The sequence below is a fragment of the Garra rufa genome, chromosome 1 (genome assembly GCF_049309525.1).
Source record: "Garra rufa chromosome 1, GarRuf1.0, whole genome shotgun sequence".
Classification (NCBI taxonomy): domain Eukaryota; kingdom Metazoa; phylum Chordata; class Actinopteri; order Cypriniformes; family Cyprinidae; genus Garra; species Garra rufa.
In genome coordinates this window covers 16,214,109-16,270,297 of record NC_133361.1, presented here as the reverse complement: position 1 = coordinate 16,270,297, position 56,189 = coordinate 16,214,109, and the positions used below count along the sequence as shown (strand labels likewise).

At 34.7% G+C, this 56,189-nt stretch overlaps 3 protein-coding genes across 3 annotated transcripts in view; 1 reads left to right on the top strand and 2 right to left on the bottom strand.

Annotated features, from left to right (window-relative positions):
- Positions 1-410, top strand: part of LOC141290479 (myosin-9-like) — a 56,713-nt gene extending 56,303 nt beyond the window's left edge. The window contains exon 26 of the mRNA XM_073822640.1: positions 269-410. Coding sequence (XP_073678741.1) covers positions 269-410 — 142 coding nt within the window. The remainder of the gene's footprint in view (positions 1-268) is intronic.
- Positions 411-3,626: 3,216 nt separating this feature from the next.
- Positions 3,627-32,706, bottom strand: LOC141290366 (myosin-9). Its single transcript, XM_073822537.1, has 3 exons — positions 32,477-32,706; positions 8,506-8,837; positions 3,627-3,818 (listed from the first exon to the last, which is right to left on the bottom strand). Exons 2-3 carry the CDS (start codon positions 8,830-8,832, stop codon positions 3,627-3,629), a joined length of 519 nt encoding a protein of 172 aa, XP_073678638.1. The 5' UTR covers positions 8,833-8,837; positions 32,477-32,706.
- Positions 32,707-43,980: 11,274 nt separating this feature from the next.
- On the bottom strand, positions 43,981-51,349 carry LOC141331525 (thioredoxin, mitochondrial-like). The gene is made up of 3 exons (XM_073836583.1): positions 51,093-51,349; positions 46,676-46,799; positions 43,981-44,648 (listed from the first exon to the last, which is right to left on the bottom strand). Exons 1-3 carry the CDS (start codon positions 51,347-51,349, stop codon positions 44,535-44,537), a joined length of 495 nt encoding a protein of 164 aa, XP_073692684.1. The 3' UTR covers positions 43,981-44,534.
- Between the last annotated feature and the right edge of the window lie 4,840 nt (positions 51,350-56,189).

Genomic DNA, 56,189 nt, shown 5'->3' with positions numbered 1-56,189 from the left:
TAGATATAGATAGATATATAGATAAATATAGATATAGATAGATAGTTTTTTTGACAACTTGTCTGTGAAATTATTTACTATCAATCAAATACTGTAGAAGTAGTTTTAGAAGCAGATTACAATACATTGACGAATTTAAAAACAAACATTTCTTCTTGAACTTAAACTGTTGACTCAAGCACGACAAGAGCGTTTGAGAACCCAAACAAACTCGAGCTTGATTGATTCTGTTAACTTGACCATCTTTAAAGCGTTTGCTAATCATTAGTTGGTTTTACCAACCGAGCAGCTATAAATGCCTCAAAGCGGAAAAACGCACCACCCATTCGCTCTCAACAAACCCTTCTGAGCTTCTGAAGCAGGAAGAGCTCAAACCACAAAACAGGAAGTCAATATCTGGCTTCCTGTGACTGGAGAGGGAGTCGCCTTTCCAGAAAACTGCAGTACGATAACGGTCCTTATACTAATTAGCTGTTACATTTGCCAAATGGCAAACCATTATAATAAATGAGCAGATTTTGACATTTCTGAAGGTAGAAAATTCAGCTTTGCACCACAGGAATAAATTACATTTTAACATATATTCACATAGAAAATGGTTATTAAATTTGTAATAATATTTCACAATTTTTACTGCATTTTAAGCAAATAAACGCAGTCTTGCAGAGCGGAGGAGACTGCTCAACTTTATTACTAGTGTTTCACGTCACCAACCCTAAATGTGAACAATAATAAAGATAAATTTCTTGGAAAACGTCCCCAAAACAACCCTCCAAGGACGATTAAACCCTGCTACAGAAAAAAACGCTCTGATCATGTGTGAGCATGGGCTCCTGTCAGACTGTAATGAGCAGCGGCTGAAGCACGGCGCAGGAATGGGGTCAGAGTCTCGCTGCAGGAGGCCTGCGGAGGATTTGAGAGGCGTATTAAAGCCTGACGGGGGGCCGCCAGCAAATGAGGTCCCGCTGAACACAAATCAGCTGCGGACGGCGCCACGGGACAAACGCTCAACGAGAAAAAAAACATGCTTATGGACCTTTATTGTGTGCGAGGTTGTGCAACTTTCACAATCAAATCAAGATTTTTACTCAAGACTTATTGGCATGAATATAGTTAAACCCACACTACAAACTCATTTTTTTATGTTTTGATTTGGCATGTGGATTTTTAATGTAAATACTTTTTGACTCAACAAATCTGACAATTATTTTTAATAGTTTGTGGTCACAAAACTAAATATGAATTAGTTATATTTATATAAACTCACAATTTTGACTGTTTTTCTCAGAATTGCATGACAAACTTGCAACTAGATCAAGTTTGTCAAGACAAACTTTAGGTTGGCTTGAGAAAGCCTAGCTTGAACAGCTGTAAACAAGGCACTGTAACGTTATATAGATAGATTAGATGATTAACATGTTTCTAGCATGATTAAAATGTTTCTAACATGCTTAGCAAGTTACTAACATGTCATTAACAAGTTTCTAACAAGTTGCTAGCATGTTTCTAGCATAATTAACATGTTACTTGCATTATTAGCATGTCATTAGCAAGTTGCTAACATTTTTTAGCATGATTGACAAGTTATTAGCATGCCATTAACATGTTTGTAACATTAGCAAGTTGGTAACGCATTATTAACAAGTTGCAAGTCTGTTTCTAGCATGTTTATATCATGATTAGTTGGTTGCTAGCATGTTTCCAACATGATTAAAACGTTGCTAGTATGTTTCCAGCATATTTCTAACATGATTAGCAAGAGGCTAGCATGTTTCTAACCTGACTAACAAGTTGCTAGGATGTTTCTAACTTAATTAGCAAGTTTCTAGCATGTTTCTAACATGATTAATAAGATGCTAGTATGTTTCTATGCTGACTAGCAAATTGCTAACCTGTTTATAGCATGATTAACAGGCTGCTAACATGTTTCTAACATGATTAACAAGTTGCTAACGCGTTTCTAACATTATCATCAAGTTGCTAACACGTTTCTAACATGTTATATCGTGATTGCAAGTTGCTAGCATGTTTCTAACATGATTAACAAGATGCTAGTCTGTTTCTATGCTGATTAGCAAGTTGCTAGCATGTTTCTAACATGTTTCTTGCCTGATTAACTAGTTTCTAGCATGTTTCTAGCATTATTATCAAGTTGCTAACCTGTTTCTAGCATGATTAACAAGTTGCTAGCATGTTTCTAACATGTTATATCATGATTGCAAGTTGCTAGCATGTTTCCAGCATGTTTCTAACATGATTAACAAGATGCTAGTCTGTTTCTATGCTGACTAGCAAGTTGCTAGCATGTTTCTAACATGTTTCTTGCCTGATTAACTAGTTGCTAGCATGTTTCTAGCATGATTATCAAGTTGCTAACCTGTTTCTAGCATGATTAACAAGTTGCTAGCATGTTTCTAACATGACTAGCAAGTTTCTAACATGTTTCTAACATGATTAGCAAGTTGCTAGCATGTTTCCAGCATGTTTTATAACATGATTAACAAGTTACTGGCATGTTTCTAGCATGGTTAGAAAGCTACTAGCATGTTGTTAGCATGATTAATTTGTTACTAGCATGATTAGCAAGTTACTAGCATGATTCTAGTTGCTAGGCTTGACTAGATAGTTAGAAATATTAGAATGGAAGTTTGAATGGATTAGAAATAGATGATAGAAGGGAAGCTTGATTTAATCTCAATGGATTCTGACAGTTTAAATTTGAATTTTGACAGTTGGAGTTTGAAAACTGTTGGCTCATTTGAACATTCTGTCAATGTACGTCTATGGGATTCTTATGATTTTTAATCTTCAATTTTATGAAAACTATAAGTCGGATCAGTCTGAAAAGATAAAGCACACTAAGTCAGATCGCAGTTGTGTTATAAAGTGACACTTTTGTTACTTTTTTTCTCAGAATTGTGAGATATAAACTCTCAATTGTGAGTTACAAAGTCAGAATTTCGAGACTCTGACTTTAAAACTCACCGTTTTAAGTTTTTATCTCACAATTCTGAGAAAAAAGTCAGAGTTGCGAGGGGGAAAAAAAGTGAGTTTATATCACGTGATTCTGACTATAAGTCGCAACTGCAATTGTATGGCCCGGTTTCAATTAGGACATTTAAGTAATTTTTACAAACATGCTTAAAAAACATTACTGGTGTGCATCTTAAGACAAAACAAAGGCACTGATAGATTTTAAGATCCATCTTAAAAGTGCAATTTTATTTCAGACTTACATTTTAGTCTAGGACTAGGCTTAAGGCCATGTCTGTGAAACCGGGAGTAGAAAAAAGTCAGAATCCCAAGATGAAAAAAAAGTTGCAATGATCATCCTGTTTTCATAGTTGTTTATTGTTCTGACAGCAGAGAAAAGCTGATCAAATCTATTTAGATTTCAGGACATACGTACACATAATTAGTCTAAATTAATGACGTAATCATTTATGTTTTGTCTGTGTTGGACTAATGAAATGACTCTATTGTGTAACTGCTGGAATTCTTTCAGTTGCATTTCAGCCGATTCCTCTTCCTGTCATTCAGACTGTGCATCCTGTGGGACGAGTGTGAATGTGCGTGTTTGTGCTTGTACAGCTATCTTTGCGAGGATCGGTTTGAGTTTTATGCCATCAGAGAGAGGACAAAGAGAGTAAAGTGTGTTTACCCTGCATCATGCTCCTGTAGGCCGTGTCTGTGATAGCGTAGATGTGTGGAGGCATCTCGTGTCGTTTCTTGCCCTTGTACATGTCTACGATCTCCTCTGAGTAGATGGGCAGGTTCTTGTAGGGGTTGATGACCACACAGAACAGACCCGAATACGTCTGTGGACAACAGAGACAGTCAGTCACAACCAGACCACAAACACTTCATTTGGGACTTTGAAAAAGGTCTCTTCTGCTCTTCAAGGCTGCATTTATTTGATCAAAAATACAGTCAAATATTTTTACAATTTAAAACTAGAAAAGTTTGTCAAGACAAACTTTAAAGTAGTAGTTCACTTTCAGAACAACAATTTACATGTAATTTACTCACCCCCTTGTCTTCCAAGATATTTATGTCTTTTTTTCTTCAGTCGTCAAGAAATTATGTTTTTTGAGATAAACATATCTGGAAATTTCTCCATATAATGGACTTAAATGGTGCCCCGATTTTTGAATCTTCAAAATGCCGTTTAAATGCAGTTTAAATGCGGCTTCAAATGGCTGTAAACGATCCCAGCCGACGAAGAAGGGTCTTGTCTACCGAAACGTTTGGTCATTTTTTTAGAAAAATATATTTTTACATACCTTTTAAGCACTGAAACTCATCCAGCACTAGGGCTTGTAGTGCGCGTTCACGTCTCTACGTACTGCGTCCACTGTGCTCTGTAACGCAGCGAATGCTTGAAGCAGTCCCATCACCTGACTCGCCGATTGTTTGTAACAGTGGAACAGATGTGGTCCAGTCGTGACAGCACTGAGATTCCTGCTCCGCTGGAAATGGCTGGCATTTTCCACACTTGCGCCACCATCTCGTCTCGTTTGAACGCGGTCTGCCCGAGGCTTGTGTCGCCGCCGCCGCAGTTTTCTCTCTCTGACAGAGTTCAGTATTCAGGCTCAAAAAGGTAGGAAACGGTGAAAAACTCCATCTCATGTGCTCCTCCAGCTTCAAAGTCGTCGGACATCATTGTACTTTATCTTGTACCTTGTTGCTAAAGAGTGTTTGTTCGGGTTGAACTTCTCTCTTCTCAAGTTTGCTTTGTAAACACTGGGTCTGTAGATTCACATACGTCACGTGTGACCTTTCGACATGAGTACGTAGAGTCGGGAACATGCACACAAGCCCTAGTGCTGGACGAGTTTCAGTGCTTAAAAGGTATATAAAAATATATTTTTCCAAGAAAATGGCCGAACGTTTCGGTAGACAAGACCCTTCTTCGTCGGCTGGGATCATTTACAGCCATTTGAAGCTGCATTTAAACTGCATTTAAATGGCATTTTGAAGATTCAAAAATCGGGGCACCATTTAAGTCCATTATATGGAGAAATTTCCAGATATGTTTATCTCAAAAAACATAATTTCTTGACGACTGAAGAAAAAAAAGACAAACATCTTGGATGACAAGGGGGTGAATAAATTATCTGTAAATTGTTGTTCTGAAAGTGAACTACTCCTCTAAGTCGGCTTGAAAAAGCTTGATCAGAAAGTGTAAAAACATCACATAGTCGTGAATGCGTGCATTTCTGTAGGACTGTTTTGTTTGTTTTATTTGCAATATACTTTATCTTTAATGTCATGATGTCTCACGAGTTCAGTATTTGCACTAAACCTGCGCAGATTTGGCTTGGGGAGATTTTCGGGAAGTTTACCCGCCACAGCTGATTTTTACCCGCATTTGGCGGGTGTTAATTTCAAACCCTGGTTGCAATGGTTACTTTTTTGTTATGAAACCACAAGAACAAAATATTATCAAAAAGCTGAAGTGAAACCTGTTTTTATGCAGAAAAATATAACTTTTTTATTTTCTGTTAATGTAACTATTTTGCCCATTACAAAAAAAACACAATTTTCTGAAGAACCTGCAAGTGTTTTTTACCAGTTCGACACTCTGTTGCTATGCTGTTGACGTTTCAGATCGGTTTAGAACCAATCTGAAAGGATTCAGATCAAAAAAGCGCAACCTAGACTGGATAAACCAACCCTGACTTATCTTAACCAGATTAGATGAACCTAGTAGAGAGTAGAGATGTCTTTTCTCAGACACATTTCTGCTCCCCTCGTCTCCTTCGCCATCATTCTTCAACTCAAACCCCCCCACCACATCATTTCCTGTCCCTCTGGAGCACATTGTTCCTACGGCTTCCTGTTTAAAGTAACGCCACTAAACAATTTCAACAGGCAGGTCAGCGAGACCCTACTATCTACATTCAAGGCTGTCAAATCTCTTACTGTTCCTCAAAAACAACACCTTCGACCCATAAAAACAATGAATAAGAAAACAATCAAACTGATGTGGCTGTGGACTTGTGGGATTTCAGGTCATAGTTAACCCTATGAAGCTTACTGTACTATATTTGATGCACAAAGGCGTCTAATTGATTAAACGTGATCAAAACTTTGTTGTTAAACCTGTTGTTTACAACCTACTCCATTTCTTCAATCGTCTGTTTGAATGTTTGGACTTTATTAGCAAGTAAAAGGTCTTTTAGTCGAATTGTACAAAGGTCTACACTCTTAAAAATAAAGGTGCTATAAAAGGTTGTTCACAGCGATGCCATAGAAGAACCATTTTTGGTTTCACAAAGAACCATTCAGTCAAAGGTTCTTTAAAGAACCATCTCTTTCTTACCTTTTTATAATCTGAAGAACTTTCTTTCACCACAAAGAACCTTTTGTGAAACAAAAAGGTTCTTCAGATGTTAAAGGTTCTTTATGGAACCATTTAGACAAAAAAGGTTCTTCTATGGCATCGTGAAGCGATAGTGTACCTTCAGCTTGTGCTGAAGTCTTTTTGCTGTCAAAACTTTACTGATTTTTCTAAAGTAAGAATAACTGTGGTAATATTTCCAGATGAACACTTACTGGACTAAAGCAGCTTGGCTTTACTTGATCATCCCTGAATCATTTTTTAGAAAAAGCAATGTTTCTCAAATCTAATCAGCAGGATCTTTTAAGGAAAGTTTGTTTCCAGAAGCGTAACTTTCACTGTTCCTCAGTGGAGGAATGATCTTCACAAGTCTCTAAAACATCTTTGTTCATCTCTCAATCATCATTGGATTGCATTGCATTATATTTGGATCATTTAAATCTCATCTTACTAAGACATATTATTGAAGATATTATTGGAGATCATTTTATATATTCTAGAGATAATATCACGGTATGAAGTCCAAGATACACTATTTGTTGACATGAAAATGTACAAAATGTTCAGTTTTTTCCAAACCTTCAAGTTAAATTATTCTATCTAAAACATGTTGAGAGTTCAAAATGAAGAGCTCCAACCCATGTTCTTAACTAAGAAAACTTCAAGAAAAAAAGTCAGTGAATTGACTTGTACCTGAACTTCAAGGATTAGTTCACTTCCAGAACAAACATTTACAGGTAATGCACTCATGAATCATCCAAGATGTTCATGTCTTTCTTTGGTTGAAAAGAAATAGTGTTTTTTTTTTTGTTGAGGAAAACATTTCAGGATTTCTCTCCATGTAGTTGACTTCTATGGTGCCCCCAAGTTTGAACTTCTAAAATGCAGTTTAAATGCAGCTTCAAAGGGCTCTAAACGATCCCAGTTGAGGAAGAAGGGCCTTATCTAGCGAAATGATTGGTTATTTTCAAAAAACATGTACAATTTATATGCTTTTTAATCTCTAAACAGAGTACACACAGAGCTAGACAAGATGAGCATTTGAGATTAAAAAGTATATAAATTGTAAATGTTTTTAGTAAATAACTGATCGTTTCGCTAGATAAGACCCTTCTTCCTCGGCTGTAATCGTTTAGAGCCCTTTAAAGCTGCATTTAAGCTGCATTTTGGAAGTTCAAACTCGGGGGCATCATATAAGTCCATTATATGGAGAGAAATCCTGAAATGTTTTCCTCAAAAAACAATTTCCTTACGATTGAAGAAAGAAAGACAAACATCTTGGATGACAAGGGGGTGAGTACATTACCTGGAAATTGTTGTTCTGAAAGTGAACTACTCCTTTAAGTCAGAAAAAAATCAGTGAATTGACTTGTACCTGAACATCAAGAATTAGCTCAATTCCAGAACAAAAATGTACAGGTAATGCACTTGTCATCCAAGATGTTAATGTCTTTCTTTGGTTGTGAGGAAAATATTTCAGGATTTCTCTCCATATAGTGGACTTAGATGGTGCCCCAAGTTTGAACTTCCAAAATGCAGTTTTAGTGCAGCTTCAAAGGGCTCTAAATGATCCCAGCTGAGGAAAAAGGGTCTTATCTAGTGAAATGATTGGTTATTTTCTAAAAACATTTACAATTGATATACTTTTTAATCTCTACACAGAGTACTCACACAGCTAGACAAGATGAGCATTTGAGGTTAAAAACTATATAAATTGTAATTTATTTAAAAAAAATTACTGATCATTTTGCTAGATAAGACCCTTCTTCGTCGGCTGGGATCGTTTAGAGCCATTTGAAGCTGCGTTTAAACTGCATTTTGGACGTTCAAACTCAGGGGCACCATAGACGTCCATTGTATTGAGAGAAATCCTGAAATGTTTTCCTCAAAAAACAATTTCCTTACGACTGAAGAAAGAAAGACATAAACAGTACATTATCTGTAAATTTTAGTTCTAGAAGTGAACTACTCCTTTAATTGCAAGCATCAGAATTTCATCAATATTGGTCATAGAAATAGCATTTGTCTATTTTTGATCAGCTTGTTTTGTTATTTCCTTCATATTCTGACCACATCATACTATGTGAGCCACAAAAGCCTGATATATCTCAGACTCTACAGGGTTCAAACTCCACACATGGTCTTAAAGTGTTCAGACTCACGTATATGAGGCCGGAGTAGTATCGCTCCTTCAGGTTGTGCAGCACGGACGCCTCGTTCAGGCAGGTGAGCTCGGCCATGTCCTCCACCTTGCTGAACTTGGGCGGGTTCATCTTCTGGATGTCGTCCTTGTTGACCCGCACCTTCTTCCCCGAGTCGGACAGCTCCACCACCACCTCATCGCCGTGCTCCTCCTTTATGGAGCCGGGCTCGAACCCCAGGCGCTCCGACGGCACCCACACCAGCTTCTTGGTGGCCCAGTCGGCCTGCGCCAGCGGGTTGTTGACCATGTTACGGTCCACGTACAGGAACTTGTCGGCGTCCGACATGGTTGCTAGAGACGAGAGATGAGAGAGCAGGACGTTACGGATCAGAGAAACCATTGTTTATGGAGCATTCATGGACACAAACTTTACAGAAGTGCAGACATTAATAACAAGCATGTTTAATAATGTTTATTTCAAACACTGACCAGCAGAATAAACAAGAAACGGCAAGATTGGAAGATTACACGATCCATCTGAAGAAGCCTTTCAGTTTATTTAATAATAAACGTCCTTGTTATTTTTTTTGCATGCTGTTCTAGACTAAAATGTGTTTATAATGTCTGAGAATTTGATTCCTCCAATTATCTGTTAATGTAACTTAGAGTGGGCCATTGCAAAAATAAATACATAAATATATACACTGCCACTCAAAAGTTTGGGATCAGTCATTTTTAATGTTTTTTTTTTTTTTTTTTTTAAAGGGTCTTATGCTCAAAGTTCCATTTATTTGATTTAAAAAAAATGCAGAAAAAAATATTATAAAATATTATTGCAATTCAAAATATTGCAATTTTTATTTTAAGGGGAGAAACTGCAGGCAAAAACGCTGTTTTTTTAATGCACCCGTGAAGTTTGATATTTTGGGCTTTTTGGTTTTTCATAAATTGTTTTTTTCAGACTAGTGGAAAGAAAAAACCCAAAAGACACTGTTAAGTGTTTCTTTTATTGCACTTTATCTATTTGTGTCAATAGATTTCAATTACAGTGCATATTTTTAAACTAAATTATTTTTACATTTTGATTCCTGACTATATTTTTTTTTTACATTTTTTTTTCCATTAAAATGGTAAAAAAAAAAAAAAAAATTACAGTTTTCTGCCTGTTCTAAGTTTTTTTTTTTTTTTTTTTTTTCTGAATTATGGAGTGACAAAATGAGATGCCCAAAATCTCCTCTGTAAAAACATTTGACTCTAATATGTAAAAAATAAATAAATAAATAAATTCAAAACCTACTTCATCCAGTGTTTGGATTTTTGTACTAGTAATGTATGCAAATTAGCGCATATTTCAATAAATAATATCTCATTTGCATATTAAAACTTAACATTGTAGAAAACTTGTAATACAAAAAAATGTTTGCATTTATCAATGTTATCAATCAACTGGGTAAGTAAGGTCATAACTATTTTTTTTTTTACCCTATTCACCTGCAGTGTCTCGCCTTAAAAACATTAAAAATTACTGATCCCAAACATTTTGGGCAGCAAAAAAAAAAAAATAATAATTCACCAGCACAACTGTTTCCAACATTGATAATAAATCAGCATATTAGAATGATTTCTGAAGGATCATGTGACACTGAAGACTGGAGTAATGATGCTGAAAATTCAGGAATAAATTATATTTCAAAGTACTATAAAACAGAGAACCATTATTTTAAATAGCAATAGTATTTCACAATATTACATTTTTTTCTGTATTTTAAAACAAATAAATGGAGCCTCGATGATCAGAAAAGTCTCTTTTAAAAAGATCCCAAACTTTTGAGTGGCGGTGTATGTATAAAATAACCAGCAGCTGAAAAGGCTCTTCAACTGATGCTAACAAACAAGAAACAGATCTACGACAGAGCGCTTTTTGCTTTTCTTGCTGTTCTTATGCAAGTCGCCAGGAATGCCGGGTCTGTATCGCACGTCCAAACAAATGTTAGGTCAGCAGCTCGTAAAACACAGCAAATTTCAGTAAGGTGAGCTCACGCTCCTGGCGGCCACATGAAATGACAGCGCCGGCCGTAATTACAGTCGCAGCATCTCAGACACACACTGGTGCTGATAAACACTGTACGCGGGACGTTTTGTTTTAAATGCGGTCGGGCCAAACACATTGTTGATTATACCATTCAGAGATGTGTTTAGACAATGGTGCGCTTGTTTAAACTACGTGTCAGAGAGCAGCGGGTCTCCGGTGGGTCAGAGGCTTGTTCAGATCACTGACAGAAGGGAAAAACAATGCTAAATGCAAATAAAACAACACAAATTAGCCATATATCCGTAACGAGTTAGTGAAATACAATAAATAAATCAGAAAAAACTTTGCATTCCTTTTACTTTTACCAAACTAACAGTCATTCCGTATCCAAAGTTCCTTAGAAACAAGAAATATGACTAAGTGATTAGTATAACATTAAATAACATTAAAAAACAGGCCAGGGAGAGATAAAAGACATTGTGAAATCAGAGAAAAGATACATTTTGAATGTTTTAGAGGCTTGGGAAGATAGTTTTGCTGCTGAGGAACGGTCAAAGTAAAGGTTCTGGAAAATAAACCACAAGTCGCCACTCAATGACTGCGCGTCTGATAAAGCTCTACGGTATTCTCAATCAGATTCATGTGTTACTGTGAGTGTTAGGGAAAGTTACTTTTAAAAGTGATGCATTACAATATTGTGTTACTTCGTAAAAAAAAAAAAAAAACTGTGTTACAAAGTTTTTATGGAAAGTAATGGATTATGTTAGTTTTACATGACTTTTTTGTTATCTGAGCTGAGCTGTGCTAGCTTATTTATTTTTAATAGCAAAACCCCAAAGTTATGTTTTTGGCAACTGTAAAGGCAAAAATGGAGACAGGAGAGCTGTCATTCAATTAATGGGAAAACACAGTAACAAAGTAAGTATTTCAAAAAAGTAACTAATATTCTTGTAAATGTAAAAGTAATGCGTCACTTTACTAGTTACTTGGAAAAAGTAATCCGATTATGTAACTTGCATTACTTGCAACCATTTATGATTACAATATTGCGTTACTCCATAAAAAAGTAACAACTTGCATTACTTAGTTACTTTTTATGCAAAGTAATGTACTATGTTACTTTTTGCCACACAAACTAGGCTTGCTTATTTTTATGCATTTTTTATTAAAAAAAGTTATATTTTTGGTGACTATAAAGACCCTTTGATAATTGATAAACCACAGGCTGAAGAAAATGCCTCTTGTGTTACTTAGCCAATTAAAAAGTAACTCAAATATTTTCTTGTAAATTTATAAGTAATGCGCTACTTCACTAGTTACTTGAAAAAGTAATCTGATTTTGTAACTTGCATTACCCCCAACACTGATTACAGTATTGCATTACTCCATTAAAAAGTAACAACTTGCGTTACTTAATTAGTTTATGGCCAGTAATGCATTATCTTGTGCCAAAAAAAAAATCAGCTTTAAAAAGTTACTTGTGTTACTTGAAATGCATTAACCCCAACACTGATTACAATATTGTGGTACTCCATTAGAAAAATGTTAATTGCGTTACTTAGTTACTTTTTATGGAAAGTGGAAAGTAATGTGTTGTTACTTTTGTGTTAATTTTTGTTACCTGAGCTGGGCTCTCTTATTTATTTTTTAATAACAAAAAAACATACTTCTAATGCACAGTGGTGCAATGTAACGAAGTATTTGTACTTCGTTACTGTACTTAAGTAAATTTTTACGTATCTATACTTTACTTAAGTAAAAAAAATAATGCATACTTTTACTTTTACTCAAGTAGATTTTTCAGCAATTATCTGTACTTTGTACTCCACTACATTATTAAAATGCGTGTCGTTACATCCTTCCGAATCTTGCATAAATTTTTTTTGGTCGACTGACGTTTTGGTGTTGCTGGCCAATGCACGTTGAAACAGATCGGAGATCTGATTGGTCAAAGAACTCAAGGCGAAAAATAGTGAGCGCGCGTTTTGAAACAACGCGGAACTGATGTAAATCGAAGAAAAGGACACCAAATATCAAACATGGACGAAGAGCCAACAACGTCGACTGAGCTTGAGCCTGTGCCCTGTATCTCTGATTCTGAGAGACACCCCTGGCCTTATTTAAGCAAGTTATTTGAATTTAAAGGTTCAAAGAATGACTCCTGGCGTTTTCAATGTGTCAAGTGCCTACCTCAACGCAAAAAAATTGTTAGCGTTTAAAAACTCCCCTTCAAATTTGAAGAAACATATAGAGGTAAGACATGCAATGCTAGTTATTAATATTTAAGTTACTAACTTGCTATGACATGGTGCTATGACTGTTATAGAAAAACAGATGTCAACATAACAAAAATATCACACCAGTATAATATGTTTCAAACATTTTACTTAAAAAAATACTTTTACTTAAAAAATTACTTTAAAGTAAATTTAAAAGTATGTACTTAGGACTTTTACTTAAGTAAGATGTTGATGTAGTAATTATACTTTTACTTAAGTATATATTTTGCAGGGTAGTTGTACTTTTACTTAAGTACTAAACTTAAGTACTTCCTCCACCACTGCTAATGCATCACCCCAACACTGATTACAATATTGCGTTACTCCATAAAAAAAGTAACAACTTGCGTTACTTAGTTACGTTTTATGGAAAGTAATGTGTTATGTTACTTTGGCATTACTTTTTGTCATATAAGCTGGACTTTCTTTTTTTTTAATAACAACAAAAATCTGTACTTGTAATGCGTTACTCCAACATGGATTACAATAATGCATTACTCAATTAAAAAAAGTAACAAACTACGTTACATAGTAACTTTTTATGGAACGTAATGCATTACTTTTGCGTTACGTTTTGTCATATGAGCTGGTCTTGCTTATTTATTTTTTTCCATGACAAAAAAAAAACATACTTCTAATATGTTAACCCAACACTGATTACAATATTGCATTACTCCATTAAAAAAGTAACAACATTACTTTCCATAAAAAGTAATGCAGTTTATGTTACTGTTGTATTTTTTTTTTGTCACATGAGCTGGGCATGCTTATTTATTTTTAATAACAGAAAAATCCATACTTATAATGCGTTACTCCAACACTGATTACAATATTGCGTTACTCTATTTAAAAAAAAGTAACAAACTGCGTTACTTAGTTACTTTTTATGGAAAGTAATGTTGTTACTGTTGAATGACTTTTTGTCACATGAGCTAGGCTTGCTTATTTCTTTTTAATAACAAAAAAAAAACATACTTTTAATGTGTTACCCCAACACTGACTACAATATTGCATTACTCCATTAAAAAAAGTAACAAATTGTGTTGCTCAGTTACTTTTTTTTAGAAAGTATTTTTGTGTTGCGTTTTGTCATGAGCTGGGCTTGCTTCTTTCTTTTTTAATAGCAAAAAAAAAACATGCTTGTAATGCTGCACTCAGTAGAATATACTCAGTAGTATAGTCGAATTAGACAGATGAAACATAGACAGGTTGTGTGATGCATTCATCTTCCAAAAACCAAAACAACCGAAGATAGAAGAAAATCTAAAAGCGGATGGTTCAGTGTGTTTCCTGAGGTAAAAACATTCAATGATAGTGGCGAGTGACTCTGGGTGGTTTGGATCTCGCGGTGTTGACGAAAAGCTCTTGGCGGGAAGGAACTCGTCAGGTGGGTGAACTCACGCAGGTGTCAGGTTAGCGCAGCTCAGCGCAGTCGCCCAGAGACACAAACAATCACCGAGTTCAACTGAACCACAACACAGCAAGCCCAAGCAGGCACAAGATGGCCGCTAGCGGTTCCCACGCTCCACTGCATCTCAAAGCGCTCCAGCTACAGGAGAGGGAGGGACGCAACAGGTCTTACCAGATCAGACCAACACACACAACCATTAGTGACAATCCTGCGAACGCCTTCATTGGACATTCCAGAAAACACCTTTGTGCTTGACCTTTTTGCCAATTATACAGTGGTGTCGAACGAGCAAAATTAATGGGAACAAGCCTGGAAATGACTCAAAGTTTCCCAAACTACCATTGGTGGGCCAAACAGATTTTACAAAGAAATTCCAGACCAGACCTTCTGTGATATTTCCCAGTTAAAATGGTTCCTACTATAGCAGGACACACGGTTTCCTCTGTCTCCGTGGCATTCTCCGCGCCCGGGAAACTGGTTTGGGTGGTTAGCGATTTACAGCGGCACACTCCATTGAGTCTGTCAGGCCCATGAGTTATTTTAGTGCTTGACTTTCTTCCACACCCTGAGCAAGAAACAGATTCCCACATGGGAGGACTTTGGCTGATCCAGATTTAAAAGCAGTGATTCAATGTGTTTGTAATGGCAGACGATCTTATGTTTCGAGCTGGTAGTTTAACAGTGACCGGTGCTGGTATCTAGAGAGCGGGTGACTAATCTAAAGCCAGTTTATGACAATGCTAGAGAGAAAGCATATCAGCAAGTACAGTAAACTTTGGTCGTTTCGAGAAGATCTACATAAACGCCGACGCACCCTGGTCAATTAATAACACATTTGGCTGTAGGTTTTGGAGACGTCTGCTGACCAGCCGTTTGGTCCCAAAATGGCAATTACATTTTAAATTTACCTGATATTTTCTAGTTAAAATGGACCAGCAAAAAAAGGTTTCTACAATAGCTGGACACACGATTTCCTGTTTGGTCCCAAAATGGCCAAATGTTGGTAAGTTATTGGGAATGATTAAGGTAGTACTGGTTAATCAGTGGTTCAATCGGCAAAATTTATGGGAACAAGCCTGGAACTGACTCAAAGTTTCCCAAACACGTTGCCATTGGAAAGCCAAACAGATTTTACAAAGAAATTCCAGACCAGACTTGGAACCACAATTTTAAATTTACCTGATATTTCCCAGTTAAAATGGACCAGCAAAAAAAAAAGGTTTCTACAATAGCTGGACACACGGTTTCCTGTTTGGTCTCAAAATGGCCAAAAGTTGGTAAGTTAATGGGAATGATTAAGGTATTATTACTGGTTAATCAGTGGTTCAATCGGCTCCAGCATTGGTGGAGTTTGCATGTGAAAAACGCTTGAGAAAACACATCTGCAACACTCCATTTGCGCCTAAACGGCAGACAGCTAGCGACACGACCGCTGGGCCGTTCTCATGACCCCAAACAGCTGCTCGCCATCAAACTGCATGCATCTCATGGGACGTCAAGAGTCAGGAGTTAAAACTTACACTATCATAAACGCAGAATTTGAAACTAAATGCACTAATTGTACAAAACAAACAAGCATTATGTGCAGCTCAACCAGGAATGATTGGAAATGTAGTTTTAGCACTCATAAACCAGTATTTTCTCGCAAAACGCTTTTAAACTAAACTGTGCAGATGATATTTAAGCAGAAGACGTAATCTGCTTACGCTGTGATTCTGTAATGACAGACGTGAGTTTGCACTTTTAATGCGTTCCACAATTACAACATGTGGTGTCGTTCATCTCGTAAAAATGGTCATTAGTCCCTTCTTGTGCTCGACCACCCATCAGCGCTCCAGCGCCCAGAGTGTTTATCAGCTTTATCAAAGAGCGGTTGAGTTATTCCACACGTTTCTGTCTCGGTTTCTTTCATTTCTGCTCTTTCTCTCTCTGAACTGGATGAATGGTTCGTCCGATGATTGCACCGCACGCAAAAACCACAAGCACTTTCTTAATACTCCATTAAGATTGTGCTGCTTTTTCCAACTTGCAACAATTTACCAGTTCATATATATGACATGTTTCCAAGAAAATGCAGAGCATAATTTTCATGTAAACGTCAATCACAAACGTCATCACAACAAAATCGGTTTACACGAGTTCAAAAATCTGTTTTTAATCAGACTTAATATGTTTTTGTGGTTCTGGCTACAAATAAATGTTACCCTGGACCACAAAACCAGTCATAAGGGTCATTCTTAAAAATTGAGATTTATACAAAATTTGAAAGCTGAATATATAACTTAGGATAGGACAATATTTGGCCAAGATACTACACCCTCAGATTCCAGATAAAAAAAATAATATATTTACGGTAGGAAATTTACAAAATATTTTCATGTAACATGATCTTTACTTAATATCCTAATGACTTTTGGCATACAAATCAGTTTTGGGGCTAGTTTTGAGTAACAACTGGCTGGGTTTTGCTTTAAAAACCTGGCAACCCTGGACTGTGGATTTCCACATGTCAAAATCACATAAAAACGACTCTAAAAATCTAATTTTGGACTAGTTTTGAGTAACAATTGGGTGGGTTTTCCTTTAATAACCTGGCAACCCTTGACAGTGGATTTCTACATGTCAAAATCACATAAAGACGACTACAAAAATCCGTTTTTTGGATCGTTTTGAGTAACAGTTGGGCGGGTTTCACTGTGAAAAACTGGCAACCCTGAAGTGTGGATTTCCACATGCCAAAATCACATAAAGACGACTCCAAAATAAAATTTTGGGCTTTTTTTTTTTTGAGTAACAGTTGGGTGGCTTTTACTGTGAAAACCTGGCAACCCTGGACTGTGGATTTCCACATGTCAAAATCACATAAAGACAACTCTAAAAATCAAATTTTGGAGTAGTTTTGAGTAACAATTGGGTGGGTTTTCCTTTAAAAATCTGGCAACCCTTGACAGTGGATTTCTACATGTCAAAATCACATAAAGACGACTACAAAAATCCGTTTTTTGGATGGTTTTGAGTAACAGTTGGGCGGGTTTCACTGTGAAAAACTGGCATCCCTGGAGTGTAGATTTCCACATGCCAAAATCACATAAAGACGACTCCAAAATTACATTTTGGGCTTTGTTTTGAGTAACAGTTGGGTGGCTTTTACTGTGAAAAACTGGCAACCCTTGACTGTGGATTTCCACATGTCAAAATCACATAAAGACAACTCTAAAAATCAAATTTTGGAGTAGTTTTGAGTAACAATTGGGTGGGTTTTCCTTTAAAAATCTGGCAACCCTTGACAGTGGATTTCTACATGTCAAAATCACATAAAGACGACTACAAAAATCCGTTTTTTGGATGGTTTTGAGTAACAGTTGGGCGGGTTTCACTGTGAAAAACTGGCATCCCTGGAGTGTAGATTTCCACATGCCAAAATCACATAAAGACGACTCCAAAATTACATTTTGGGCTTTGTTTTGAGTAACAGTTGGGTGGCTTTTACTGTGAAAAACTGGCAACCCTTGACTGTGGATTTCCACATGTCAGAATCACATAAAGATGACTACAAAAATCTAATTTTGGGCTAGTTATGAATAACATCTGGGTGGGTTTTGCTGTGAAAAACTGGCAACCCTGGACTGTGGATTTCCACATGTCAAAATCACATAAAGACGACTCAAACTACTACTACTAAAACTAAATGGACTTTATATTATATAAAGTTAATTTGTGTCTGGATCATGTTTTTATTAAATGCATTTTTTTGTTAAATCTTTAATAAACTGTTTAACTGTATGTTTAAGTAATTAGACATGCTTTTTGGTTACTAAAAATGGTGGCCATTTTTCTAAATAAATGTAAAAATGAACAAATATCCAGACACTATTGTTTCTTCTTTGTTGTATTAAAGCAGACTGTCTAAAGCCACATTTCTCAAGCGTAACGTGAAATGGCTGTAAACTCCCTTGTGAAATCTCTGATTGTCTGATAAGGGCAGTAAAGGGGTGTAAAATGTGAGCACGAGGCTCGTTCGTGAGGAGATGAGTTTGACACAGATACGTCTGACACACTTGGGTCTCCTGCGAGTCTAATTTTAAACGTCCGTCTCAAGGCTTCCTTTTCTACAGCAAACGCTCTTTAGGTCCAGCAGAAACAAAGCTAAAGAACCAGAGTGAATCAGACAAAGAGCTTTGCGTTGAGATTATGATCATGACTGAACTGAAGCCACACACTGAGATGTTTTGTTCATATCTTTTCAAATTATAGTCACATGAATACATTATACATAAATATATATTAACTTATAATTAATTTTAATTGATGTATTTTATTATTATATTTAAATGTACCAATTTATTATGAACACATTTACATTCATTTATTACATAAATAATACATTCATTGTCATAATACATAATCACTTGTTATATAATTTAATTTATAATTAAATATATGAATTTATCTATTACTAATATGTAGTGATTTATTAAGAATACATTTACATTAATTTATTACTTTAAAATAATACATGCTAATTATTTAATTTAATAATATAGAATTAGTCAATAATTTAATTTATAACTATATTAATTTATCTATTAATATGTATTTAATACAACTAATAATGATGATAAAACAAATAAAACGCATATAAATATTTATTTTATTAAAAAATAAATGTAAATTAATTTAATACATAACTTACCAATAATTTACTTCTTTTATAACTATATATTAATTGATCTATATGCATTTAATAGTACTACAAATAAAAATAATAAAATAAATAAATACAATAAATGCATTTACATATAGGCCTATTATTTAATTAAAATAATAAATGTAAATTTAATATCAAATTAATTAGTCATTTATTTACTATTTAATTAAAAAAGTAAATTAATTTTAATACATCATTTATCTATTAATGTTTTTAATACTACTACTAATAATAATAGTAATAAAAATAATAATAAAACACAATTATGCATAAAAATATCTTATTTAATTAAAATAATACATGTAAATTAATTTAGTAATATATAATTAGTCGATCATTTAATTTTTAACTATATTAATTTATCTATTAATATGTATTTAATAATATACAATTTATCTATTAATATGTACTTAATTGTACAACTACTACTACTAATACCAATAATAATAATAATAAAAATAATACAATAATGCATATAAATATCTTATTTTAAAATAAATATAAATATGTTATTATACTAAAAATAAAACCATTATATATTAATATATAAACTTTTTTTTCAGGATATAGTGACAAAGATTTGGGAGGTTTAAGTGTCTCCTTGCAAATGCAAAACATCTTAACAGCATAGGACATATTAAACATATGTTCCTTTGATTTCAGGCAGAAACATGACTCAGCTATTTGTTTCCAGCACCAAAACACAGCTGCGTTTCTAAAATAAATCATTTGCTGAATATAAACAGTTTGCTGTTTGACATCAGACTGCAAAAATCTCTTTGTGCAAGCGATATTCGGTGATTAAATGTGCTGTACAGAGTACAGAGATGCAGAAATGAGGCAATCTAATCCAGACCACATTCGTCCGAGGATCACTGCGTTCTGACTGAAGGTCTCAGAGGAAAAACACAGGATTGTGGGAAATCGAGCAAACGCTCCAGATAGCAGTCAAAATGTCACAGAATGTTCTGCTTTCCATATTTGGACGAACGAGTGTGTGTTCCTGCTGATGACATCATAACCCCTCCAGCCAATCAGACAGCATCTCGTATTTACATATTAAACAGACACACCCATTTGGCCCCGCCCTTATTTCCTTCCTGTGAGGGTTTTAGAGAGAAACACTAATTCAGTCAGTTAAAGATCAGTTCTTGGGCTATTTTTGAGTAGAAATTGGGTGGGGTTTGCTGTAAAAACCTGGCAACCCTGGACTGTGGATTTACACATGTCAAAATCACATCAAGACAACTCCAAAAATCTGTTTTTGGGCTATTTTTTTTTTGTAACAATTTGGCAGGTTTTACTGTGAAACCCAGCATCCCTGGACTGTGGATTTCCACTTGTCAAAATCACAAAGACGACTCAAAAAAATAAGTTTTTGGGCTAGTTATGAGTAACAATTGGGCAGGTTTTGCTGTTCAACATGTCAAAATCACATAAAGACGATTCCAAAAATCAGTTTTTGGGCAAGTTTTGAGTAACAATGGGGCAGGTTTTGTTGTTCTACATGTCAAAATCACATAAAGATGGCTCAAAAAAATTATTTTTGGGCTATTTTTTAGTAACAATTGAGCGGGTTTTGCTGTGAAAACCTGGCAACCCTGGACTGTGGATTTCCATATGTAAAAATTACAAAGACAACTCCAAAAATCAGTTTTTGGGCAAGTTTTGAGTAACAATTGGGCAGATTTTGCTGTTCTACATGTCAAAATCACATAAGACGACTCAAAAAAATCTGTTTTTGAGCTATATTTTTTTGGTAACAATTGAGCAGGTTTTGCTCTGAAAACCTGGCAACCCTGGACTGTGGTTTTCCACATGTCAAAATAACAAAGACGACTCCAAAAATCAGTTTTTGGGCTAGTTTTGAGTAACAATTGGGCGGGTTTTGCTGTTCAACATGTCAAAATCACAAAGACGACTCCAAAAATCAGTTTTTGGGCAAGTTTTGAGTAACAATGGGGCAGGTTTTGTTGTTCTACATGTCAAAATCACATAAAGATGGCTCAAAAAAATAAATTTTTGGGCTATTTTTAAGTAACAATTGGGCGGGTTTTGCGGTGGAAACCTGGCAACCCTGGACTGTGGATTTCCACAAGTCAAAATCACAAAGACGACTCCAAAAATCAATTTTGGACTATTTTTGAGTAACAATTGGGTGGGATTTGCTGTGAAAACCTGGCAACCCTGGACTGTGGTTTTCCACATGTCAAAATAACAAAGACGACTCCAAAAATCAGTTTTTGGGCTAGTTTTGAGTAACAATTGGGCGGGTTTTGCTCTGAAAGCTCTGTTTTACCGTGTAATTCAGTCTGGCTTTGTTTTTTTTTATGATTATAACCGTAACAGGTTGGTCTTGTGGTGTATATATGACAGAGTTATGGATTTATGAGCGATGAGAGTGTCATAAATGTGAGTGGGTCACAAACTGCTTTTTTGTACCTGTTTTATAACTGAAACCGTCTCCAATAATTAATTTGATTTATCCTCAGATTTACCAACTGGATTTCATTCATGAATCACAACCAGAATTAATTTCTGTGTAATTGGTTTATAAATCCATTGATGCCCAAAATGCTGAACTCTGTGTGAATTTGATGATTTATGTAAGAAGGGCTAATTAAATAGACATTTGTTTTGACTGTGATTCACGAATGAGGCGCAGTCAAACGGTAAGATTCGCATCCCGAACCTAAAGGCTTGTGAGAAGAGGCTGCTGTAAAATGGAAAGAGATGTAAACAAATAAAGGAAATGACAAAGAAGGAAAAGTATTCGCCATTTAAGAGCCGGACACTCAATTCCTGCTCTTCTGAGAAAGTCAAATGATCAGCAAAGAGCACATACAAACACTGATGTATGATACTTCTATAAATAATATTAATAATATTATTATAATACATTATTAGGTTAAATAATTTCTTATTTATTACATAATAGATTTAACGCAATAATATATATTTAAGAAATTAATTATAATTTAAATTTAAAATAAAATACATTATTATCCGTTGATATTTAATATTAAAACAAATATATATTATGTCTTACATAATATTAAAAACATTGCATTTTTTATATAACACTATATATTTATATTTACTGTTATGCAAAATACTTTTATGTATTATATTTTATATAGAATTTATTTAGCCAATTATAATTAATAACTGAATAAAATGAAATATATGTAAAACTAACAAATATACTTTATTAAAATATGTAATTAACAATAAAATATTTAACTTAAAAGAAAATACATATCACTGATAATATTTCATAATAAAACAAATATAATACATATCTTACGTAATATTAAGAAATAACACACAAAATACAATTAATTTAGTAATTTATAAATTTACAATAATGTACAATAAAACATTTTATTATGCATAAGTATTACATCTACATATAAAAATATAGATTATAAAATTATGTAATTAATTATATTTTTTATATTTTTGTAACAAAATATGTTAATATATCTTGATAATATTTATTTACTTAATAATAAAACAAATATATCACACATCTTACAAACATAAATGCATTATTTTGATATAATAAATACATATTAATCTGCATATGAAATAAGCATTTACATTAAACATTTACATTAGTTTCTTATTAATATAAATATACAAATACATTATTCATTTATAAATGAAGAAAATCACATCTACATGCAAAAAATACACAGATTATTAAAACATTACTTAATAATAACATGTCATTATATTAAATATTTCACTATTATACTAATCACTAAACAAATAAATATTTTAGATGCACACTAATAATAATTTACATTAATAAACATCAACATTAGTTTCTTGTTCATATAGAAAAATGCAATTAATTTAGTCATTTTAATGAACAAATAAAATGTACAATACAATATTTTATTATGAATAAATATTATATCGACATATAAAAATACAGATTATTAGAAACAATTAATATTTTATATGTACAATGTATGAATACTACAAGTACATTAATTTATTATTGATTTAAATAATACATTGGGTAATTAAAAAATTTAAAATGACTAATTTATCTATTTCCTATTACATAAAATATTATGCTATGCTAAATAATTAAGACTAATGTATTTATTTATTTATTCTTTATACAAAAAAAAAATGTTTTGCTTTTTTTGTGATAAATAGCATTTCTGGTCACACATTCAGGTTTATTTAGCAGTAATAACCTTACATCCAGCACTCTGTAGATCATCTGAAAGCGCTTTATCCTTGCAGCAGATTTCAGCGATATAATATCAGCTCATCTCTGACTGCTGGGAGTAAATATTTATGAGCGTTTTTATCTGTAAACGGCAGTCCACTAGTCTCGCTTCTGATCTCACTCCGATTATCTGCGTTTGACGACGCCACACCCAATCGAATCAAAGCTCAAAGTCCAGCCATAAACGGACGCTGACCCATACCTTCCCGCCCTGAACCACAAGCAAAAGTGTCCCAAACTAGGGAAGGGTGATACCACTTATTTTGTTTTCGATACGAAACCGATACTTTTAAGGCCAGTATCATCGATACCGATACTGATACAGATACTTCTAAACTAAACTTTGAAATTATTACATTTATTAAATTAATAAGAGTAAAATATGTAAGTATACCCTTAACTTTATATTTGAAATGCATTTTAACGTTTAATATGCCTTTTTTTCACGAGGTTAAAATATGTTTACTGTAGTGGTAACTACAAAACCTATAGTTGAAAATACTTAGTTTCATAGGGGGCTGCCAGTGACAGGCTGTTGCACACATAAAATACAACATTTTCATTCTGACAGTGTTTAATTTATATTATCATTACTACAAAACATGATCAATGAACTTTAAGTGTTAATTTAAAGAAATGTAATTGCACAAATGTGACCCTGGACCACAAAACCAGTCATAAGGTTAAATTTTACAAAACTGAGATGTATACATCATATGAAATCGCAATAAATAAGCTTTCTATTGGTGTATGGTATAGGATAGGACAATATTTGGCCGAGATACATCTATTTGAAAATCTGGAATCTGAGGGTGCAAAAAAATAAAAAATACTGAGAAAATCACCTTTAAAGTTGTCCAAATTAAGTTCTTAACAATGCATATTACTAATCAAAAATTGCATTTTGATATATTTACAGTAGGAATTTTACAAAAAATCTTCATGGAACATGAATTTTACTTAATTTCCTAATGATTTTTGACATAAAAGAAAAATCAATAACTTTGACCCATACTATGTATTTTTGGCTATTGCTACAAATATACCCCAGCGACTTAAGACTGGTTTTGTGGTCCAGGGTCACAAATTACGTAGGCTACAATTTCAGTTTGTTTATTGTGAAATAGCTCAAACATGTTTTCATTTTCTGTCCTCTGATAAGCGTTGTTCTGGGCTGCCGTTCCCAAAAGCATCAGCGCTTATGATACTTTTGGGAAACGCAGCCCTGTTTGAACGCACTGTCTGAAGGGAGTGAATGCTCTCTGTGATTGATTGTTTCTGTCTTGCAACATTTGCATGCATTTAGATGAGTAAAAAAATTGTTATATCGTGCACAGTTATTCCCTAACATAGGTTATACGTAGGGCTGGGCGATTCTTTCGATTTTTTCGATTAATTCGAATTTGCGTTTTAAGACGATTTAATTTATTAAATCGAGGTATCGCGATTTTTTTAATTAAAAAATATATATATATATGTATTCAGAACGGAAAACAAAGCGTTCTGGTAAAGTAACGCGAGTCACTAAGGGGACATGATTAGCTGCTTGCTAGCAAGTTAGCCTGTTACATTATAGTACATACAATTTCACTTACCACATAAACAGAGTAGAGAGATGATTGAAGACAATGGCGAATTATTTGCATATCAAGGCTCTAGAGTGCGACCTAATTTCTCAATGGTGCGACCCGCCGTTCAAGGGCAAAAAGAAACTACTACGTGCGACTATGAAAAAACATTTAGGAGCACCATGTGTGACTGACCCGACCAGCATATTTGTGTTTGCGCTGAGTGGAGCTTCAAAGGTTTCTATGTGTTTTGCACATTGACTAATGTATCTCAAGTGTAGAGAGAGCGTAAATAAGAGACTGAATGGGCAGTAGCTTTGTTTATTATAATAGAACTTTGTGAGATTGCGAACTAAGATGAGTGACAGCTTTTAATCATTTTTAAGGGAGTTTGTAAACGAGATATTGATTTATTACAACAGCTAAATAAACAAGAAGTTATTATTAAGTGACTTACATTGTCTGACTATAACACTATTGCCTGATTTTGCTCTATTTCGTCGTCAAAAGTGGTCTGAAACACCTGAGCCACTGCGCATCTCCACTCAAACACAGCGGTGTTTCGTTTATGAATGAACGTGCGTTTTTAAACTAATCTAGTGAAATGATTCAATTTCCCATTCATAAAGAGTCACTTGCTTTATTCCTGAATTAACCATCCGTTCAAACGAATCAAATGAATATGATTCAGTGATTAAATCAGTGTCTCACCACCACCTGCTGGCAGAACGTTTCAGTTATTTAAATCATTTAATATTTCTGTGTTCAAAATTGTATATTTTTGTATACGACATAAGTGCAAGAGAAAAGCATGGCAATATATATTTTCCTCCCGTCTCATATTTATTTGTCTTACAAACATTTACTGTGTCTGCTATGATAAGAATGGGGTCTGGTGGAAAGCACTGATGCAGTTGCAGTGTATATTGCAAAATATCTGGTGCCCATATATATATATTGTGGAAAAGCTGGGGTTTCTTTACATGCTAAAAGAAGTAGGGGGGAAAAAATCGATTTAAATCGTAAATCGTATTTTTTGTGAAAAAATCGGGGATTTTATTATCATATCGCCCAGCCCTAGCTATACGTCCAATTCAATGCACACTGTATGCCTTGCTTTTTGTTAAATCAACAAAATCACTGGTAAATAAAACACACCTTAGTACTTTCGATACTTGCATCAGTATCGATATATCAATACTTTAAGATCTGACCCTATCCCAAACCAGAAAACCATAACTAACACACAAAAAAAAACCTGATCCGGCTTCGGGAAACATCCAGAATAAGGCTGTTGTGATTCGTTCATTCTAATCTACTATTTGATTTTTTGAAAAGCCTGCGTCTCTTTTTCATTCAAGTGTTCATCGCAATTTCAAAATTTCAAAAAGTTAACTATGTTAACCGTCACTCTGAGTTTAACCGTTTTGATTTCCACATATTCATTAAATTATTGTGGCTGTAGCATTCCTGTGGTAAAGATATGACCAAATATTAAAGATTAAGTGGACATTTGATTTAAAAGTTTAGTCGATTTTAAACAAGGATTGGATCGCAAGTAATCGTCAGGGCATTGGGCCTTTGTTTTAAAGCGTAACGTACGCTGTTTTTTATGTATTGTTTATAATAAATTATGTATTTCAAGTTTTGTCCTTTAAAACCATATGATTCTTGCTTTTGATTGTTTGTTCGAATTAATTATTATTGCTTCATTGCTATTACCTATGTATTTGAAGTCATTTTAAGGGCTTATGTTCACACTCGTTTTAATAGTTAAATGCATTTTTTGAATCAAAAAGCCTGTTTAATTTATTGAGTTACAGTTTTATTTTTACCAAATTCTTTTCCATTCTTTTCTGGATTCCATTTTTATGCTTCCATTAAATTATAATAATCAAAGGCATCTCCAATTAATTGATTTTATTTAAAAAAAAAAATTGTTCTTAAGTAAAAAGGTAATGTTTTCCGTAGGAAATTTGTCGTTTAGATTAATCGTCGTTATTGGCAGCCCTAATCCAGAACGGGGCTTTCCTTGCAAAGACAGACGAGCTTATTTCTGCAACAGGAAGTGACATCATGTCTCTGGCACCAATCCAATCCGCAGGAGGAATGAGTGTGCAGTGCATCACAACGCAGTCACGCAGCAAATCATGCGGTAAACGCAACGACGGACACGGATGGAGAAACACAATCAGGACGTGCCTCTTTATGTTTGCTCTCATTCGCTCACTTCCTGTCATTGTTGCGTTCTCCTGCTGCACAGGTGCACTGTGGGAAGGGCTGGTGAGCAGGACAGAAAGCAAACCAAAAAAGGAGAGAAAGGATGAAGGGAAACATTTTGGACTCTCCTGACGAATCACGTCCGAAGTGGAATAGAAGCGAGAAACCCAATGCCAAACGCTTCACTCTGCAAACACTTCCTGTTCATCTGAGCCAAAGGGAAAGAAGGATTTGGTGCAAATGTACAGGAATGTGAGGTTAAAGGGATATTTCAGACAAAAATGAAATTATCGTTTACATTCCAAACGTCTATGACTTACTTTCTTGTGTGAAACATAAAAGGAGATGTTTTTGACATTGGACCCCATTGACTTTCATTGTAAGGACAAAAAACACAGAGACTTTTTTCAAATAATCTCATCCTATAATATATTTCGCATTAGAAATATATCTGTTAATTTATGTATTTATTATTACTTATGTTATTCATTAAAATATATGGACTTTTACTTTATTAATGTTTCATTTATTTAAATATATTAAATAATAATACAAATTAGAATACATATATTTATAATAATAAATATAAACAATTATTATTAAAAATAATAAAAATCAATCAACACTGAAGCAAAATCACAATTTATCACTCATATTTCTAGAATCGTATAAATAAACAAATAATACATATAATTATTAAAAAACATTCTTTGAAATATGGACGTAAATTGGACTTAAGAATTTATTTATTAATGATATTTAATTATTTATTTACATTGTTTATTTATTCGTGTATTTATTATTATAAAACTTCTTTGTAATACATATTTAATAATACACATAAATGAACAAATAAATATAAAATAAACATAAATATATAAATAGGAATGAGAACTGATTAATAAAATCATCAAAAGCAAAACCAGACTGATATAAAAAAATAAAAAATAATAATACATATAATAAATAATCATAGGTAATAGTAAACATATTTAACACAATATTAATTTAAAATATATTGTGTTCCACCAAATTCATTAATGTATTAATAATAAATGTCGATTAATTTACTGTGTAATAATTAATGTATTTATATACATACATAATTAAATTTTATATTAAAGCAAATAATAATAAATTGCTTATACATTACTAGTAAATTTACAAAAAATAAAATAAATAAATAAATAAATAAACATACATAAAATGATACATTTTTCAATAATTATTTTGCTTATTTTATTAATTATTATATTTATCAATTTATTTAAATTAATTTTATTACATTATTTTAAAATAAATAATTTACTTTAAAATTCTTATTTCAGTTAAATAATAAATACATGAATGAATAAACAAGCATTTTTTCAGTAGGTAATTAAAAATGATTCATTAATAAGATTACAAAGAATGTCTAATTGTATAATTTGTGTCTATTTATATGATTTTAGACATATCATAGATAAAGTGTCAATTTGCTTCAGTGTTGATTGATTATTATTTTTACAATACACACACACACTGAAATCCTACATATTAATGACAAACAATCAACATTCTTCTGAATATCTTCTTTTGTGTTTCGAGGAAGAAAGCAAGCGCCATGAGGCTGATAAAACGATCATTTAAGGCTGAACTCTCCCTGTAATAAGCGCCGCATCCCATGAAGCACTGCGAATGATGTCACCACATAAAACAACAACAACAAAGCCCTACAGAGGAACACAATGGGATTTTGACTTTGAGTCTGACTGCTGAAAACACAGACCGGATGAGACGAGAGTAAATCAGATGATTCACGCCGGAGACCAGGGCACACAGGTGTACATTATACGATATCAGACGGTCACGTCAACACTAGCGTGATAACCAGACGTCGCACCTGAGTGACCTCATTGGCAGGACATGCAGCAGCACATCAATACCCGCTTTACCCACAATGCCAAGGGGCTCTGGGTGCATAAACAGCACCTGAAGCAGGATAAAGCGCTGCAGGTCTGCACCTGTCGATCTCGCAGCATTGTGCCGGTGGATTAACGTCTGCAAGCCTGCGGCCATTTTCCCTGCGCATCCCACAGCCGCTGAAAGAAACGTCTGCGCTCAGGAAAACCGTAGTTATTAAACACGCCAGTCCCTGAGGAAAATGCATGCAGAAAGATTGATTGAAAGATTACGAAACGACTGTGAAAAACGCCTTGCAAAAGACACAAGAGAAATACATCTATTTATGTGTTTATTTATTAATGTATTAATAATAATAAAACACACATATACACACTTATGTATATTAAACATAATTAAATCAAATGTTTTAACACTTGAAATTATAAATGATCTTTGATATTTCTAAAAAAAGTTTTTAAATGTAAGTCATTTATTTACTCAATAAAATTTATTTTAATTTATTATTTATTTATTAAATTATCATTTTAAATACGTATTTAATATAATTTGATAATATTTTTTTTACAAAATGTATTTCATTAATAACATTCATTTATTATTAATAAAATATTATAATACATTTAAATTTATCCATTTGACTCGTCTGTTTTACAAATTCAGTATCAGTCATGCTGAATAATTTAATTTATTAATTAGTACATGCAATACAATATATTTTAGATTTATTATGTATTTTACTTATTAATTTACATGCATTTATTTATTATGCATTTAATAAATTTGCATTTTAAATAAATATGTACAAATTCAGTATCAGAGTCATGCTGAATAATTTAATTAATTAGTACATTTAATACAAATTATTTGCTGTATTATAATTTATTTACTTATTAATATTTAACCATTTATTTTTATTACTTATTTATTAAATGTATTTATTATTTATTTATTAAATTAGCATGTAAAGTAAATATTTAACAATTTAATACATCAACAATATCTAATATAATATATATTTTATATTTTTTTAACTAAATGTCTTTATAAAATTAATTTATTATCAATAAAATACATTACAATTAATACATTTGACTAATCTTTTTCACAAATTGAATGAATTTAGTTTTTTTAATACATTTAATACAATGTTTTATATTTATTATAATTGTATATGTATTATATAATGCTATTTTTATTAACTAAATGTTGCAAACAAACTTAATTTAAAAAATCTTATTTAATTAAATGTATAAATATATCAACAATTAATATATATAACATATTTTGCATAATGACTTTAGTAAAACAAAAGAAGATATTTCAGAGAGATGTTTGTGTTCATTATGTTTCTTATTTGTTTTTGTTTTTTATCAATATATAAATATAAATATACATATATCAGAGATTATTTTCGAATTTAATCCAGTGTTAAATATGTGTTTATTGCTTGCTGGTGTTTATCTTTTATATTCCTGTTCTCACACTGTTTTATGTACACAGTTTAACTAAAACTGTTGTGGTCTTTTCAGGTTTCACAAAAATGTGGTGTAGAATTTACTTTGAATCAATTTTCACTCGGAAATTGCTAGAAAATGTCAAAAATAATTGCAAAGAATTTTCTTGGAAAGTGTGCTCCAATAATGTTTTATTTACAACTTTGAACGTTTAGAAATAAATATGGTTATTTTGTATTTTATAACCAATTTTAACAAAACGTCTGATGAAAAAATGGGTCAAAACAAGAAATAAAATGGTCGTTGGTGCTTCCCAGCTCATTCTGGCTCTTGCTTTTTACCACACATGCTGGAAAACATAAATTCAGGTCATTTGTGCATGTTTGTGTTCAATGTTGGGAAGTTTATATCTACGAGTTGGGAAGTCGTAATTGCGACTTCAGATGCGTTCAAGCCACTTTGGTCACGTTATTCTATCGTAAGTGTACAGTCTAACAGATTTTATACATATGACTTAACTAGTTTTATTCACATCTTTTTTTTTTTTTTTAAAGCAGCAGTTTTATACACCGCGCCAAAATTACCGCCAACTACAGCCGTCGCATCCATTGCGTCCGCCATGTTTTTTCACCAACACGCCTCAAAATTGGAAACTCTGGGCTCTAAGAAAACTAGTAATCACAAAGTTGAGGTTATGTTCAACCATGTTTACGTAAATCTGATCTTTGTGATTTGGACTCACCAGTACTGTGCACAGGATAAATGCTGCAAAATTGCCAAACATAAGCAGTGTGTTGGGATTAATGAGCGAGAACAACTAAAACAAAACGCAGAATAAGACCAGCATGTGCTTTTACTGGGTCACAGCGTCCTAGACACACACTCACTCGTGGAAAACCAGGTCACACACACACACACACACACAGGCCAGGTGTCTATTGCAGACGTCTAAGAAAGTGAAACTGGTTAGTCTACATCCACACCAGCGGTATTTGCTTCTTAGCACACCATTAGCAACTACACAAACCTGTAGACACAAGTACATCTCCGTAGTGATGACCAAGATTGCCGTACATACTCATATCAGTGTGAATCTGAGAGGTCACGTGGTTTGGACACATGTTTGTGAGCGATTTTGAACCACAACAAATCACAATCAAATCAGACGTCATCACACCAGCTAACTGTCAATCACTCAACGGCTAACATCCTGCTCACTTTCCTGTCATTGTGCAAATAGACAAAAACGTTAGCACCTGAGATTTCTGAACGTCCACTAAGCTGTTTTACAGAAAATCTTAATTTGAAGTACAGAACAAACCGGGGTTTTTTTTTTCAACTGAACGTTAGTCAGTTGACACTGCTCTAGCTCCAACGTCGGCCACACAACAAGAAGCACGAGCTCGCGCAGCGCGCTCCCATGAGCGACCGTGTGCGCGCTTTTCAAATATTAACTAATCCAGGTTTATTACAGCCTCTGTTGAATGTTATACAGTTATAAAAAAAAAAAAAGCGTGTACAGATGCACCAACCCGGATGTAGAACTTCTAGACCGTTCGACCTATTTGTAACCGTGACCTGCAAGAACTCCTTGAAAGTGTCAGTAACTAAAGTTAAGTTTACCTCTATCCACGTTCATGTTTCTACTCAGGTGCTAACGTTACTCGGATCTTTGTGCGAAACCATGAACGCACCTCTCGGCCCAGTTTCCAGCGATCAATGACGTAATGACCGCCTGCGAAACGTCACATTCGTCTGGAGACAAGCACAAATGACATCATGCTCGCCTCGCAATGCATTCAACTGTGAGCTAATAACATTTTTTTCCAACATAAATGCATTTCCGCGTGCCGCGGACCCCGCTGAGGCCCGCGCCAGCCGGTGTTCCCTGAGCCCGAGCACTTCCTGAAACTCACCGCGCGTCCGTTCTCGCCGATCTGACGCGTCAGAGGTTACCAGTTCCCCGTTCGCACGCTAAGTTTCAACGATGAAGCGTTGCGATTTCACTCGCACAAGTTTGAAAGTGCAGCGAAATCAGGTCGCGTCAGTGAGTCCCACCCAGCGGCGCTGTGCGCGCTTCCTGCTTCTCCTCGCCGCGTCTGAATGGACCTGCGGAGTGAACGCAACAAATCGAACCGGTGCCGTGCGGCTGGTTTAACATTACCTGCTAATCAGATGCAGACGCTCGGAGTTCGGCTTGTGAGAAACTCCAGGGACTCAGTGTGGATCCGTGTCGCTGTGCTCTAAACTTCCCTTTTCAATCCACAGCAACTGCGCACAAGTTCGCTCCGTTCTTTCTTTTCTTTTCTTTTTTTCTCCTTTCTTACTCTTCCCTCCCTCTTCTTCCACTCGGTAGTTGAACTCCGTCCTGCTGTAATGGTTCGGGGTGCGGTCCCGGCGGGGCGGGGTCTGCGCCGCGCGTCACCGCCCATCATCTCGCCACTCAGCCAATCACAGGCCGCTTGCTCTACATTCCCAAGCGCCGCGGCCAATCACGAGCGATGTGTGGGCGTGCCCGAGCAGTGAAGTTCTCGTCACAGGGTGAACTTGAAATAGTTGGGCCGCAGGGGCCCGTATGTGTGTTTAATGTCTGAGGTATGTGCGCGACTTTGGGCTTTTGTGACCATATAAGTCGCCGGACCGTGTTTACACACACACACACACACACAGAGATAGAGGAATGTCTGGAATCAGGAAATTTCACAAACACTTTCTTTTAATAAATAATGAGTGCCAGTGTTGACATGCATTACACAATATGACAAGTTTATTTTACTATTTCCATTCAAATATTTATGTTTACATAGTTTGTTTTACTACTTTACCAGTTTGTTTTTAGTATAATCACAGATCTTCTGTATCTATTTGTCTGTTTAGCAATCTATTTGATTCTATCTATCTATCTATCTATCTATCTATCTATCTATCTATCTATCTATCTGTCTGTCTGTCTGTCTGTCTGTCTGTCTGTCTGTCTGTCTATCTATCTATCATATGTTTATATATCTATATCATTCTGTCTTTCATTATTGGTCTATCTATCTATCATATGTGCGGACGTTTATCTGTCTATATTGTTCTATCTATCTATCTATCTATCTATCTATCTGTTGTAGTGTTTTCAGGTTGCACAAAAATGTGGTGTTGAATTTACTTTGAATCAATTTTCACTCAGAAATTGCTAGAAAATGTTGAAAATAATTGCAAAGAATGGCAAATAACACATTAAATTAAAGTAAAAATTGGACATTTAACGACTAAAATGGCATTTTCTTGGAAAGTGTGCTCCAATAATGTTTTATTTACAACTTTGAACATTTAGAAATAAATATGGTTATTTTGTATTTTATAACCAATTTTAACAAAACCTCTGATGAGAAAATGGGTCAAAACAAGAAATAAAATGGTCGTTGGTGCTTTCCAGCTCATTCTGTCTGTCTGTCTGTCTATCTCTCATCTATCATATGTGCATACGTTTATCTGTCTATACTGTTCATTCTATCTATCGTACGTTTATTTATCTATAACATTAGTGTGTCTTTCATTATCTATCTATCTATCTATCTATCTATCTATCTGTTTGTCTATCTGTCTGTCGTACGTCTATCTATCTATACCTTTCATTGTATCTATTCATTATCTATTTATCTATCTGTCTGTCTGTCTGTCTGTCTGTCTGTCTGTCTGTCTATCTATCTATCGCTCATCTATCTATCATATGTGTGTACGTTTATGTCTATACTGTTCATTCTATCTATCTCTTGTACGTTTATTTGTCTATAACATTAGTGTGTCTTTCATTATCTATCTTTCTATCTATCTATCTATCTGTCTATCTATCTATATCTATCTATCTATCTATCTATCTGTCTGTCTATCTATCTATCTATCTGTCTGTCTGTCTGTCTATCTATCTATCTATCTATCTTCAAACCTTATCTATCTATCTATCTATCTTCAACCCTTATCTATCTATCTATCTATCTATCTATCTATCTATCTATCTATCTATCTATCGTTTTTTGCATGAAATTGTTTTATTGACATTTAGTATTTTGTGTATTTTACTGTTATATTAAATTCTGAATATGTGAACTGGATTAACGGCTTCCTGCTGTGAATTGTAAACACAAATTGACACTCATTCAAAACATCCCAAACATGAACAATCAAGATAAAAATATGCAAACACGCAAAACCTGAGCGATATCTGCACACCTTACTGTAGAAGTACACAAATAAATGCATCAGGTGTCTGCTCTGTAATATAACATCTTCACATTGTTGTCACATTATTTATTTTGTATTACTTATGTATACAATTCAAACTGAATATTAGGCTAACTAATTGGTTATTTCCCATATGACTTTTGGATTATATAATAATACATAGAAATGTAAATGCGAATGTGTGTTATAATCGGTCACTGATTTGTGACTGTGAACTATGAGCGCGCAGCACCGATCAAACACGTGTGAACGCGCGCACGCATGAATGATCGCATGCGGGAGGCTGGAGAGTCTCCAGGCTGCACGCTCGACTGAAGTATCCGAGGAATGCGGAACGATGATCCAGGGAAAACGACGGAAAGACCAGCCAGGGAGTATTTTATCAGCGTGTGAGGAATGTTTGTGGAAGCCTGCAGTCCGTGAACTCTCTGCTCGGGAACGCGCTCGACGATGTGTCGGAAAAATCAATACATCGCTCTCGGGCCGTACACTCAGTGCTGATTGGGCAACTACAGGAATTTCAAACGCAAAGTCAAAGGTCTCTGCCTGAGCGATGCCAGATGCAGTGAGACAGACAGAGGGAGAGAGAGACAGATTACCAAATAAGGTCACTTCTGACCTCGCTTCTCCTCCTCCTCTTGTAGGATTGACCCGCTCTCGGCTCCTGCAGTTGTGTGTGTGCCGCCCGGTTTGGGTGTGTCCCGGCCGCTGGGTGTGTTCCCGTATTATGGCACACAAACAGACTTTCTCTGTGAGTGCCGGCACAGCAGCGACCTCACCTTACATTACATTACAGTGTGTTCAAAAACTTGTTTGTGAGTTTAAACCACCATAAATAAGTGATATATGCCAAAAAATTCTTCACCGCGTTGTTTCCCATGCATGATTCTTTCTCATGGGTGATCTTCTGGCGCTCGCGCTTGTGTGTGTTTGTCCTTAAATGGCTCCAAACAAAACCTCGAAATAATTAAAAACATCAGCATCAACAAAACAGCAAGAAAAGGCCGATGCATCCCGTCCTCCCTTCCCGCCTTCCTCCAATGAGCGCGCAGGAAGCGCGATAAGACGCATGTTGACTCACTCGCTTCGGGAATGTTCTCCAGAAGTTCCTTTTTCTTGTGAAATTTGCCCTTCTCACATTAGAAATACCCTCTGTGACACATTACAGGCTGTTAGAAGAAAACCATCTGTGTGTGGCCGAGCGAGTATCAGATTCAAAGACTGTTTAAATGACAAACAATGCTTATGCAAATATAGATATTTACTGTAAACACCATCGGATTAGTGGTACTTAGGGTTTCAGACATTCAGGCTTAGTCACAGAGCTATTAGCTTTTACATAACCATATAATAATGATTTATACTCCTGTTTTATTTTGTTATATTAATAATCAGGCCAAACCCTATAAAATTGATGAAAAATACTTTAATTTGTAGATCATTGGTATTGATGCTTTGTCATCAAATTATATGGAGAAAGGAAAGGTCTTTCATTTTACATCAATTTGCACATGGGAAAGGTAATAATAAATGGAAAAATAAAAAGTTAAATAATTATTTGTGACCCTGGATCACAAAGCTATAGTCATAAGGGTACATTTTTTGAAATTGAGATTTATACATAATCTGAAAGCTAAATAAATGAGCTTTCCATTGACGTTTGTGACCCTTGTTTGTTAGGATAGGACAATATTTGGCCGAGATACAACTATTTAGAAAATCTGTAATCTGAGGGTGCAACAAAATTTAAACATTGAAAAATCGCCTTTAAAGTTGTCCAAATGAAGTACCTAACAATGCGTATAAATAATCAAAAATGAAGTTTTGATATATTTACGGTGAAAATTTACAAAATATCTTCATGGATCATGATCTTTACTTAATATCCTAATGATATTCGGCATAAAAGAAAAATCAATAATTTTGACCCATACAATGTATTGTTGGCTATTGCTATTGGTTTTGTGCAGGGTCACATGCATTTTAATAAATTGGACATATTTGCATGACTATATGTATATATAAAAAATCCTTTTAAAATATTAAATATTTAAAAATAAATATTTTTAAAAATAATTTGTAATAACTAATAAATACTTTTGGACTTTCTCACAACAGAGCGCTGCAAGGATTATATGTTTTTGTAGGCCAAAACCTGGAAACTAGTTGCGTTTTCACACTTCTGCAAAGTCCACTTTCCATTTTTTTCAAAGGGTTTTTGGTTAGATGCCTAAAATAGAGTCTGTGGTTAACAGTAGCACAAGATATTTACACTTTCACCAGATATGTTTTTATATTAAAGCTTTTACTTGCCTTTAAATGCCAAACAGGTGTCTAAATAAATGTTTAAATGTCTAAATGTGGCACAAAATCTTATAAACTAATTTACTCTAGCAGTGTTGGATAAAGTTACTTTTTAAAAGTAATGCATTACAATATTGTGTTACTCTATATAAAAGGTAACTAATTGTGTAGATTTGTTACTTTTAATGAAATGTAATCCATTACTAACTTTTTGACATGTTTCTTCACATCTCCCAATTTCTGAATAAATGGCAAAACAAAGTAACTTGAGTTGCTTATTTGAAAAAAAATAGTGTAAAAGCAATGCCTTACTTTACAAGTTACTTGAAAAAGTAATCTGATTACTTAACTTGCGTTACTTGTAATGCGATACTGCTCTGCTAGTTGCTTTCACAGCCTCATTGTGTTTATAATGGCACTCTTGAAAATTATCCTAACAAAAACTTTCATGGGAAATGTTTTTAAATAAGACTTGTTGTCGCAAGTTTAATAATAGCACTGAAGTCATGCAATCGTTGTATAGTTCATTTATAGCTACATTTAGCATTTTATTTATGCCGACTGTATTTAAATAAAAAAAAAGTTTAAGAAGATTATTATGATAAACAAAATGTGTAAGAATCATAAACTCACATCGTTCTTTTTAATGCTAACATCTAGGTCTACAAAAATAAACTGTCACTGATTGGCTATTGTTCATTGCTGTTTTCTCACTAGTGTGCACACTTTAAGACTAGTCAGCCAGATTTGAAACTACAAGTGTACTACAAGAGCAACTATCAAAGGCGACCAGCTCGAGTCTTGTAGGCTATGTCGGTTAGCTTCAAACAAACATCTGGGGACAACCATCTCCCACAAACTACAGCTAAACAAATACACAGAGCGTTATCATTAGCATCTGAGGTATGTAGCCTAGCGAGAACAACTCAAATAAGCACTTTTTTCTGCTTTACAGTCAAAGAGCCTGAGAAAAAGTCATTAAACGTGAGCAAGGGAAAAGTGACGGAGTGTGAAAGAAACGAGAGCGCAGGAATTCTGCAGCGGCGCTTGATCAGCGTCTCTCGCTGTTTTTTGCCTTTTATGGTCACACACGACTGTGGAGAAAGAGAGAGAGAGAGAGAGAGAGACAGACAGAGAGAGCGAGGTGGAGGTGTGGTCTATTGTTTAAAAGCGGAAGAGGTGTAGAGTTTCTCTTCCGTCATTCTTTCACCTTCTGCCCGGTTGTTTTGTCGCAGGTCTCAGTAATGTCTCAACAATGCGCCTTTCAACAGCACATCTACTGCCAATCACAGCTGGATTCATTCCCAGTCATCCAGGACTAGTGCAGATGGGTAGTTCTGTGACTTATCCAGCACTTTATACTTGGGCAAAAGCGTGAGGTTAATCAAAAGACTTAACTTTGTCTGAATTGTTTGATCCCAAAATCAAAGGAATTACCCAGCTAACAATTTTTGGTTCCCAGAACGTTTTGAGAACGTTAGTTTTCGGTTCCCAGAACGTTCCCTGTTGGTTAGCAGTAACGTAAATAAACCCAGTGTTTATGATGTGATTTTGAGACTATGCTTAAATCTGGTTTATCTTTAGCTACAAAATTGGAATTATATTATCATTATAATGCGATTTGACCACTTTGATGTCTACACTTTATTAAAAGCTTATTTCGGACATAAAATTCTGCAAAAATAGTATATATATATATATATATATATATATATATATATATATATATACATACATACATACATATCTGAATCATCTGCTATGTTTTAATTAGTTTACATGGTTATGACTACTAAAAATAACCTGCAGGGAATGTTCTGGTGGGAACATTCTCTCTACACTGAGTTTTCACCAGATTCAACTTAAAATCCTAAATTCAGCAGCTGCCTTAAGTTTTTAAGTTAAATCAGCTTAAAACTAGGGCTGTCAAATGATTTATCACGATTGAAAATAAAATAAAAGTTTATGTTTACATACTAAATGTGTGTTTACTTTGTATATTTATATAAATACACACACATACATTCAAGAAAATGTTTTAGATTTATATAGAAAATATTTATAATTTTATATATAGTCTAAATTAAAAATAAGTATAACTATTCATACATATAAATATTTTTTTACATCTATACATGTATGTGTGTGTGTATAATAAATATACACCGTAAACACACATTTATTATGTAAACATAAACTTTTATTTCAGGTGTGATTAATCGTGATTAATCATTTGACAGCCCTACTTAAAACTACAAGTCATTTTAACTTATTACAATAAAAATGAGTTGATTTAACTTGTGAGTTTAAATGACAAGTTGATTTAACTTAAAATCTTAAGACAGCTGCTAAACTTATGTTTTTAAGTTGAAACTGGTGAAATTTTTTACAGTGATAGGTTATAAAAATAACACTTCAAAATAACCTGCAGGGAACGGTCTGGGAAGGTTCTTTTTAAGTTATAAAATTAAATCTAAAAGAAAAAAAGAAAAAAACCTGCAGGGAACGTTTTCTGTAGGTTAAAAAAAAAACTAAAAATAAACTGCAGGGAACGTTCTGGTAAGGTTCTTTTTAAGTTATAAAATTAAATCTAAAACAAAATCCCTGCAGGGAACTTTCTGGGGACGTTTTCTGTAGGTTATAAAAACGAAACCTAAAGATAATCTGCAGAAAATGTTCTCTGTAGGTTATAAAAATTAAACCAAAATATAACCTGCAAGGAACGTTCAGGGAACGTTCTTTATAGGTTATTAAAAAGAGAACCGAACGTTCTGTGTTTTACATGTGTAAGACAAATTTAGCTTTTTGTGTGTTTAAAACTAAGACCATTAAAAACCGTTAAAAACATTGTTAACTGAAATAAAATATTTTAAAACTTTTTTTTTAGTTTTAGGCATTTCTCATTTTTATTTATTTTAACTTTTACATACTAAATACTTAATGCAAATGTAAAAAAACACAACAAATTCAAAAATATCATTAGAAACCAACAGCATATCAGAGATGCTAAAATAACAGTTTCTCTTTTGAGAGGAAGCTCTTGTGGCTGGTGTGAGGTGGTGATGTCATGTGCGGTCAGGAAATAGCGGGCTGTGATTGGTGGCTGGAGTTCTGCTGGATGACATCATGCGGCAAGAAGAACCGCAGCGCAGATGTTATGTGAAAGAGGAAGAAACATCGGCCACTTGTAAAACATCTGCTGTAGTTATAGGTACACGCGTTGCTTGCGAAAATCATAATCACTCAGATTGTTTGAGGTTAAGCATGATGTTGCTTTTTAAAGTCGACACTTCAGAACGAGTTTAGCCGTTTATCTTTAGTAAATGTGCGTCTGGGTGAAATTTGAGACCTGGAAGTTGCAGTATGTCGCCCAGCACGAGGTCTTTCATCTCAAGAGAGCAAGAAAACTTAAGTTAGTTTTTGATGATATGCAGCCGCTGACAGACCGGTATTAGCATCTTACATAAACTGGGGCTGGGAATTGATTCCAAAAAGAATCGATTCTCAAGAGTCGATTCCAAAGTTTGCAGTGTTGCATTTTGTTTCAGTGTATAGTTTGCTAATTTTGTGCATACTGTTAAAGTAAAATCATCCAGCTGAACTGTGCACATGCATTTTAGACACTTCATGTCTTGTTTTATTCATGCAATAAATGCATGTTCACTGCTGAGCTGTGGATTAGGCTATGCCTAATTTCATGGGAAATGCAGACAGTTACATTTTAAAATTAGTCAGAGCTAATTTACAAACGGAGCTTCATATTATGAGAATGAAAGTTTCTACGACCTCTATATCCTGCAATCATTGCGAAATTTCCTCCAATCTAATTAAAAAAGAATCGAAAATAACAGTGAGGAATCGATTCTTGCAACCAATTCCAGAATCAGGAATCGGAATTTGAATCGATTCTAAAAATATCGGAATCGAACCCTGAAGTAAACACACCTGAATTGCATCACTGCACTGCAATGTCGTGCCCGAACGGAACCTGTTTGAGACACGCAGGTTTCTCCTCATGACAGACGGGTGGGTGAATGAGTCCCACAGTGGTTATTTAGGTTACTAATCCTTTAGTTCAAAAGAGCCTCGGGCTGAACTAAAACGAGATCCACCTCTCTAGAGCTTCACACGCGCTCCACAAACACACCGAGAAAGCAGTGCTGGAACTGAGGGACGGCCCCGGACTTATATAATAAGGGCCCCCTAGTGTTTTAATGAAACTACATCACTAGAAACCCACACCTAGACTTATTTTTAGTTAAATTATTGCTTAGACACACAATGCAACGTCGTTAGTCATTTGGCCCAGTTTTGTAGGTAATAACGCTGAAAACACACTCAAGTGCGCCACACGCTGTTTTCTAAAGGAACTCACAGGAACTGTATAGTTAAAACAGTACAGTTGTGAAAAATGACAATGCATAACTGCTTTCTATTTTAATATATGTGACCCTGGATCACAAAAACCAGTCATAAGGGTCAATTTTTATACATCTTATATATATTTACAGTCCCCTCCAGTAACATTGGCACCCATGGTAAATAAATCTGCATAATTTATCCTTTTGATCTTTCATTCAAAAAAATCACAAAATTCTAACCCGCCATTGAAGTAAAACAATAGAACCTGGGAGGGAAATCTCATTATGAAATAAATGTTTTTCTCTAGTTCACGTTGGCCACTATTATTGGCACCCAGTTGTTGCAATGTCCTTTCCCCAAGATAACAGTTCTGAGTTTTCTCCAACACTGTCTAATGAGTTTGGAGAACACCTGACAAGAGATCAGAGATCTTAACTTCACACAGAATCTCTCTCTTCCCAGCTTCATGTTGGTGCTTCTTCTCTTGAGTTTCTATAGGGTTCAGGTCGGAGGATGGGGATGGCCATGGTAGAAGCTTCATTCTGTGATCAATGACACAATTTTGTGTTGATTTTGATATTTGTCTTGGATCATCGTCCTGCTGGAAGATGCAACCACGGCCCATTATAAGATTCCCAACTGAGGAAGGTTTTGATTTTTTATCTGCTGGTATTTGACAGACTCCATGAAGACATGTATCTAAGATGTCCAGGACCTCCGGCAGAAAAATAGGCCCACAACATTAAAGACCCAGCAGTATTTTTAACCGTGGACATGGGGTACTTCTTTATCCCTGTCTGTACCAAAACCATCTGGAGAGTTAGCTGCCAAAAAGCTGATTTTTAGTTTCATCTGACCATAGAAGCCAGTCCTGTTTGAAGCTTCAATCATGTCTGACAAGTGAATACACTGAAGGTTTTTGGATGAGCCAGGAAGATTTTTTTTCTTGAAACCCTCTGGAACAACATCTGGTGATAAAGGGGCATTTGATTATTTTAATTTTAGGCTTTCTGACCCCAAGACTCAACAACTCTCTGCAATTCTCCAACTGTGATCCTTGGAGAGTCTTTGGCCACTCAAACTCTCTTCTTTATCGTGCATTAGGGTGATATAGACACACATCCTCTTCTAGGCAGATTTGTAACATCTTTAGTTGATTGGAACTTCTTAAAGGGATAGTTCACCAAAAAAAGAAAATGTGACTTTTCACTGATTTCCCCTTATGGTGTTTGCGTAGACTATGCCAGAGCGCGTTCACATGTAACAAGCCCTGATGCCAAACTCGTGCTCATGACGGATGGACGTGGCTGTGTATCAAAGGTAAAAAATGATATAAATACTGTTCAGTTCCTCGTAAAAACCGATTGTTTCGTGTCTTAAGACATCAATGTATCATCACGAGCCGCAGGGTGTAATTTGGATTTGTCTGTGCATGTTTTTGTTTACTTTTAAAGGTTTGGTGCCCATTCACTGACATTATGTGGCTGACAGCCTGCACCGGTTTTCGTTAAAAATCTTCGTTTGTGTTTTTATGAGGAAACAAAGTCACCTACATCTTGGATGCCCTGGGGGTAAGCAGATAAACATCAAATTTTCATTTTTGGGTGAACTATCCCTTTAATTATTGCCCTGATGGTGGGAATGGGGATTTTCAATGCTTTAGCTCTTTTCTCACAGCCACCTTCTATTTTGTGAAGCTCAACAAACTTGTTCTGCACATCAGAACTACATTCTTTGGTTTTTCTTCTTGTGATGGATGATTAAGGGAATTTGGCCTTTGTGTTCCTCCCAAAAACAAACTCCAGTGTATTGTATTGTATTCTTCTGTATTGTTAGAAGCGCTATATAAATAAAGGTGACTTGACTATTCACTCCTCAGACATGATTGGAACTTCAAACAGGACTGGCTTCTATAGTCAGATGAAACTAAAAATTAGCCCTCCAGATGGTTTTGGTGCAGACAGGGATAAAAAAGTACCCCATGGCCACGCTTAAAAATACTGCTGGGTCTTTAATGTTGTGGCCAACGTAAACTAGAGAAAAACATTTATTTCATAATGAGATTTCCCTCCCAGGTTCTATTGTTTTACTTCAATGAAAGGTTAGAATTTTGTGAATTTCTGAATGAAAGATCAAAAGGATAAATTATGTTTACATTTTTGTGCATTGTTTATTGCTTTAGTCATCAATAAATTCAACATTTTCATGGTGTTCATGTTGTCACAATTTAGCTTATAATCAATTTTTAAAAGTGAAGTAACAAAAAAAACAAAAAGTAAGTATAAAGCTGAAACTTATGTTAATGGTGTTTTTCAGGATGTTTTGGAGTATGGGCGATGATTCAAAGGAATCGAATGAGATTTTCCACATTTACCAGAGGATTTAACTCATTATATACTTCAACCTCATTTAATATTGAGGATTATTATGCATTTAATATTATGCAGATTTATTTTCACATCCACTTTTGCTCAGATTTACCAAGGGTGCCAATATTAGTGGAGGGCACTGTATAAATATATAGTGATTAATAATTTAACAGAACTAATATAACATTATATACTAGTATAATATACACACAAATATTTTTACAATATATATAGTGTACATGTATTTATATAAACTATGTATGTGTGTGTATTTATATAAACTTTTTTTAATGAATTAGCAGTCCTAATCCTCACTAAATAAACATAGTTTTGCTGCCCCAAAATTTGTATTTAAAACAAGAATATAAGACCAGAATATGATCCACAAGCCAACAGCCGTGAGTTAAATATAGTACAGTTGCTTTATTCATAATTTCATCAGACTAGTTGGTTATATTACAGTTTATATGAGTTAAAGTCTAAACAAAACCATCATCAAACCCATGCATCCTGCGCAAAATTCACAGTCAGATCCAAAAAAGAAGAAGAAAGAAAATCGAACGGAAACGAACACACCAAACAAACGTGACCATGACACACTTTCACATTAGTAGGCATTGAGTTGTAAAACAGCGGAGCGAGAGGAAGCGTCCTCATGTGGACCGGATGAGGATCTGCGTCAGCCGTATCTTCGATCCTTCAGTTCTCCTCCAAACCAAAGTACAGCATCTACACGACGTCCGAGGACACTTCACTACATTTTTACCGCGGTTAAACACGATGCGCTGCCACAGACCCTCTAAAAACACATAACGGCACACGCGCGGTTAGGGAAAGCAGGAGAGATGGAAAAGCGAAGACGTTCCAGGGTGCAGTTTGTCTGTGTCTGTAATTAAATGTAATGGAGTTTCCAGTGGGAGGTGGGCGTGGCTAGACAGAGGGTGACTGACAGCTTCACTATCCAATCAGCTTCTCCACAAAAGAATCCAGCTGGTCTTCATCTTTGATGCCCACGAACTGGTCGATGACATCGCCGCCGCGCATGGCGATCACCGTGGGAACCGCTGACACCTACAGCACATCAGGAACAATCAGCATCCCATAATGATTCGCTGTTGGTTTATTTGGCGTCCCAGAATTAGTCGATGACTCATGAATATTTGACTGCTAAAAAGTGTTATTTTAGTATTATTGAAATGCATTGGTCATTTTTGTGTGTTTGTCATTTTTATTTTTAGGTCTATATAATTTTTATTAATTTTTGTTTCAGTTTGAGTTACTTTAATACTAGTTAAACTAAATAAAAATGAGAAATATTGACTTGAAATAAAACAAGTTATTTGAAATTTTTAATTTCTAGTCATATTTTTTTTTTTTATAGTTTTAGTAAGCAATGAAAACCCTTATAAATGCTGATACTGACCAAATTTTCCAGAGAATTAATAATATACATTATACAATAATATACAGAAATGCAGTGTATTTACAATAATTAGATCATTTTATCATGTGGAAATACAATGTATTTCTTCAGATTTTATTTCATTGGTCTCTGAAACACAAGTGTTATTTTACTATCATTTAGATTTCATGTTTATTTTTTCATTTTAATTTTAGTTAAAGTTATTGTAATTTTGATATGAGATTTTGTCATCCGTTTAATTTTTATTTGGTTATATATGATGTATATTAATTTCAGTTTCTGTTATTTTAGCACCTCAATTTCGACTAAATGAAAATAAGCTTATCAATAAATCTTTTGGATTTTGATTACATTTTGTGTGCATTATTTATTGCTTTAGTCATCAATAAATTCAACATTTTCATGGTGTTCATGTTGTCACAATTTAGCTTATAATCAATTTTTAAAAGTGAAGTAACAAAAAAATAAGTATAAAGCTGAAACTTATGTTAATGGTGTTTTTCAAGATGTTTTGGAGTTTGGGCGATGAATCAAATGAGATTTTCCACATTTACCAGAGGATTTAACTCATTATATACTTAAACCTCATTTAATATTGAGGACAAAGTTGTAAAAAAAGATGCGCGTTTATGTTTAAGAGGCACCAAAAATTTAGTATTATTTATATACTAGTACTGTACTTATTTGTATTTTAAATTTGCTTCTGTTTCCATTTTCAATGGATTTTTATTTTGTGCTTTTAGTTAATTTATTTCCAGTAGTCTTAGTGCATAAAACAAATTCAAATGACAAAAACACACTGCGAAAGTCATTTTCAAAGCAACGTTTATCTTTTTTTCTATTTTAATATATAAATACGCTATCAGTCAGTTTTTTTTTTTTTACTTTTGTAAAAGATTTTTATTCTTGAGTTAAAAAGAGTGTCTTTTGCTCACCAAGCCTGCATTTATTTGATCCAAAAAAAAAAAACTTTTACCATTTAAAAAAACTACTTTCTATTTGAATATATTTTAAATTGTAATTTATTCCTGTGATTTCAAAGCTGAATTTGTAGCATCATTACTCCAGTCTTCAGTGTCACATGATCCTTCAGAAATCATTCTAATATGCTGATTTACTGCTGAAAAAACATTTGTTATGTTGAAAACATCGGGGCAGAATTTTTTTTTCAGGTTTCTTTGACAAATAGAAAATTCAGAAGAACAGCATTTATCTGAAATAGAGATCACTTTTGATCAATTTAAAGCATCCTTGCTAAAAATAAATTATACTGACTCCAAGCTTTTGAATTGTGTAGTGTATAATATTACAAAATCTTTTTATTTCAGATAAATGTTGGTTTCTGGATCTTTCTATTCATCAAAGAATCCTGAAAAAAAATGTTTAAAAAATGTTTCTTGAACAGCAAATCAGCATATTAAAATGATTTCTGAAGGATCATGTGACACTGAAGACTGCAGTAATGATGCTAAAAATTCAGCTTTGATCACAGAAATAAATTTAAATGTAAAATATATTCAAATAGGAAGAAGTTATTTTAAACAGTACTGTTTTTGCTGTACTTTGGATCAAATAAATGCAGGCTTGGTGAGCAGAAGAGACTTCTTTAAAAACCATAAATTAACAAATATGTTTTTAATAGTCTTAGTTAACGATAATAGTCTTAGTGTCGTACCCCATACTCAATAGCAAGGTCTGTGTGTTCATCGATGTCAACTTTGGCCATGGTGACTCGACCCTTCTGTTTGGCGATGGCCTTTTCCAACCGCGGGCCGAGGATTTTGCAGGGGCCGCACCATCTACAAACGCAAACACACAGCAGAAATCAGCCACTTCCTAAGAAAATCTCTTCAAATCACAGATTTCCAAATGCAGAACAACAGAGGACTACAATCACACTGCTGTGAACAGAAACATATTAGATGAAACTGACTCGCAATACCTGCTTCACCTACTATTTTAAAGAAATGTTTGACTATTGTCATGATCTGGGCTGTGGGGCTCCCCTCAGCCACCTGAGGTCGCTGTTTTCCCTTCCCTGCACACACATCCCTAATTGTACACTCCTGTCTAGTCGTTATCACTGATTACACGCACACCTGTTCACAATCACATTTGGTCTATAAGAACACTCATTTCCCACTACTCATCCTGGCTGCATTGTCTTCGTGTGTGTGTGTCTGCGTTCCTGATTCCTGACCTTGACCGTGTTCCCTATTTTAGTTTATGTAGTATTCAGTTTATGTCGTGTTGTGCCGTGTTGGCCTTTTGGTTTATGTTTATTGTGTTTTGTTCATTAAAGATCCTTCCCCTGCATTTGGACCCAGATCTCCTTACATTCTCGTGACAGAATGCAGCCAGCTACAGTGGGTCCAGCGGGTGAGAGGTCTTTCGAGGCGGCGTCAGCCGCTCGCTTCGAGACCATCTACGCCTGTTTGGCGGCGATGGACGCCCTTAGTGCTGAGGCGGCGCGGACGCGCCCCTACTTTATGGCAAGGGCAGAGGCGTTTTTTCGAGGGAGGGCGTCCGCTCTCTCAGTTCCGGACGCGGCGGTGAACGCTATCTCCGTGCCTGACGCGCCGGAGACCGCAATCTCTGTTCCTGACACTGCGGCGACCGTGCTTTCTGTTCCTGACGCGGTGGTGACTGCGCTGCACGGGCCTGGCCCGCCGTCCCTCCCCCTGATTTGCCTTCCCCCGTTCCTCCACCCTCCAGACTTGTGGAACGTCTGGGAGCCGTTCCGTGGGGAGGGGGTAGTGTCATGATCTGGGCTGTGGGGCTCCCCTCAGCCACCTGAGGTCGCTGTTTTCCCTTCCCTGCACACACATCCCTAATTGTACACTCCTGTCTAGTCGTTATCACTGATTACACGCACACCTGTTCACAATCACATTTGGTCTATAAGAACACTCATTTCCCACTACTCATCCTGGCTGCATTGTCTTCGTGTGTGTGTGTCTGCGTTCCTGATTCCTGACCTTGACCGTGTTCCCTATTTTAGTTTATGTAGTATTCAGTTTATGTCGTGTTGTGCCGTGTTGGCCTTTTGGTTTATGTTTATTGTGTTTTGTTCATTAAAGATCCTTCCCCTGCATTTGGACCCAGATCTCCTTACATTCTCGTGACAACTATAAAGTCATGCGGAGTAGCATTCCTGTGCATGGTAATCATTAGTTTTAACAAAGTTCAAAATCAAGTATCAAAGTATTAAAATAAGTGCTTTAATGCAAGTGAATAATTTCTCCAGTTTAACAGCGTTAAAAATATTTACCCACTTACAACTGCTGCTTCTGTCTCAATTTTCTTGACAAGAATCGCGTTTATTTAGATGTTGAATGTCTTTTCGACCACATCAAACAGGAACATTTTTAGACGCGCGTTTGATAACTTTGTTCAATTGCTGTGTTTTTCTTACTTGCTAAAGGGCACAGTAACTAAATATGATATTTATTTCAATGGGTTTATGCGAAGATTGTTTTAAGTCCATTAAAATTAGAAGTTGAATATCTAATAACAGTCTAAGAAATGTTACTAGAATGTAATTAGAACTGATAGCTTGCAGTTATACTGTAATGTTTAATGGCTATAGTCAATGGTTAAATATTAGGGGGAAAAAGTATTTTTCCTAGAGAAAAACACTAATATTGGTATCAGTGATACTCACATTCAGTGAAAAAAAAGGTCATTAATTAGATATTAAAATATACTGTCTTTATGTTGTTTCTACTTTGAAGAGTGAATGTGAAATTATTGCAATAAATTAGGTGGGATTAATCGCGATTCATTTTTAGGGAAAAAAAAGTGTTTATTTTGGTTATTTTTTTAAATTGACTGACAGCACTATTTTAAATACATTTTACAATGTAAAACTTATTTTTACATAATAATATGACATTAATTTGCGTGAAGACAAACAGCAACTGATTAAACACAACCTGTCGTAGTGATGCTGTAAATAAAATAACAAAAAAAAATAAAAAATACTGGACACAGATTGTAATGTTGGAAATTAAAGAAAATATTATTTACCCTTCTAATCGTTTCATAATGAAATAAAATAAGAAATAATAAAATACAAATAATTATAAAACTATAATACAATTAAATGAAATACAATCATAATAAAATCCAAGTAAAATCTTTTTTCCTCTACTCTATTTCCTAATAAAAAACAAACAAATAAAAACAAAACAAAATTAGGAAAAACCAAAGAATAAAACTAAAATAAAATAATAACATAAGAAATGTAAGTTTTAAATTAAATTAAATAAAAAAAAAACAAGGCACTGCACTGACTGCAGAGTTTTTGAATAAAATAAAATACTGGACACAGATTGTAATGTTGGAAATTAAATCAAATATTATTTTCCCTTCTAATCTGTTTCACAATGAAATAAAATAATAATAAAAGAAATTATAAAATACAAATAATTATAAAACTATAATACAATAAAATGAAATACAATCATAATAAAATCCAAGTAAAATCTTTTTTCCTCTACTCTATTTCCTAATAAAACAAACAAACAAATAAACCAGAACAAAATTAGGAAAAACCAAAGAATAAAACTAAAATAAAATAGTAACATCAGAAATGTAAATTTTAAATTAAATTAAAAAAAATAAGGCACTGCACTGACTGCAGAGTTTTTGAATAAAGTAAAATAAAATACATGTAGCGGCACAGCAGAGATGAGCCACTATCCAGAGGGGGGCGAATTAATCGACGCGCAAGTCCATGGGTTAATCTTTTTCTTTGCTTTATTTTCACCAAAACATAGTGCTTAACATTCAGTTGCTAAAACATTAGCTCCAATCTTTCAAACCCGCGGACCACACGGTCTAAAAATTGTGTCCGCTCCCCTTACTCTAGCTCCACCTACTCCTCACCTGCCCTAAATGCAGAGTCGTCATTAAATAATAAAAGTCCCCAATACACAAACTCGTTACATTCAAAACAAATAATCAAATAAACACAAATAATTATAATTAACCAATTAAACAAACTAAATTGTATTCAAATTATTAAATCAGTCCATTCAATGAAAAAATAGAAAAAGAAATGGCTCCAACATACATTTATGCTAGAAAAAAATAAATTCTATCTAATCTGTTTTGTAATGAAATAAAATAATAAATAATTAATACAATAAAATAATTATAAAAATAAACATACATAGAAAAATAAAAATAACAGTGAAAATTAAATTAAATACAATCATAATAAAATCAAAGTTGGTAAAAAAATCTAGTGGGCAGTTTTTTTATTGTCTCTTTGTCCTCTTCTCCATTTCCTAATAATATAACACAAGAAAAAATTAGAATAAAAAGAATGAAATGAAAATAAAATAAGAAGAAATTTAATTTAATTTAAAAAGTACACAAAAAAAACTAAAGTGGGCACTGTTCGAGAATACAATTAAATTAAAACAATGTAGTGGACATATTGTAATGTTGGAAATTAAATTAAATTAAAAGATTAAATTAAATGAAATCTAAAAAAAAAAAACAAAAAAAAAAAAAACAAATGCCAGTGGGCCCTGACTGCAGTGTTTGGAAATAAAATAAAATAAAATACTGGACATTGATTGTAATGTTGTAAATTTATTTAAAAATTAAATAAAATCTAAATAGCAATACTAATTAAAAAAAAAAAAAAAAAAAAAAAAAACTCCAGTGGAAACTGACTGCAGTGTTTGGAAATAAAATAAAATAAATAAAATAAAATACTGGACACAGATTATAATGTTGTAAATTATATTAAAATAATAAATATATCTAGAATTTAAAATACATTTATGCTAGACATAAAATCATATATTGTTTCCCAAAACAATAAAGGTCAAAATCTAGTATAGAATATATCCAATATTATGTCTTAGTAAGATGAAAGTAAAGCTTCTGGAAACAAACGCTCCTCAAAAAGATCCTGATGATCAGATCTGAGACTCACAGATTTTTCTGCAAGTACATCAAGTGTTTGTTTTTTTTTTTGTCGGAAAAAAGTCTAAACATGGAGTAGATTGCATTTCGAGCATACTGCCTTTAGATGAGACTGTAATTGAAGTGAAAGAGCGGTTTCTTGTACGTACTGCGCGTGGAAGTCGATGAGGACGGGCAGCTGGCTGTTGATGACTCTCTCGGTGAAGTCTTCTTGGTCCTGCACGTTAAACGACACACTCCTGCGGGAGGACAGAGGGAGGAGACGAGGGAGAGACCGCGAGAGGAACGGCTGCGATGTGTTCAGACAGGAGGAGAAGGACGAGGAGCACCAGACGCCGGCCGGCAGACGCTGCAAATCTCTGACTGAAACGCCACAAACCCTCCGAACCAGGAGCCTGAAAGCCATCTGACAGCACACACAGACAAAACATTCATATATTAAACACCATCATCATATTAAACAAGTTTGATACAGTCATTTTTCAATTCTTGTTTTGTAACGAATGCAGTTTATTTAGATATATGCTTGACATGAGCATAAAATACTTAACATTTTATATACTATTTTTACTTTTACTTACTATAATAAAATTAGAAAAAGAATACAATTAAAATAAAGTGATAATTTAATATAATAAATTAAATTAAACAGTGTTTGAAAAAAATATACATTTGTGCTGGAAATGAAATAAAATATTATTTTTCATCTAAATTGTTTCCTGGTAAAATAATATTTTTTTATACAATAAACATGACATAACAATAAAAATATAATATATTAAATACTATCAGAATAACACTAAAGCTAAAATCTAGTGTTTTTATTTAATTGTCTCTATTTCCTCTACTCCATTTCCTACTAAAATTCAATAAAATATATTATTTTATATTATATTATTAGAAAAAAAATCTAAAATTTATAAAGTAATTTTGTAAATTAAATACAATTTAAATAATAATAATCATAAAAATGATCAAAATAATTAATAAATTAGACAATTCTGATGAAGTCATTTAATTTTCATTTTAATCCAGTTTTGTCTTCCTGTTGTGTTACTGATAAAATAGTAATAATAATAAAATAAATTAAAGCTGCAAGCAGCGATGGTAGGGCCCTCGCACTCTGGCTCACCGCCGATCGGTGGCGAATGGTGGGCACTATGCTATTAACACAGAAAATGTAGGAGGAATATGTCAAAGTCATTGATATGTGCCAATCTTCCTTCTGCCAGCTGGTGGCGCTATGCCTATAACTGAATATTGGCATGCAGATGTCATCAGGCCAGTGCTTTCATCAAACATATGAAGTTTGGTGAAGCTTGAACATGGCATGCTTGAGTGTAAGTCATGACATATCCTGCTGCCAACAGGTGGCGCTATTACAAAATATTGGCTTTTAGATGTCTTCAGGCCAGGACTATTGGCAAACATGTCAAGTTTGGTGCAAATTGTACATTGCATGCTTAAGTTAGTGTAAAACAAGTAATTTGCTGTTGCCAGCTGGTGGCGCTATGACTATAACTAAATATTGGCATGTAAATGTATTCAGGCCAAGACTCTTATCAAACATATTAAGTTTGGGGCTGATTGGACATTGCATGCCTGAGTTACAGTAACTTCCTGTTTCATTGCATTAAGAGTATGCTTTAGCACTTAGCTAAATGTTGCTAACATGTTTCTAGCATGTTGCTACCCTATTTAACACTTGTTGATATTTTTAAAATGTTCCTGGGCATCCACAACAGTATTAAACATGTGACTTCCTGTTGCCAGCAGGTGGCACTATCACTATAACTGAATATGGGCATGGGCTTGTGTTCAGACCAGGACTCTTATCAAACATATTAAGCTTGGTTTAGATTGGACATTGTATGCATGAGTTACACTTATTTTTCTTTGTATTAATATCATGCTTTAGCTCTTAGCTAAGTGTTGCTAGCATGTTTTAACATGATTCTAGCATGATGCTAGCCTATTTAAAACTTGCTAACGCTTTTTAATATGTTGCTAGGAGTCCGTAACACCATTAAACATCACTTCCTGTTGTCAGCAGGTGGCGCTGTGACTATAACTGCATGTATATATCTTCAGGCCAGGAGTCTTATCAAACGTGAAGTTTGGGGCTGATTGGACATTGCATGTCTGAGTTACAGTAACTTCCTGTTTTATGTCTTTAACAACATGCTTTAGCACTAAGTAAGTGTTGCTAGCATGTTTGAGTACGTTTTAAACTAGTTTAGCACTCAATGGCTTTTTTAGTGTGTTGCTAATAGTGTGTCACAGTGTTAAACATGTCACTTCCTGTTGACAGTAGGTGGCGCTATAACTATAACTGAATATTGGCATGTAGATATCTTCAGGCCAGGACTGTTATCAAACATGTGAAGTTTGGGACTGATTGGACATTGCATGCCTGAGTTACAGTAACTTCCTGTTTCATTGCATTAAGAGTATGCTTTAGCACGTAGCTAAATGTTGCTAACATGTTTCTAACATGTTGCTACCCTATTTTAACACTTGTTGATATTTTTAAAATGTTGCTAGGCATCCACAACAGTATTAAACATGTGGCTTCCTATTACCAGCTGGTGGCGCTATGACTATAGCTGAATATGGGCATATATATATCTTCAGGCCAGGACTCTTATCAAACGTGAAGTTTGAGGCTGATTGGACATTGCATGCCTGAGTTACAGTAACTTCCTGTTTCATTGCATTAAGAGCATGCTTTAGCACTTAGCTAAATGTTGCTAACATGTTATAGCATGTTTCTAGCATGTTGCTACCCTATTTAACACTTGTTGATATTTTTAAAATGTTGCTTGGCATCCACAACAGTATTAAACATGTGACTTCCTGTTGCCAGCAGGTGGCACTATCACTATAACTGAATATGGGCATGGGCTTGTGTTCAGACCAGGACTCTTATCAAACATATTAAGCTTGGGTCAGATTGGACATTGTATGCATGAGTTACACTTATTTTTCTTTGTATTAATATCATGCTTTAGCTCTCAGCTAAGTGTTGCTAGCATGTTTTAACATGATTCTAGCATGATGCTAGCCTATTTAAAACTTGCTGACGCTTTTTATTATGTTGCTAGGAGTCCGTAACACCATTAAACGTCACTTCCTGTTGTCAGCAGGTGGCGCTGTGACTATAACTGCATGTATATATCTTCAGGCCAGGATTCTTATCAAACGTGAAGTTTGGGGCTGATTGGACATTGCATGTCTGAGTTACAGTAACTTCCTGTTTTATGTCTTTAACAACATGCTTTAGCACTAAGTAAGTGTTGCTAGCATGTTTGAGTACGTTTTAAACTAGTTTAGCAGTCAATGGCTTTTTTAGTGTGTTGCTAATAGTGTGTCACAGTGTTAAACATGTCACTTCCTGTTGACAGTAGGTGGCGCTATAACTATAACTGAATATTGGCATGTAGATATCTTCAGGCCAGGACTGTTATCAAACATGTGAAGTTTGGGGCTGATTGGACATTGCATGCCTGAGTTAGAGTAACTTCCTGTTTCATTGCATTAAGAGTATGCTTTAGCACGTAGCTAAATGTTGCTAACATGTTATAGCATGTTTCTAGCATGTTGCTACCCTGTTTAACAGTAGTTGAATTTTTTTAAAATGTTGCTAGGCATCCACAACAGTATTAAACATGTGGCTTCCTGTTACCAGCTGGTGGCGCTATGACTATAACTGAATACGGGCATGGGCGTGTGTTTTGGCCAGGATTCTTATCAAACATGTTAAGTTTGGGGCTGATTGGACATTGTATGCCTGAGTTAGAGTAACTTCCTGTTTCATTGTATTATTAGCATGCTTTAGCATATTAGCTAAGTGTTGCTAGCATGCTTTATTATTTTTGTAGCATGTTGAATATTAAGTTTGGGTCAGATTCAACATTATATACATGAGTTACAGCAATTTCCTTTTGTATTTGTATTAATAGCATGCTTTAGCTCTTAGCTTAGTGTTGCTAGCATGTTTTAGCATGTTTGTAGCATGTTGCTAGCCTATTTAAGACTTGTTAACGCTTTTCAATATGTTTCTAGGAGTCCGTAACAGTGTTAAACATGTCATTTCCTGTTGTCAGCAGGTGGCGCTATGATTATAACTGAATATGGGCACTGACGTGTGTTCAGGACCGGACTGTCATCAAACATGTGAAGTTTGAGGCAGATCGGACATCGTATGCCTGAGTTATAGCAACTTCCTTTTTCATGGCGAAACATCAAAGTTTGTCCGGCCGCCACGGACACGCCCTTCGACGAAAACTCTAAAGCTTCGCAATTTAACATCGCAAAGGCCTTATGATGACACTCAGCAAATTTGAAGATGATCGGATAAAAACTGTAGGAGGAGTTCGTTAAAGTATGAGGCCTGAAAATGGCAAAAACTGCACAAAAATCGTACAGGAAATTCAATATAACGGACTTCCTGTTGGGTTTCGGATGTTGCACCAGGAGACTTTTTTGTAGGTATTGGTGTGTTACATATGTGTACCGAGTTTCGTACATGTACATGAAACGTAGCTCGAGGGGCACTCCGTTGAAATTTTATAGGTGGCGCTATCGAGCCATTTTGCCACACCCACTTTTGAAAACCATATCAGATGTAAATTTTCGCCAGGTCTGATGCGTGTGCAAAGTTTCGTGAGTTTTCGGGCATGTTTAGGCCCTCAAAAAGACTTTTCACTTTGGAGAAGAAGAAGAAGAAGAAGAAGAAGAATAATTAAAGCTGCAAGCAGCGATGAACGGGCCCTCGCACCCGGGCTCACCGCCGACCGGTGGCTTTAGGAACACAGCAAATGGTGGGTAGTATGCTTTTAATACAGTAAAAATATGAGAAATATGTCAAAGTCACTTAAATGTGCCAAATTTCCTGCTGCCAGCTGGTGGCGCTATGCCTATAACTGATTATTGGCATGTAGATGTGTTCAGGCCACCACTTTCATCAAACATATGAAGTTTGGTGCAGATTGACCTTGGTATGTTTGAGTTAGTGAAAGATATGATATATCCTGCTGCCAACAGGTGGCGCTATGATAATATCTGAATATTGGCCTTTAGGTGTCTTCAGGCCAGGTCTCTTACCAAACCTGTGAAGTTTGAGGCAGATCGAACATTTTATGGCTGAGTTATAACAACTTCTATGTCCATGGCGAAACATCAAACTTTGTCACGCCGCCACGGACACGCCCTTTAACGAAAACTCAAGATCTTCGCAATTTAAC

What these genes read in the sequence shown, in the direction of transcription:
- LOC141331525 (XM_073836583.1), bottom strand. Translation starts at nt 51,349, where the DNA reads ATGGCTTTCAGGCTCCTGGTTCGGAGGGTTTGTGGCGTTTCAGTCAGA. An exon ending in CTCATCGACTTCCACGCGCA is followed by an intron (nt 46,800 to 51,092) that starts GTACGTACAAGA and finishes TTGCGTTTGTAG; the next exon opens with ATGGTGCGGCCCCTGCAAAA. An exon ending in ACCTTGCTATTGAGTATGGG is followed by an intron (nt 44,649 to 46,675) that starts GTACGACACTAA and finishes GATGTGCTGTAG; the next exon opens with GTGTCAGCGGTTCCCACGGT.
- LOC141290366 (XM_073822537.1), bottom strand. Translation starts at nt 8,832, where the DNA reads ATGTCGGACGCCGACAAGTTCCTGTACGTGGACCGTAACATGGTCAAC. An exon ending in ACTACTCCGGCCTCATATAC is followed by an intron (nt 3,819 to 8,505) that starts GTGAGTCTGAAC and finishes TGTTGTCCACAG; the next exon opens with ACGTATTCGGGTCTGTTCTG.